The sequence below is a fragment of the Protomyctophum bolini genome (genome assembly GCF_963924005.1).
Source record: "Protomyctophum bolini genome assembly, chromosome: 10".
Classification (NCBI taxonomy): Eukaryota; Metazoa; Chordata; class Actinopteri; order Myctophiformes; family Myctophidae; genus Protomyctophum; species Protomyctophum bolini.
In genome coordinates this window covers 20,825,142-20,897,230 of record NC_137871.1, presented here as the reverse complement: position 1 = coordinate 20,897,230, position 72,089 = coordinate 20,825,142, and the positions used below count along the sequence as shown (strand labels likewise).

Genomic DNA, 72,089 nt, shown 5'->3' with positions numbered 1-72,089 from the left:
GTAGGCTACTGCATAGGTATGAAGCGCTCGTCTTTTAAAAGCTCATTTGCTGTTGTCACGGTTGGCAGGATGCAATTCTATGATCTGTTTTTCTCCCCCCTTGCTCTGTGTGTGTGTGTGTGTGTGTGTGTGTGTGTGTGTGTGTGTGTGTGTGTGTGTGTGTGTGTGTGTGTGTGTGTGTGTGTGTGTGTGTGTTCGTGTGCGTGTGCGTGTGTGTGTGCGTGCGCACATGCAGTCGTGCACTGAGTGAATGTGGAGCAAGATCAATACGACTGGAGGGAGAGACAGCAGAGACATGTAAACATGTTGACTGGCTATCCATCCGCCTTACATTGTGTGTGTGTGTGTGTGTGTGTGTGTGTGTGTGTGTGTGTGTGCTCACACTCACACTCACACTCACACACACACTCACATACACATACACATACACATACACATACACATACACATACACATACACATACACAGACCCAGACCAAAACTCCTCCACCAAAACTTGAGAATGCAGTCCTTGTACGTCGTTCGATTGCATGACAGCTCATTAGCTGTTGGACCACGCCGGCGGCTGGCAGATCCACAGAGCACACATCCCAGTAGGAAGGGTCAAACACCCAGTCAGACTCTGACACATCCACACCTGGAAAGTATAGGTGGTGAAGTGCTCCTCATGGGCATGTCATTTGTTTTTGCAGGGCACTGATCTGCCGTGCGGGCGGGTGTCAAAGCTTGCACAGCTGCGGAAAAGGGGCATCATTTCATTTTCAAAGTGCCTCTCGCCAGAGAGCTGTACCCTGAATCCATGATGGTCACTCATGGTTATGTTTGTTTCGCCCCTTGCATGTTCATCTTCAGTTGATTACATTTTTTCCAAATATTTCAGTTACTGGCAAGAACTGCCAGTAAGGAGGTACAATTTGTTCCGGTTCACAAAAACAAATAGAGGTATACAGTAGCATGGAGATGTTCTTCAGGTGGAAGAAGGCTGTTTTTTATGGGATGTATAGTAGTAGACTATGTGTCAAAACTGACACGAGGGGGTGGAGTCTAAAGTTACACCAATACCTCCGCAACAGAGGATGTAACAAATCCAGGGATGAAAACATTCAGATGGAGACTTTCTAGAGTGTGGCTGGGGAGGCAATTAATGCAGATAACGTCCAGATGTATCCTGATTTTAAGTTTAAGGTAGTTTCAGGTCATCCAAGCATCAGATTGGATGATGGTACAGTGAAATTGAGTGATTTAGTTGTAGTGGTAACAGAAGTTTAAGAACAGACTGTATCAACACCAGCAGTGATATTTAACAGGATGAGTATATGTTGAGGTAACAGCAGCAACAAGCAAGACATCTGTAACCTATGTATGCACTTGATACTGTGTTTTACCCTAAACCGGTCCTGGACCGGGACTGATATGCACATATATGGATATAGGGCTATGGTTCACTCAAGGATTTTGACCAGAAATGGAAGATTGGAGTTCTTACTATAGTCCTTGTTACAGTCCTTGTAAGTCCTCCAGGTCAGTTATTTCATTTTTAGGACAGTAATGGCAGCGATTTTAAGACTGGAGGGAATAGCACTCAAGTACATTCACATGAAATCATAGACAGCACACTTTAGATTTCCAGTCACAGTGGCTGGGCATATGTCCTTTCAAAGCGTTCTTGAGTCACACGCTCAATCTCGTACCTGCTCACTTAGGGCTATGAGTCACTCAGGAGACAAGCGGCAGCTTATAATTCCCAAAATGTGAAATATATGCGACACCCTCGATCACTCTAAGCCTTTCACTCTCTACTGCAATAAAATGCTTTCAAATCTTCTTTAGATCAGTGTGAGACTATCTATATAAACCTAGTAGTAGTAGTAGTGCTTGTAAATTATTCAGGGCTCTCGGCACTAACACTAACGGTGGCAGGGAGTGATCTGGACCAGTTTTCTTATGTATGAACCTTTATGGAGAAAAGGATATCCCCTTGAGATGTATCATCTCGTTTTCGAGGGGGTCCAGCAACATACAGCAAATACAGAACAATACAACAAGTACATTCATACATACATAATCGAGGACAAAACAAACAACAAAGCTCTCCTAAAACTAGCCTCTCCCACCCCATCTAATCAGTAATCACCCACAACATTGTATCAATAAATCAATATAGTCATGTAATGATACAAGTATGTAAAGATGTAAAGATGATGAACATACACCGGAAGCCAAACAACAGACATGCGAATGCGATATCATGCATTAACAACATTGTTGATGAATACACAGAGTACAAACATGCACGTGTACCGTAGTCGTTAAATAGTAAATAGTAAATAGTAAGTAGTAAATAGTAAATTTGCCGCATGATGTAAGAGAAGAGAGAACAATCAGAACAATCAGAGGCATTTAGACACAGGAGCATGGTGTTTGAAGATGAGTAATGATTGACACTTTAAAAATATTGAAGGAGTTAATGGATCTGAGGGAACTGGGGAGGGTAACATTTCTTGAGGGTAACATTATCCAAAATTAGTCGATCTTAGAGCTAACAACGTGGTTGGTTGTGACACATGAGCTTGTAGATCGGCAATTTTAGTAGACGGGAACAAAAGGGTCAATGTACAGAGCGAACGTTAAGTCGAAACTAGGAGTGCTGTGATTTTTTTACTTTTTCTGTTTTGCATGTGTCAATGGAGCAAACATTTCTCTAATAGACCCCCAGGTGTGGTTAGAATATTTAAATGTCTTCCCTGTGTATGTTTTGTTTCTTCTGAAAGCAAATCAAAATCAAAATACACCACGTTAGTGACATCATATAATCATCCCCTCCCCTAACCCATCCTCCATTATCATATAACAGCTGTGGGCGAGGCTTAAGTTCAGGTTGGTGGTGAAAACCAGGTATACTTAATGAACTGGTGGATGTGGCAACATAAAAACATAATTTTAACACTGTCTGTACACTTTTCTTTTTTTATCTTCCTTGTATAATCATAGTACCTGATGATCAGGGTTTTTATTGGGGGGGGGGGGGGTCATTGTGAGCTTGTAGATCTGCTATTTTCAAAAGATTTGTATACATTTGAAGATTTGAAATATTGAAAATGTACTTTTTCCAACACTGGGGACGTCCCAATAATCCGACACCCATAAATCCAACTACCCAATATTTCGACCATAGAGCCCCAGTCTAACCCTATTCACAAACCCTAACCATATAGAGTCCCATGCTAACCCTATCCAGAACCTGAACTTTGAACATTCAGTGGATTTTCTGTGGTCTGGGGGGTGTCTTCTGAAGCCTTTTGGGCTTCAATGAAAACAGGCAAAATCCCTCAACAGTGACATCTGCTGGCAAATTCTTATGTCATATATGGGATTTGTGAACTCTTACCTAACAGTCCACAGGCAAATCAGAGCACTTGTTTGATTCAGAAAACCCCAGACCAAAGAAAATCTACTGAATGTTAAAAGTTCAGGGGTTTTTTTTGTGGGTGGAATTGAGCTGAGAAAACTTAAAACAATAAATAAGAAAAATTACAAAAACTTTTCTTTTAATGTCACGATCCCTTTAACTGGCTGGCCAGGTAGTCGGACTAACGGGATGTCGGACTAATGCGTGCCCCGTCACGGACCCCATCACTGACCTAGACATTCAATGAAGGGAGGACATACAATGATACACAGGTATACTACACCTACAGTACACACACGCACACACATGCATGCACAAAGACAGGTATACGACACATACAGTACGAACACACACACACACACACACACACACACACACACACACACACACACACACACATGAACACACACACGCACACATCTTGTTTTGAGGGAAAGTCTTACAATAAATGTGTGAGATCTGTGCCCGTCTGTATGGGTCCATCTGTACTTAAGAACCACCTCATACGTAGATATGTAGATAGATAGATAAGATAAGTTAAAGATGAAGAAAACTTGATTGACCATTCAATTTAACATAAAATGGAGACACAGAGACTGAATGATGTTATATTATATTAGTTAAACATCAACAAATCCTTGAAAATGTATACAGAAGGACTCCAGATGCACGGTATGAATTAAAAGTAAACAAGCAAAACCTTTAACCTTATGCCTCCTTTTTGTCACTGGATGATCTCACAATGTGTTGAAAGATGCAAAATTATTTCCATTTTGTACATTTGAATGTATACAGTACAAGATCTACCATCATCACATTTACTTATTTATTAAATCTTTTGTATGCAGGGCAACACATTGAATTTCACTCTGAATGCATTAATAAGTTGCCAAACTAATGGCGTACTGCAACTTAGACTTGCGGGGTGAAAAATGCATGGCTGTGCATCTTTCCCCAAATAACCTCTCCAGTAAATCTATGGGATTCATTCTGAGAGGGGGACGAAGGTGCATAGCAAATAGATAGTCTTTTTTTATATATATTGTTTGGGACCAAAGTAGTGGAATGACAGACAGACAGGCATTACCATTCTTAGCGCCGCGCCGCTAGAAAGAAAGGCGCTTCTGTCAGCAGTACAGAAATAATACATTTAGCATGCTGGAATTTCTGCCATAGATTATAATAACTTGACATGTACAGTATTCTACATATACAATAGCCTACTGCTTTATCAGCATAAATGGCTCACAGTGCAGTGTGGATACTGCATACAACAGTGGGAAACACTATTGTGAATGTGGAGGAGGTGAGAAGCCTTGACACGTGATGTGAGAGCACACACGGAACTCACTGTCAACCGACATCTTGACGGCCCTCAACTTGCTTGCAACAGCCTGAAAAACAAACAAAAACGAAAATCCACTCTAGATCTTTCTAGTACAAAGATGGAACGCAAGAGACGGCATGTCAGTGACTGTCATTTGGCAAGTCTCTCTCTCTCTCTCTCTCTCTCTCTCTCGTTGAATACTGAATTGAAATGGGCCGGCAGGTAGAGTTGGAGATTCTGCTGAGTCCTCCAGTATAGGTTGCCACTTCACACAAGCGAAAGGCACACACATATACACACTGTTGCGTGCGCACACACTCGTGTGTCGCACACACACACACGCAAATACTTCAGCGTATGCTCCAAAGGTAATTAAACAATCCCGGCAGCGTTGGATATTGGATTAAATAGCGTGGAACGCGAGTTATGCTGTCAACGTGTTAATGTTAACCTAGTTAATTTGAGAAAAAGTGCCTTGAAAGTGGACTTGATATTTTATTACACATGGTTCAATTTCCACTGCCATATGTGACGGTTGATAAGAGACAACTTAGTTCAAAACAGGTCCAATCCAGTCCCTCGCTGGTGCTGGACAGTAACGGTAGGTGTAACAAATATGAGACACGTAGCTCTGCTCCACAGTGAAGCAGACTTCTCATCTTTTTTACCCTACTTAGAGACAACGTACAGCCTTTGCGACACGCGCTGGCAGCGAGGTCTGAGGAGCATGAAAGCCATTGTATTCTCACTCTCACTCTGACTGAGCTGAGACAGAGCCGAGCTGAGACACTTGAATCCTTGTCTCTCTCTCTCTCTGGACTCTCTCTGGTATATCAAGTGCCTTCTTTGAACTATAGCCTATAGTGTGTGATAGAGAGCCAGCACTACTGCAAAGCAACGCATGACCCCATACACACACACACACACACACACACACACACAGAGACACACACACACACACACACACACACACACACACACACACACATGCACGCACGGGCACACGTGCACAAGTTGTGAGTGTACAGTATCGTATGTACTAATCAAATGGGAACATGAATTGAAACCGTCAAATCCAAATGTAAATCAAACAGTATTTGTTGAAGAGTTGAAGAGTTGGTGACTGACCTACCGTATTGCCCTCAATCACCAAGATGTCACTGTGATAACCCAGTAGAATGACAAAATATGTAAGAGTATGAAAAAGTACAGTATAAACACGTAACAGTGTATTCATAATGTGTAGTAGTGCACATACAAAGTTGTACACAGATTAGTGCAGTTTATAGCCTGGTATAAACATTTACGTTGCCTGGTGGGAATATGTGTGTGCATAATTTCACGGAAATTATGCACTGTGTTAATGATTTGAGGCATTTTGTTCAAAATGGACCAATCCTGCAAAGTTTAGAAGGCAATCTTTATCTTAGGCAATGGGGATGGAATATGGGAAAGCCGACAGATGCACGTTGATCTCATTACTATGGAGATAGTGCCGATTTGCGTTAATTTGGGCATTTTATTTTGAAACTTCAAAATAAAATTCCCAAATTAACCATTTCACCCCGTCTTTAAGTATAAAGTCACTGAGAGCTCACCCAGGTGGCTAGTAAGATCATTGGATATACACAATATTGCAACTTCAGGACATATACAGCCGCTCCTTAACCAAAAAGGCAGATTTACAATGACTCTATACCTTGCACCCTCTTCGCCCTGAATTAGATATCTTATCATCAGGCAGGAGGCTTATGCCATTAGCACAAACAAAAAGAACGGTTACAAGACTTTGTTTTCTGCCAACTGCAGTGGACATTTTAAATAAGAAAATATTTAAATAGCTCTACTACCTAATCCCTATACAGCCCATGATCACAGTTGCTCTATTATGAGAATGCATTTGATATAGTATTTTAATGCATCGGTGTATTCTATGTAATGATGTTTTTATTGTTGTATACTGACTGCCAGTGGGCCACATCCATTTTATGTTCAATTGAATGGACAATAAAGTTTTCTTTATCTTTTTCTCATCTTATCATAGTATCTACTATCCATCTGAAGTCATCTATTGTAAGATTTTCCTCCAAAACAAGATGACACCAAGAGAGAGTGTGGTTTGTGCTTTGGGGGGAAATGTGTTGTTGGGGAAGTGTGTCCTCGCTCGCCTGCCTGTAGGGTATTATTGTAAACTGATGGCTAAGAATACATCAAAGAACTTGTGATCATAACAAGGCCTGTTTAGCTTGTCTTCCCAAATCCTCTAACAACGAGACTGACACACGCACGCACAAACGCACGCACAAACGCATGCACGATAGAAATGATAGTTTGGAACGAATGGACTCTTATGCGTCTGTAACTCTGAGAGTGTACACATGGAACCAAATGGGCCCTAACGGGTCCATTTGGTTCCATTTGTACACTCTCAGAGTTAAATTAACATTGATTTTACAATATAAATTGGGGGTCCCAGAGATAGAAATGCCATTAAATGGGGGTCCGTAGCCTAATTCATATCAAACTGGGGGTCCTTGAAATTAAACCGGTTGAGAATCACTGCTAGAGCCGTAACAAATCTTCTCTTATGGGGGTCCCTAGCAGATGTTTTCAAATGGGGGTCCATGGGCTGATTAGTGTCAATGTGGTGGGGGTCCTTGACATGAAAAAAGTTTGGGAACCACTGCACTAGAAGAGTATGGTCTATCATTTTCCTCTAAGGGAAGTCAAAGGGAAATCATTGACAATTTTGTCTGTCTGCAGATGTACAGTACCTCAGTGTATCAACATCTTAGACAGAGTGCTGTGTGCTCAAAGTGCAGTTAAAAGACCTTCGTCAGTGGTATCTTGTACCAAGCAAATTAACTGCAGTCCCCAGCACTCATTGGAGAACATGGTATTATGTCGTCGTCTATCTCTCTCTTCTCTCATTCATCTCTCTCTCTTCTATGAAATTGCTAGCTGGCCAGTTAAGTTACTAAGTGAAAACGGAGGTGTGTGACGGGCGGCGGCAGTGGCTCAGGGGTAGAGTGACTGGATGGGAACTGCAAGGTTCCCAGTTCGAACCCAGGCTCCCCCAGAGTTAGTGTCCTTGAGCAAGACTCTGAACCCCTAATTGACCCTGATGTGCACGTCGCATCGGTGTGTAAATGTGTGGGTGAATGTAATGCACAATCTCTGTAAAGCGCCTTGGATAAAGGCGCTATATAAATGCACCATTGTGTTTTGCCTTATTATCACAAAAGCAATCGGTAGCAACCGACCATCCCGTCCCCTCAGGTTACACATAGACATATCCTTAACAAACATCATGCAGGGGGCGTCCTCCCACACTATAAGAATAACACATGTCACCACATTCCACATATATACAGTAGCTCATAAAAAGAACGAAAAAAACATTGCATGGATGCAAAGTTGTATGAATCATGCAGTTATAGGTTATGTATACTAATGGATGTGCATTTTCTCCAGCTGGTCTCCATGCTGGAATTGAACCAGCAGGGACCATGTGTGTGTGTAGTTGATGCGTTGCCAGGCTGTCTCCTGGATATACCCCGAATATCTTTCTATATCATTTCAATTCCATTATTTGTGAAATTGTGATACATACAGTATAGCCTACATTTTTTATTATTATTTAGAGACTGAAACATCGTCGATCAATGAAGGAATCTAGGGCAGCCGTGTTTCCTCATGCAGAAGCCTCTGGCTAGCTGCTCTGCCCAGCAGTGCAGCACTAACAAGAGCAACAATGACAAATGACTGGCAAGCAATCACTGCGGTCAGCTGAGCATCAGCTTAGCCACGACGATGAGATGGCAAAATTAACCAACTAAAGTGCAGCTTTCAAATCTTAAAGATTTTTCTTTGTCCTTGTGCACTACTTTGAGGTCTTATCGACTCCTGTGTCCAGCTTTTGGTGTATGTGTCGTATCCAGGAATCAATAATTCATACTATATCATACATGTCTGTGAACCAATTGTTGGAGTCTGTCTGACTGCAAGTTTGAAAAGCAATCACGCATAGTCAAGTAAACTGGCTCTGCTAGATGTGATAGGAAATTTAGCATACTATTGTCTCAACGAGAGGCCACTTGCAGACATCACTCTGTATGCATCTGCTATTTCTATGTTAAATCTCAACCACACCTAGAACCCAACTGTTTGATGTGAAACTGGATATAATGTCATGTTGTAAAAGGTTTGAGGGAGTCTGGCTTGGCAGGCTGACCATGGTCAGTCTGTTCAACTGTTGTGATGCTCCCGTGGCACACACTGTGTGCCACGGGGAAGCTCTGCTGCTTTTGTTGCAATAAATGGTCAACTCTACACTCCAGTTCACCTCTCTGCCTAGTTTTCTTCAACTGATCGTCCGGTGCTTTTGACTACAGTCTGCAGTTTGCTCAGCCTTTTTGTCTCTAAGTAGGTTTAATTAGCTAGTGTAAATGTGGTAGAAATACACCACATATGTGCACAAATGTCCTACACAAACATTAAATGAATAGACAGTTTGGAGTGTTGATTGTGTACATTACGTAACACAAACATTGAAGACGAAGGTGAGGACGCAAATTCTGACTGGCCGGAATTACTGGAGATGATGTATGATGATGTACGATGATAAGATCGCCCCTCACTTCACACGGGTGTGATCTTTTTGAGGGGCGCCAGCCCCTTCTATATACATCTTTTTTGTCCTGAACTCTTGTCACATTTGCCATTGACAATGAAAGGACAATTTACGTCATATGTGTGAACAAATAATCTGCTTTTTGTGGAAACACACACTCACAGACACACAAAAAATTTGGCACAATTGGTCTTGTGAGTCATCAAAAAGGGTTTTGATACCGTTTTGCCGTTTGTAATTAAATTCACGGAATTGTTGAGTGTATGTGCTGCTACAATGTTGGGGAATCAAAACCAAATAATTTGACTCTTGTGTATCCGTACTGTATATTATATAACAACAATAAGAAAAAATGAAAAATTAATAAATAAATGTAAATAAACCTATTACTGACGAGGAGAGGAATAACCACTGCAGTGTGGAAATTCTGAGCGGATTGAAGGTTTGAGCTATAATTCGGTATTTTCAATGGATGGTTGACATTCTGCTACTGAACAAAACTATCCATCTCCCCAATCCCCTCAACGTGCAGTGACAAGTGGAAAGAAAACGTTAACATTCTTGGAATATAAAAAACCAATATGTTTGTAAGTGCTGGCATTTATTTAAACTTTGTGTTTTTATTGACAGAAAATACATACAGTTCAGTACATTGAGTTAGACGGATATGTGTGTACGTGCGTGTGCATTGCGTGCACGTGCGTCTGTGAGAAAGAGACAAAGCAGAAAGCAAGAAACACACCTCACAAAGCAAGAATACCAGTTAATTGTATTGTTGTTGTGTGTTCTGTCTGGGAGAGACTGAAACAACACGGCAGTAAGTTAATCGGAGCATGATGAAATGACCTTTAATACAGTGCTGAGTATGGCCTGAAACTCCCAAGGCACTTTGATTTGGTTTGTCGTGTTCTTCCAGCCAACTTCTGACATCATGACTTTACCGGTGGATGGAAGCCGAAATGTGTCATGCTCTACTATCTGCCATCTGGAGCAGCTGAAAGGGACAATTTGTCACCTAATTTCCATTACATTAGTATTTTCCCTCTTCTTTTTACTAAGTACTGTATTTTACCCCAAATTCCTACACTAATATCACATGATTTTACGACACTGCCATTTTTAATAAATCAGATATGTGCCGTTGGCAGTTTCTTGTGGGTCTGCCTTTGATAAGAGGTCTCTGATGTTTTAATAATCAGGCTAGACTAATATCAATCTCAAATGAACAAGTTTGTCCAAGATCCTATTCCTAATGGCTTGTACAGAAAAGGCATAGCTTATGTCTGCTTTCCACTCTTACCATATAGCCTTTCCTCAAGACGAAAATAACTGCGAGTGTGTGTATACGTGTCCAATTTATTAAATATGAATTGGGGTTGCCTACTCAGATATTCTGTGAAAGAAATGCATGTGGTTTGTCACATTCCCTTCCACAAATGAATAATGAGCTAATTTCCTTATTATGAGAAACCTAACGATAAGTGTACCAGCCAGGAGCTAGTCGTGTTGTCACCTTGTTACTTGCGCAGGCAGACTGTGCAAGTAATGTTATTTGTCCGGTGCTCCGATGCGTATGTCCGTGGCAGCGTATGACGTAATGATTAATTTGGGCTTGATATGGCATTGGTGATTACATACATGTATACATAGGGGCATTACCTTGAATCCACCCGACACTGAAACATATCATTATTATGTCACCATCGAGAGCCAGTTATACCCTGGCATTGGTACATACATATCCATCACGTCATATGCTGCTACGGGACATACGCATCAAACGACCCAAGTAACCACAGTATACTGCTAATCAACAATTACGTCACCATTGCGAGCCAGAGATTTGAAAGTTTGTAGCGGTTGACAGTACTTGCACGCTCTGCTTGCACTCTAGTAGGTCATTTATGGCCTACTTGTGTGCAAAGCGCAAGTAGGCACTCGACAGAGTACAGTTCTAGTTACTTGCGCAAGCAGAGCACGCAAGTAATAGTTTTCGTCCAGTGCTTCGATGCGTATGTCGCCGTTTGATGTGTATGCGCCATGCCAGCGTATGACGTAATGACTACTTGTGCTTGATATGGCAGTGGTGTCAGATACATACATGTATACATAGGGGCATTACCTTTAATCCTCCCCGACACTAAAACATATCATCATTACGTCACCATCGAAAACCAATTACACCCTGGCATTGGGTCCTTTAATCCACATCTTTATTACGTCATCATTGAGAGCTAGTTATACCAGTTATACCCTGACGTCATATGCTGCTACGATACGCATCAAACGGGGCATACGCAAAGTAACCACAGTATACCGCTAATCAACTTACACATTACATATACATAATTATAGATAGAGGCATTTCCTTTAATCCACCCGACACTGATCGACATATACGTCACCATCGTAAGTCGTCACTCATCCGTATTAATTACAACATTACGTAATTGATTGTTGTCAATTACCTAACGAAAGAATGAATTTGAAATGCTTATTTTTGAAACCTTCATGTTCTTCAACAGATCTCAAAATAGTGTCAGACAGGTAAATACTTTTCAAGTAAGATTACTTGCGCACTAGTAGGCCATTTATGGCCTACTTGTGTGCAACAAGCAAGTAGGCACTCGACAGAGTGCAGTTCTAGTTTTTATATAATTTCTATGAGTTTGGTTTCCACCCACCCTCAGGGTGTTTACCCTCCAATAACAGCCCTGGTAAAAAGAAAATCCATCTGATCAAATAAGTCACAATTCTCATCTCATCTCCGCTTATGAATTATTGACAAGATCATCTTAATACAGACATGAAAGAGGAGCTGCATGGCCTCAAAAAGTCAAGATGTCCTTTATGTCGATCATGACTAAAAGTGTCCCTGGCTTAAAAAAACAAAAGAAAGAAAATCCGCTGAGGATGTCAAATGGGCTTGAACTGACCTCATTTGCAATGGTGCCATGGCAGTATAGTCAGACGGCCTATAAGTGCCATTGGCTAACGGCACACATTAATTTAACTAAGCTCCTAATTGGGACTTTGGAGCAACGACAAAATGTTAAGGATACTCATTTGTGAGTGAACAAATATGTGATTTTTATTATTATTATTTTCTCTCACATCTCATTCTACCTAAAAACAGTGGATCTCACTTGATATAGTGTGTGTGAGCATTATCTAGAAAGAGAACCTGACCATGTTCCACCGTTGTCTTCGGCTGAGCCACGGAGCTCGACTACAAACTGGAGTGGTCAGAAAACACAGACTGTCAGACAGTGGTTTCCAGCATCCTTTTCTATGCTGTGTTGAGCTGCATGCCAGTCAGATTGGACAGAAGATCAGGCACGCTGACACGGTAGTCAGGATTGAGCTTGACTTGACTTGTGGTGGGTATAGTTACTATACAGGTGTGTGTGTGTGTGTGTGTGTGTGTGTGTGTGTGTGTGTGTGTGTGTGTGTGTGTGTGTGTGTGTGTGTGTGTGTGTGTGTGTGTGTGTGTGTGTGTGTGTGTGTGTGATGACGTTAAACGATGCTAAACTCACTTTGCCACTCACTTTGCCACTCGATTTGACACTCGATTTGCCATTCACTTTATGCATGCGCATACCCTCTATAGAGCATCGCAGTCCCGCCGAGAGAGACCCGGAAAATAATTCCCATTAATTTTCCTCATAGACTTTTCAAAAAGTATTTATTTAAAGATGTTTACACAAAGCCATATGATGTGTCACATGAGTTGTGACACATCATAAACACAAGTGTGATTTATTTGTATGGGCGTGGCTAGCGATTCAGGACTGCAGAGCCAGGCTATGGTTAACATTTGTAGTTTCAAGAAAGGAGTAAAGAACAGAGGAAGAAAGAAAGAAAGAAAATGTCAAATATTCCTAATTATTATAGGAGCTATGTCAAATATATTTAAAACAATGTTCATCTTTTTGTATCCTGTATCTTTGAGTGGTTGTAGTGATTGTATTTATTTGGTCCCAAGAAACAGAAGGCATGGAGAGTGCATGGGGACTGGGAGTTGTTTAGAAGCTGGACAGAGGACTGCCTCTACTCCAGGATTGTTCCACTCCACTGACTTTGTGATTTCTCTCTCCTCAGGGAGCCAGGCATTATTTTTATTCTTTAGGCGTACCAGCTTCAGTTAACATCACCAACTAGAACATTCAGTCTTTCTGTGAGATGGATGTGGGGACGGTCTGGAGTCTAGACAGTCAGCATTCTGGTGACAGGCTGAACTGTATAGTTATTACCTACTGCAAGAATCCTGTGAAAATAATAAACATTACAGTGCTCTTTCCTTAAAATGTACTTTTATTTTAATGAGCAAAGTTTCCCTGCTTGCTCTTTTTGAGCAAGCATTCCAAAATGGACCCCCATAAGAGAAGACTTTCACGGCTCTAGCAGTGATTTTCTTTTTATAAAGATATCTTTTGGGCTTTTTCTGCCTTTATTGATAGGATGAAAGTAGACTGACAGGAAATGGGGAGAGAGATGGGGGGGAAGACCGTCCGGGTCTAGCAGTGATTTTCAACCATTTTCATTTCAAGGGCCCCCGGTTTGAAATGAATAAGGCTACGGTCCCCTATTTAATGGCATTTCTATCTCCGGGACTCCGATACGTAAAATCAAGGTTAATTTAACTCTCAGAGTTACAGACGGGCCAATCCTGCAAATTTTGAAAGCCAATGTTAGCCAATCAGGATGGAATATGAAATATCGGACAGATCTGAATTGAGCACAGACTATAGAGATAGTGTGTAAGGATTTGCAGGAGGTGCTAATCTTACATGCACCGGTACAGCATTCCATAATCTGGGTGCCCGGGCGGCAAAGGCCCGACCACCTCTGGTGACTAGGTTCGTCCTAGGGATCTCAAGTAGGGCCTTATCTGAAGATCTGAGGGTGCGTTTAGATTTAGGTGGGGACAGCATTTCTAGGATGAAGGTAGGGGCCTGTCCGTTTAGGGCTTTATAGGTAAAAAGTAACATTTTAAAGTCGCATCTGGCGCTCACCGGCAGCTCATAGCGCGACACAAAGTGAAAATGTGTGTACATCTTATATACTTTTAAGCAATTTATTTTTTACTTAAATCTTTGCTTCTCAGGGTCCCTGGAACTAAATCTTTTGAGATGTGGGTAGGGTACGTGGCCAAATACATAATTTTGTGGGTCTTTGACATTAATAGGTTTGAGCACCATGATACAGCAACAGAGAACAGACACATTTAGAAGACATTAGAATCGGCCTCAGATCTTAATCGGATTGTGATTTTAAAAGTTTTGTAATTTTAATTTTAATTTTTTAGGTTTTCTGAGCTCAACTGCACCCAAAAAACCCAGAACTTTTAACATTCAGTAGATTTTCTGTGGTCTAGGGTTTTCTGGCTCAAACAAGTGCTCTGATTTTCCTGCTGTTTGTGATGTCACCGCCTGCAGATGCCACTGTTTTTACTGTTTTGTCTGTTTTCATTGCAGCTCAAAAGGCTTCCAAACCCCAGAGAAAATTCCAGTGAAAAATCCACTGCATGTTCAAAGTTCAGGTTTTTGGCGTGTAGGTCATAAAACCTAAAAATAAAAATGAATGTGATTAAACCTTTAATGGGTTGAGTCTTACATGGTCATTCTTGTCTAACAGGGTTCTATAGTGGAGATACCAGGATAAACCAGTCCCAGAACAACATCTCTTTTTAGTTTTTCACCCATGGATGTATTAAGATGTGGATGGATGTTGGATGGATGTTTACTGTTGCATGCTGACTAAATCCATTCTCTCCATTCTCCTTCGCCACAAAGCTGACTAGCATTATATAATATTTTCTTTCATCACACAGGTGCCCTGCAGATATATTTTCTCTTCCGCCATTCTCTCAAGAAGAGAGATTAATAACGTTGTTCAGAATAGACTGATGCAGTGTCACTGCTGCCAGCTGAGAGTGTTTGTGCAATCTTTGTTTTCACAGTTGTGCTTGCTATAAAGACTCAGGGGCACACTCTCTGCGCTTACTTGCAATAAAGACTAAGCAAGCAAGTTCAGACAATACGCATGTCCTTGATTCCGTAAATGATACGTGTCTATTTCACCCCCCCTCTTTTTGTTTATTATTCTTTCCTGCTTAACAGCAATGCATGCATGTGAAGCTCAAGTGTTTTGGTGTGAGCAGAGCCATCTAATAGAAGAGTTACGATATTGAGGGGGCAGAAACCGAGTGCTTGAGCGCTGTTCATGCAGCCTGAAAGGGGGACAAGCTGGAGTTTGAAATACATAGTTTTCAACAAGGGCGGCGCAAATAAGAGCAATTTTAGGCATGAAATAAAGTAAATAAAGGGATTTAAGATGATTAAAGCTGGGCTGTTGTCTGGATCCAATGCATTCTGCCTACTTCCGGTCCAGCACAATTTGTTGTCCCCATTCTCAATAGAAGTCTATGTAGGAGAGCCGCCATTGGACTGGCCCCATGAAGTGAACGGAGTTTGCGTAACTCTGTCTTACTCTATGGCTCTGGGTGTGGGGATGGTGGGTCACGCGGGTGGACTGAGAGACTGATGCAAGACTACATCACATTCCTATCCAACTTGTGTGTGTGTGTGTGTGTGTGTGTGTGTGTGTGTGTGTGTGTGTGTGTGTGTGTGTGTGTGTGTGTGTGTGTGTGTGTGTGTGTGTGTGTGTGTGTGTGTGTGTGTGTGTGTGTGTGTGTGCGCGCGCGCGTGCGCAGTGTGCATGCACGTATATGGGCTGCCTGTGTGTGTCTGTGTGCATTCACCCTCAACGCCGTGGCAGAGACAATTGTCTCCTTTAATACAGTTCATTGTATACGACGGTCATTGGATCATTTTTGGCCTTGCATCTGCTTCAAACAGTTCCCCCCTCTTTCAACAAGACATATGGTAATAGTGAAGCGTGTGCGATACATGATTCAATCTAGGGCTGCCTAGTTTTTCTTTTTCATCTTTATCCAAGAAAGGTCTGCTGAGCTGTTTTTATATTCTGGACACATCCTTCCTCACATTCATGCAATTACATACATTATACAACTGGAAGCTGTCTGGTACAGCAGCTGTGCAATGCATACTGATATATAATATGTCTTTATTAATGCCTGCATTTTCTGAGACCGATACTATAGCTTTCACCGGGGCAAAGAGATTTGTATGGGCACCTCATTAATCCGGACATATGTATTCACTAGCCTATTCATTGGAAATTGGTTAGAGTAATAATATATTTAATATTTTGTATTTTAAATTATGTCTTCTCCATAAACTGATGATCCTCTGCGTTACTAAGTTGTTCTTAGTATGAATGTATCACAAACCACTGCACTGGTTGAGAGACATGGATCTCACGTTCAAAAGAAAAGAAAATCACGCCTGTGTGAAGTGAGGGGCGCTCTTATCATCGTACATCATCCATTCATTGTCAATGGGAATGTAATGTTTGTGTAGGAGAAGAATTGCCGATTGGCTTGTTCACTTATTGATGTAAATTCTCCATTCATTGTCAATGGGAATTTCATGTTTATGTAAGATGAAAATCTACACTATAGCTGAATATAGCAGGAGAATACAGCAATACTAGTACTTTTACCTTGTTTGGGCGCAAAGTGCATGGGACCAAGTTTCACTCATTATATTTTGATATGTTAAGGGTGGCACTAGACTCTAGTGCCAATTGACTCACCAATTGACATCGCCACGCCAAGAAGTGACATTTCAGAATCAGATTCTGGAATGGAACCTTCTCTGCACTCACCACTCACCATCCCCGCCTGTGAGCATTTCTCGGTCCACTCAAAAGAGTCTTATCTCTTTATATATTCAAGTGCCACAGTGGTGGTGTCAGAGCAGGCCCCATTATTTCAGCATGAAGCTGGTCTCATGGCGGTCCAAGAAAACTGGTGGAAATGGCCAGAATCTGCGATAAAGATGTTTCTGTCCCCTCTATTTTTATTTATATAATATGTTTACGAGTCGTACTCATTCCCATCACACTGGCTGGTGCATGGCAGCAAGTGCAGTCCAAATTAACGTATAGTATACCAGTAAAACGCGTTAACGCGGGAAGCAAACGCAGCTGTTGTGGCAGTCTGACACACACACACACACACACACACACACACACAGACACACACACACACACACACACACACACACACACACACAGACCTTTTTTCATTTTTATTTTGCGTGCATGTTTATTTTGTGTGTGTGATACAGCTGCGCCCTCTGGTGGCGGGCGGGTGGTGTAACAGCGGGACAGACAGACAGACACACACACACAGACAGACAGACATCATCTGCAGGGTCTCATAGTTAGTGCTCACTGCGTTCGCAATTAAAAATATATACAATATATGACAATTCTTTTCACTGTCTGTCACTGTTAAAATAAAATGAATAGACTATAGGCAGATTTTTTGTGGAGCACACGTCACTTCTGGGCCACGTCTGAAACATACCTGGTGGAATCACAATCATTGTAATATGCACCAAAGGGCAAATCAAACTTTCAAGGTACCTATTTCTATTCATGCCAAAAAATAGCCTCTGTAACACGTGTTAATGTTAATTTTTATGTACTAATGTCAAACAATTTGACGGTGCACAAAGTATTGTACTTGAAACATAATTCATGTGTTTTTGTACAGTTGTACTAGTAGTACACTGCAGTAATATCTGCTCCTAACAGTTAGGATGGGTATTGTAAACAATATAGTGCTATTTGGCACCTCTGGTGCTATATAACGACTTTTGGTTCCATTTAGCACCATTTTTCTTAAAGGTGCTATGTAGCACCCTTTACCAAAGGGTGCTATTTAGCCCCTGTAATTAAATGTGTTAAATAGCACCCTGCAAAGGGTGCTATTTAGCCCCTATCATTAAAGGTGCTATACCCTTTGGCAAAGGTATAGCACCTTTAAAGATTGGTGCTATATAGCATCTTTAACAATCGGTGCTATATACAGCACCATTTGACAAAGGTGCTATATAGCACCAAAAATGGTTCCCCTATGAGCCAAAAAAACACTTTTGGTTTTATACAGCACCGTTTTTTCCTTGTGTGTAGATTCCCTATGTGAGATCTGTGAACAGTGAAGAGGCACCTGTTACCTCCAGCCTGATAGTGTGTCCTTTTTTGTACTTTGTACTTTCCACATGGGACCAGAGACAAGGGCGTGGCTACTCAACACTGAGTTGGACATTTGAGGATGATACACGAATGAAGAAGTGCGTCCAGATGGAAACCGCAAGGTTCCCGGTTCGTTCCCAGAGTTAGTGTCAAAGTGTCCTTTAGCAAAACTCTGAACTCTTGCTCCCGATGTGTACTGTAGGTGTCTTGCATCATGTTGCATCGGTGTATGAATGGGTGAATGTAATGCACGTAAACCACTTTGGATAAAAGTGCTTTATAAATGCATTTCCCATTTAACACTGCAATACAAAAATAACACTGAGATGTGAGCCTTGAATGATGTCTAATCAATCTTACCTTTATTAATTATTTCTTTCATGATTTTGGTAGAAATAGCTGTGTTTACGTACTATGTGCATAGTGCTTCCTTATGCAGCCTAGCTACGTTGGACCATTTTACTATAATTACATCTTTGTGTCTGACTGTTTCTCTCCCTTTAACCGGCTTTGTTCCACTCGAAAGGAACACATTAATTAAACCACCATGGATGAATTTACTCCATTATGGACTCCTACCAGCGTGCAACTGTTCCAGATGTGGCCGGTCACAGGAAAATTTGCCCTTCTTTGCCTCCCTGTATTTCTGTATTTTTGTATCCCTGTATCCCTCCTTTAAGGAATATTCAGCCGTTCGGGGGAGGTTTGTAAAAGGAAGACAATACAGGTAGTTTGATTTGCTGGGGGGTATGCATCTGCTTTTGATATCCTCCCCCTGGCCATTATTTTTACCGTCAGTGTAGCTCTGGTCCATAGCCTTCTAATGCTGCTACGATTCTACCCTGCAGTATAAGGCTATTTTAAACTTTCGGTTTTAAATATCAACCTGAAAGTCCCATAGCCTTATACTGCAGGGCAGAATCGTAGAAGCAGTAGAAGGCTATGGACCAGAGCTAACGCCAGTGATGACATCTGACATCACATGCATTTATTTTTGGGGAATGTAGACTGTCTATAATATTAGGTTTGATATTTATTTTATTTATTAATATCAAAATGTATGTAACAATTTAATTACAAAGATATGTGAACGACATTATAACCCTGGTGTCCCTGTGTTGGGGAAACTCTTTATGTGTATAAAAAGAAAAAAATTGCATCTTTTTTATTTATTTAATTTAATTTATTCTTTTACAAACTGGACCCTGTAATTATTAAGACAGGAGAGATGGGATGGAATGGGTTTCACTCCCCATCCCAAAATAGTGTATTCCCTTTCTGTGGGGACTAGAGGAAGATGGATGTACTTATTATGGTGAGCATGTAATGAGTGAGGCATGGGGAATCAATAAGTCCCAGAGAAGGGTGTGTGTGAGGCCCATACAGATGCTCAGTTGAAGTGGGTTTCAAATGAGCTGCTGATAGCTCGGGTAACCATATGCAGAGCCATTTACACACAAGCTCTTCCCATTGTATAAATGTATTAGACAGTAGCTACGCAAATTACCTGGTTAATTTACTGTAAATTGCTTTTCCTTTGTCTTTTATGTTGCGCATAATGACCTAATTTTCACCTACTGCAGCTGCTTATTGTGAGCTCCACTGTCTGGAATCTGAGATTGCAAACACCAATGACGTTTGTTGGTCAACCTCTATGCAATAATCACTAGCTGTACCTTAGAGAATTTCAAGAGATGCAAGTGTAGAGCTAATGAGCATGAATAACTATCATGATGACTTTGAGCAAGGTTTTTGACCACATAAACCCTTAGCAGGGCATGTCATAATTGGCGAACATTCCGCGAAAATAGTGAACCTGGAGGTTCTGGTCAACAAAGTAGTTAACACAGTTGATTGGATTGCATTTTGGAAGGGCATTGTGAATGTTGGCCAGAATATTTAACAAACATTCCCTGGATAGTAAAAGATTTAGATGTAATCATCAGTTACATTAAATAATTAGAGGTGCAATTCTATCTTCAGTAAACATCTTATCTTTCACCTTTGTATTGTGCTGTCACACTCTTCAATTTACAGCTTGTTTCAGACTAGAGAACAATGAGTAGTAGAGACTACTACAATATCAGTAAAACAATTTGACAGGTGAGGAAAATCCATCCATCTTCAACCGCTTATCTGTAGTCGGGTCGCGGGGGCAACAGCTCCACCAGAGAGCACCAGACTTCCCTCTCCATAGCAACATTATTAACTTCCTCCTGGGGGATCCCGTGGCGTTCCAAGGCCAGTTTGGAGATATAATCCCTCAATCTGATCCTTGGTCTGCCCCGGGGTCTCCTCCCAGTGGGATGTGCATCAAGGACCTCCCCAGGGAGACGCTCGAGAGGCATCCTAACCACATGGCCGAACCACCTAAGCTGTACGCTTCCACCAAAATCCTGCAACTTCCGGCCAAAAAGAAAATGATAGCGTCTACAGCGTAGGTCTTGCCCAACGTGCCTTTCCTGTACCTTGGTGTAATCTTTCCCATGCAGGGAAAGATTACAGGGGCTGAGTAATGTGATACCTCTGTAATTGGCACACACCCTCTAAAAAATGGGCCCACCACCCCGGTCTGCCACTCCCTCTGCAGGTGAGGAAAAAAAGGGATAAGAAAAACAATGGCATGATGTGGACTGGAGGCATGGTGTGAAGTTAAATAAAGAGAGCATTTACGTTATAACTGCAAGATTTTATCTGATATTTTGATTATATCACAGGCACTCCACATCACATCATGCCAGTACATTCAAAATGATACACTGGTGAACAAAAAATGACAAAGTCTCTGAAACGATGCTGTTCTCAAACAGAATTACTTATATAGTGTTAAATAGTCCTGCTAGCTTAGCTATGTAAGAGGATCAAACTCTTCGACAGCAATCGACACTGAGCTACTTCATTCTCCTCTAATGCTTGAATTCTGCAGCAAAGCACTCTCCAGTGTCAACCCATTAAAGTCTTTACTTGAGATTTCAAAGTTCAGCGCAGCATGTGCATCACACTCCAAAACCATTGCTTTGATCTTTCACTGACAAGACACTCCCATGAATGCATTTACTATTCACATGCACGCACGCTGTAAATTATCCAGCAGCCGAACAAAAAGGAGCAGTCCTCCTCACCAATCAAGCTTGTAGATATTTACATAAATGCAACCAGCAGGCCGACCCAAGACATCCAGTCATTACATCCAGTAAAGAAGAGAAACATACAGTACAGAACATAAGTACAAAAATAACATTTTCGAATTACCTGTAGCCTATTTGCTTTGATTTTTTAAACTTTCTCTAACCATTATTTTACACTTTTGGTTGTTGAAAAACAGCTTCTAACCATTATTTGACACTTTTGGTTGTTTCAAAATTTCAAAAAACATGGGCTATAACCCATCGTTTTTTTCATTTTTTTCAAATCCTCAAAAAAAAAGTTAGCCTCGTTTCTCATCATTTTGGACCGTGGGCTATAGCCCATATCGTACGGCATACTATGGCACGCCGTTTTTCATCATTTTTGAGGATTTGAAAAAAATGAAAAAATGAAAAAAACGATGGGTTATAGCCCAGGTTTTTTGAAATTTTGAAAAAATCCAGGCCCATGAATTAGATTATTAGAGGATAAAGCTCACATGTTACCCAAATAGTTGAATACACAAAAGCTAAGGCACTGGTGTCGTACTTCTGGTTTACCGGAACGGGGTTCAACTCCCTGCAGTGCCCTGCTCAATGTGTTGTATTTACCGGAAAAATTGAGTGTTGCGGAGGATGAGAAACATTAGCAAATTACGGAGTGTTGCGGAGGATGAGAAACATTAGCAAATTGCGGAGTGTTGCGTAAAAATTGAGAGTGTTAAAAAAAAAAAAAAAAAAAGATAGGTTATAGCCCATCGGTTTTTGATTTTTTTTTTTTTATTGCGGAAACATTGCGGAGGAATTGCAGAGTTTTGCGGAAATTGCGGAAATTGCGGAATTGCGGAAATTGCAAATTGCGGAAATTGCGGAAATTGAAAATTCGCAAATTGCGGAATTGCGGAATTGCGGAAATTGCGGAAATTGCAATGCCATGGACCAATGAACCATGTAAATACAACAAATTGAGCAGGGCACTGCAGGGAGTTGCACCCCGTTCCGGTAAACCAGAAGTACGACACCAGTGCCTTAGTTTTTGTGTTGTCATTTACAGGTCCTTTCGTTGAAATGTAAATTTTACATTTCAACAGTAAAGTAAGCATTATGAGAAGATACAGCATAGACCACTTAAAAACATCAGCTTGTGTCAGCAATTCATGTGTTTGTGTGCAAATATGTGCATATTCATCTTGTGTACAGTATGTGCATGCATACGTGTGCGTGTAGCGTGCGTGCGCGCGTTTGTATATGCATGTGTGCTTGTTTATGTTAACATTAAGAGTATACTGTACATGGGGTTTCATGCATATCCAACCACATAGCCACAGGAGCTTTTGTAGTGTTGCCGTTTGCCTGGTGAGCTCCCTATTTACATTGTTAAAGAAGAATGATGACTCTCACCGACATATCACTCTTACCCAGACTGCTTAGGGACAGGCATATCTGCCGACTAGCACACCACCATACAGGCACAGCACAACCTCCTAGTCAGTGTTTGTCAGCTCAATGACCCACAATTCATAGCGCCCCGGCCCCAGCTGTTGTGCTGTGAATAGACCCAACTGTGAGCCTTTGTGTGCGTTATATGTGCACCACTCCAGGGATTTGAATGCACGTTGAATACAGCCAGAATGTGCCTCGTACAGTGCTCCCCATCCCTCTCCACTCTACAGTCTTCCTTCGGAGACTGTGACTATCAATAAAAGGTCGTCAATGAAGGCCCTTTGCCTTTCTAATGCTGCCATGGAGAATGATGGAATTGCCAATAGAAATGGCCCCTGATCTGAGGAGCAGCGGTCCACAGGGGAAGATCCATCAAGATCATCTGCCTGGGTGATGATCGCACTCCCACCCACTGCTGTTTCTCCCGGAACTCCACGGCTAAATGACAAACACTCGCAGTGGCCATTAGTGAGGAGCATCTTGTTGACAATTAATGGTCCTCTTGTTCAATTGTACATATTTGCCAGGTTCACTCGACTTGAGTGCAAGCTCTCTCAGGTGGTGTAAACACAGCTAAACAAATAGGTAGAGCTCAGATGTTTTGGTTGTGTGGCGTTTTCCTTGCTCGTTTTTTGACAGCAAAAGATCTGTGTAGGAGTTAAAACCCTGCATGGTACATTCATTCATTCATTCATGCATGCATTTATTCATTCACTCATTCATTCATTCATTCACTCAAGTTTTATTTATTCTCGAAATAAATAATTAAACTCATTTCATTTTCAGTGTCGTCGAGTAATACAATATCATATAGAAAAACATCACAATACATCAGAAGATCAGGAAAAGAAAAACAAAAGGTATACATGAATTACATATAATTACATATAAAAATAATTACAAAACATTTCAAAACAGTTACATATTGCGGGGGTCGATACTCACCAAGGTTTTAAAACGAGTCCCATTTCAGAAAAGATTAGATGTATTTAGGACAATCTCCAAGCATGGCTTTATGCAAGAACAGTTGCCAATGCAGTTCTCGTCTCTCTGTCAACAAGCAACAAGCATTCATATTTTATCTAATGAATTAATGTTTTTTTCTTGTTGCGTGTTCTCCACAGTATTCTACTTATTAAGCACTCAATTACCTTACCACTCAATTTCAGCCAGTTGAAACACTCCAGCTGCATGCTGCCCTTTGATGAGTTTTTTTTTTAATTCACATGCCCTGTGACAGCTCATCCTTCATTAGTTAACATTCATAGCAAGAAACTAAATAAAAAGGTTTATTCTGCCAGTGCCTTTTAAACTGCAATACTACCTTTGTATGGCTTCTTGAAGAAGATATTTCATTTTACTGTGACAGCCCTGGTTGATTTTCTGGGGATTCGGAAACTTTCTCCTTTGGAACGCATGGCTCAATATGTAATAAGGTAACAACTAATTTACACAACACAATCCATGATGCTATTTTAACTCAGAGAGGGTACACATGTAAACTAAATGACTAGCATTGCAAGAATTGTCCATACACTTTGAATGGAGAGTTCTTACCGGTTCTTTATTAAGTGTGACAGCACAATTGTATTGCTGTGGCTTCTAGCTTTGATCTGTCACATTCACAGATATGTGTTTTATTTGACTACACTACATAATGCATGGGTTGCTTATATGCTTGTCCCATCCACCCCATTAGCAACCACTCACTCAAAGACCCCTATTCAAATACATCTTTGTATTATAGTTAGTTAGGGAAATCATGCAGCATTACGGTATTGTTCAACAAACCCCCATTCTCCTTCATTCCTTCCTTTGGCACTCAGAAAAGAGAAACCATTACCCCCAAAATGCCAAAACACAGGCTGTTGTGCAACTTGTGCCAAGTTAGTTTCTCTCCAATGGGTAGCAGAGTGGGCTAATGACATCATGGCCCAAAACAAACAAACATGGCAGGCAAATTGAAATAGTGCTGCATCATCACCCTAACCTTGAAAGACCTTCAGGAATACAGGATGCCCTCCAAGTCATAAGCATGCTGACATCTCCCCCTGCTGACCATTCTCTTAATAGCTGGAAAAGTAAGAGAGCATACTGAAAATGTGACTGTAATTAAATTCCTATTAATTTGTACAATTAATAATGATAAATTATCATTACACATTGTCACCATTGATAATGTGGTTCCATTCTAGTCTAGTACTATATGATTGATATTGATATGATTTGCAAGTCTTTGGTGTGGGCAAAGACCAAGACAAACTGCTCTTTCCACTACAGACAGGTGGAAGCTCTGATCTATGAAAGTGATGCATTTAGACGAGCGGAGCAATTTTAAATATTGATTTGAGACGGGTTTTCTCTTTCATCAACAGATTTCCTCTTTCATCAACAATGGTGAGAGCTGAAATGATATACCGTATATATATATATGAGAGAGAGAGAGAGAGAGAGAGAGAGAGAGAGAGAGAGAATATCTGTTCCTTCAATTATCACCATAATGATATGATGTTAACACCTGTTATAGCTCCACCATGAGGCTGATTAGACATTTTTAAGATTTGATTTTGTTAAAAGCGGACAGTGGATCTATGACTTCCCTATGATAAGGACATAATGAGCAGCACTTGCATCTCATATCATATTGTACATGTACATGTCCCTCTGATGCAGGCACTGCAGTCTACCACCAGTTCAATCACAGTGGTCATGGTCAGTGACAATAATTATGGTCAAATGATTTTCTATAAGACCAGTGGTTTTCAACGCTTTTCATGTCAAGGCCCATTATTTATTATGCATTTGATTTGAGGCACGGACCACCATGTGATGAGATTAGCCTCTCACGCAGAACACAAAAGGAATATTTTGTTATCATTGGATAAGATTTGATTTTATTGATATGGTACCATAGGAGAGATAACATTTCTCCTGAAATTGTTTAGACTTCTTGTAACTTGTAATATAGATGTTTTTAGTTTTACAATAATTTAACTCTTGAGAGCGTAAAATGAAACCAAATTTCCTTTTACTCTCTCAAGAGTTAAAGCTCCATTTGGGTCCATTTGGTTATACCAACTCAACTCTCCATCATTTAGCTGGGGACCAGCTGGAACCCCCTCAAGGACTACTGGTGGTCCCCGGACCACTAGTTGTGAACCACTTTTTCTATACTTTTATTTTGAAAAATGTCTACGCTCCTTCACACCGAACTCCGCCCACACTGGTTGTCCGTTTGCGTTCTGCGACGCGTCCGTGTTGCGTATGCTCTCCTCTGTGCTGCACTGGCACTGCTTTTACGAGACTCCTTTTACATAAAAAATCATCATGTCTCTGGAAGTGGAATCAGCAGAGTAAGTTGCATCTCTAATGTTTCGTTAACGTTTATCCATTGCAGTGGTGTCTTCTTGTAAGTTGTAACCGGTGTGTTCAGTTTGTCATAGTTTCTGCCACCGAGGCCTACCTCATCCTGCAAGCTAGCGCTGTGAGCTAATGTGGCTAGCTAGGTTTCAAGCATGATAATGAGACCCTCTGTTTTATTTCTGTGGTGCGTACTGTAGTGTAGATTACATTACGAACCATTAGCCTAAGCCTGATCATGTGTGAGGTGGTAAAGATGAGAGCTCATAGCAATACGTTAGCGACTACAAGTTTAACATCTAACACAACACTATTGTCAGCTGTAGATTTTGACATTTTCGATCAAATAAATACATCTAAGAGTCTTAATCTGTCAGCACAGCAGCACTATTTTCTACTGGACATGCCTTGAAGAAGGCAGACCAGTACATCAAGTTGAAGCGAAACAAATTGGATAAAGACAATCTTCTATGGCAGTGGAGTGGTTCCCAAACTTTCATGTCAAGGACCCCCACATTGACAGTAATTAGCCCTGCCGACCCCCATTTGAAAATATATGCCAAGGACCCCCTATAAGAGAAGATTTATACGGCTCTAGCAGTGATGTTCAACCAGTTTGACCTGAATTAGGCTACAATCCCCTATTTGATGGCATTTCTATCTCTGGGACCCAAATGCATATTGTAAATTCACAGTTCATTTAACTCAGTGTACAAATGGAACCAAATGGACACTAACACGTCCAAATTTGGTTCCATTTGTACACTCAGAGTTACAGTCCATAGCTCATTAGAGCTATGGACCAGAGCTACAGACGTGTTAGCCCTAGAACGGCTCTTGTTGTTACATACAGTATGTACAGTATTTCACATACAGAGCCATAGTACACCCTCCTTTATTTGTGGTAGAACTCTAACATATGCGGCCTAAATGTGAAAAATGCTCCGTTTGTACTCACCCATTAAATAATTCCAAAGACGTGGAGTGAAATATGGTCCTCTAGTTTTATATCCATGTGAAAGTTCTGGCACAAAACGTGTATTTAGTCAATTATCTCCACTTTTCAAGAGATGCACACGGACATCTTTCTCTCCGGGCGAGGGGGGCCGGAACAATCGATGAACTGATTTTACAAATACGTCCTGTTTACCGCAGATGTCATCACCAATTGACCAGGGAAACACAAAAGTTTGCGGTCACACAATTGGCAGGTGCTTTGCGATAGGTGCTGGGTAATTAATCACACCACCTGCCAATTGTGTGACTGCAAACCTTTGTGTGTCAATTGGTGATGACTTCTGCGGTAAACAGGACGTATTTGTAAAATAAGTTCATCGATTGTTCCGGGCCCCCTCGCCCGGAAAGAAAGATGTCCGTGTGCATCTCTTGAAAAAGTGGAGATAATTGACTAAATACACGTTTTGTGCCAGAACTTTCACATGGATATAAAACTAGAGGACCATATTTCACTCCACGTCTTTGGAATTATTTAATGGGTGAGTACAAACGGAGCATTTATCACATTTATGCCGCAAATTTTCATATCTACCAGGATCTGGTGCAAGCGATCTATGCCTGAGATACATGAAAATTTACAAAGTATAATTAAATGATCACAGGCATTCTAGGTCTACAGACGTGTATGATTGATTGAATACTTAATCTGTAGTACCAGTCTTGACTCTTGTTAATAAAGTACAGTACTATTCAGGTTTTATTTTATTTCAAAGACACCAAGTACAGAAGTAATCAATCATACAACTGAGAGTAAACAATTTGGACATTAAGTTATTTCTTCACTGGGAGAGGTATGTGGTCTTTGAAATAAAATAAAACAAAATGAGAACCACTGACATAGAACATAATCATGCCATTTTCTCCAATCGGTGACGGGTGCATGTATTTGGTGATTTGGTCCAACGTACTAACAGTCCTACAGTCATGAGTCCGACACCCTACCCAAAACCCAACCCCAAACCAACCCAAAGAACTGGTGTATGTGATATGTTAGTTACTTGTATGTGTGAACAAGAAGATGCCATTATCTTGCGAACCATTCGTTAACTCTGTTTTTGTTTTGTTTTTTGCAGCGTAATCCGTCTAATCATGCAGTATCTGAAAGAGAACAACTTGCATCGGACATTAGCGACCCTCCAGGAGGAGACCACTGTGTCCTTGAATACAGTGGACAGTATAGAGAGCTTTGTGGCAGACATCAACAGCGGCCACTGGGACACTGTCCTACAGGCCATCCAGTCGCTCAAGCTCCCCGACAAGACCCTCATAGACCTCTATGAACAGGTCTGTACCTAGTCTTTATTCTTATTCCAAACAGTGTGTTGCCCACTCTCGTGAGAGAAATAAGCTAACCCACCTCCAAAAACAAGCCAACTCTTGCGAGAGAAATAAGCCAAATCTCCCCTCTGAAAACAAGCCCAACTAGAAAAGGTTCCCCTCGGCACACAGGTCTCCACCAGGATAATAGCGTTTGTGATGTTTGGACAAAATGTGTATGAGTAATATAAAAAGTTCAGTGTATTCATAATGTTTAGAAGTAGAAGAGGGGCATGGTGGCACAGTCGGTAGAGCTGTCTCCTCACAGCTAGAAGGTCCTGGATTCGATTCCTGCTGTGGGCGGCTGGCTCCACGCCACGGTCCCTCCTTTTGGCGGGGTTGGCGAAAGGGTCTTTCTGTGTGAAGTTTGCATGTTCTCCCGTATACCCTGGAAAAACATGCAGTAATCTTGATCTCTAAACTACCTCCCCCTGGCCTGATGGAGGGGAAAGGAACTGGTCGGAAAAATGTGTTCCTTCCACGCACCATGTGCTGGGGAAACTCCCCCCTGTCAGGTGAAAAGAAGCAGCATGAGGTCAGTCTGCTGCCCCCCCAAGTGTAGCACCCAGGATTACATTAGATAATTGACACTGGGTGAAAAAAATGGGTTGCAAAATCGTGGGATAAGAATTATTTAAAAGATAATGTTTAGAAGTGCGCATACAAACTACAAAGTTGTACACAGATCGGTGCAGATATACGTGAAAACAGGAATTGGCTTGTTATAGTGCCACCATGGCGCTGATTTTATTTAGATTATTTTTTCTTCTAGTGGGAATGTGTGTGCATAATTTCATGGAAATCGGCGATCACACGCTGAGGCATTTTGTTCAAAATAGACCAATCCTGCAAACTTTGGAAGGCAATCTTAGCCAATCTGGATTGAATATGGGAAACTATCAGGTCTGTGTTGATCACATGACTATAGAGACAGTGTATACCGATTTGTGTGATGTATGGATAAAATTTGTTTTGCCAAGTTCGGCCTCATGGTGGCGCTATAACAGCAATGTTAGACAATGTTTAAGTGTTATTTCTCTACCTAGTGGGAATGTGTGTGCATAATTCCTTCGAAATCGCATGCTGTGTTCATGACTTGAGGCATTTTGTTCAAAACGTACAAATCCTGCAAACTTTGGAAGGCAATCTTAGCCAATTGGGATGGGATATGGGGAAGCGGACAGGTCCGTGTTGATCACATGACTATAGAGATAGTGTATACCAATTGCGTCATGTATGGATCAAATGTGTAAGAGAAATATAAAATGTGTTAGGAAAAGATCTGCCTCATGGTGGTGCTATAACAGGCCATTGTTCGTCGTGGGAGGGAGTGTGTGTGTGCACAGTTTGGAATCGGCCACGCCAGCGATTAGCTGTACATGGACGGACACACACACAGATGGAGTGCAAAACATACTCTCCCCATGCCTTCGTCTGGTGGAGACAATTATATTATGGCCATATAATCCTAATAAAAGATTAGATGCATGTATCATTGTAAATAGACACGAGACCAATTCTGTTACTCAGTGTGATTCACTTCACACTCTCCCAAACCTATGGGTATTTAATATAGTATATACAAATAAATTGTCTTGTTAGATTTTCAAAACAAGCCACCACTGGAATTACTGCTCTAAGATGAGGCTGTGTTGTTTTTCTCACCAGGTGGTGTTGGAGCTGATCGAGCTGAGAGAGTTGGGTGCAGCCCGTTCACTGCTCAGACAGACGGACCCCATGATCATGCTGAAACAGACGCAACCGGAGAGATACATTCACCTGGAGAACCTGCTGGCACGCTCGTACTTTGATCCCAGGGAGGTGAGTGTGAACTGAGATGGCAAAGAACTTTAAGATGATGGCTGTTAGGAGTGAGCATTGTATATGTTTTGTCAGCCTTTTGTTTTGTCTGTCTTGATATTTTCTCAGGGGGTTTACCGTTTAACCCATTCAGACCTACGTTCGATTATACAAATGTCTTCTAAATCATGACGGTTCAGAAAAACGTTGAGGACGTTGTCAAGGACCCCCAGAATTATATGTAATTGGCCACCGACCCCCATCTGAAAATATGTTGTTCCAGGGACCCCCCAGAAGCAAAGATTTGAGTTAAAAACATTCGCTCTGAAAGAATATATATTCAATGATTTGTGCCACATTTTCACAATTTTTCTAAAATGGCAGATCTACAAGCTTGTAGCGTGGCCCTCGGTGCCGCACTATAACAGCTAAAGTATAACATAATGCTTAAAACACCAAAATGGGTTCCAGTCCTGAATGGGTTAAGTTAATAAAACTATGGTTGACAGCTGGGTGTTGTCATGTGGTGTGTCCCCAGGCCTACCCAGATGGCAGCAGTAAGGAGAAGCGCCGTGCGGCCATTGCCCAGGCCCTGGCTGGGGAGGTCAGCGTTGTGCCCCCCTCTCGTCTCATGGCCTTACTCGGACAGGTAGGTGACACGTAGGTGGCTAATAATGGCTCATTAAAACACAGAGGTTGTAATGATGGCAGATCCATGGCCATATCTGAAAGGTTAAGAGAGCCCGCCTGGAGAAGCCGGAGGTCGTTGAGGTCCCAGGTTTGATTCAAGGCCTCAGCAGGAGTGTCAGTGTTAACTACTCCCCCCCCCCCCCCCCCCCTGCACTCCTCTCGGTGGGTAGCACTGCAAAGGGGATATGCAAAGCATGTACTTTGACTTACTTTTGTTAAACTGACCAGTTGCGTTCTCACTCGTGTCCACATGTGAGAGACGTCTCTGGTCAGCTTTTCATAATATCTTCATTCACCTGTATCCCATATCTCATCTCAACATTTGGAACAAACTTCAGTGGGGATATTCAATGGGGATATGTTTAAAGATTTCTTGTCATTCATTTTCATTTCTTTTTATATTTATTTTAGGTTTTATGACTTCAATTACACCCAAAAAAAACCTGAACTTTGAACATTCAGTGTATTTTCTGTGGTCTGGGGTTTGGAAGCCTTTTGAGCTGCAATGAAAACAGGCAATACAGTGACATCTGCTGGCAAATCCCATTGACATAAATATGGGATTTGCAGGCTGTGACATCACAAACAGCAGGAACACGAACGTCTAAGCACTTGTTTGAGCTAGAAGACCACAGAAAATCTACTAAATGTTAAAAGTGCAGGGTTTTGGGGTGCAATTGTAAAATGCATTTGTTCTGCACACATTCAAGGCTTCATGGTTCTCAATGTAACACTTCTGAATAGTGTTGAAAGGGCGTTGGAGAATCCGTTACGGTTGAGCAGGTTATAAATGTTAAAGGCCCAATCAGTTACAGTAACAAATACAAATGGTAGCACCAAGTTTCAAAATTATACCAAAAGTGAAAAAAGCAGCACTCAAAATATAGGATGTGAGACTTCTCAGAGCAGATTTGAGGAAGGCTGAGGCCGAAACCCGTCAAGCAATTCTCAATAAAGAAGCATGTGTATCTGTGCAAGTCTTGCATCCTTTATTTTGGAGTACCTCATTTTCCACTTTGGTGGTATTTTGAATCTAGTTATATGTAACCTCGCACCACCAGGCTTTCCTCCTCGGAGAAAAGGCTTGTCTGTGTTCGAAAATCACTGTGTGAACCGCTCTGGAGCGAAAGGTAATTTACGTCATGTTGTAGTACTAGTCACTGATTTGTATCGGGCAGGAAACCACAAGGCGGAATAAGAAGTATACCCATTCATAGTACTGATTCCGCCTTGTGGTTTCCTGCCAGATGACTACAAATCCTTGACTACAAGATGACAAAAGTTACCATCTGCTTCCGACCAGATCATAAACCCCAAATGGAATGCTGCCCCAGGCTACTTTCACTCTGCATTGATCGTCAGTGGTGGATGCACTCTAATTGTCGCTCATTATTTAATTTGCTCTGGTTATTGTTAGCTTAGAAGCTCATTAAAATGGACAAGTGCAGAGCCTTTTGGTTGACAAAGATAACAGCACTTGAGTGCTCTTTCTGAAGGACTGACACGTCAACTTCTATAAAATAAAATCCGAGCTTGGTGACGGCTCTGCTTTGAACAGCACTGAAGCGTTACATTTGATGGCCCAATAAATTGTTAAGTGTGTTGTCTTGTTGCCAAGCTAATGATGATGGCTAGATTATCCGGTCTAGAGAGGATATGGAAACGGTCTTTGTGCGTGCACACTGTATATATGTATGAGGACATTTCCGGATATAGTTTTGAGTAGGTGGTCTCTCTAGACGGAATGTCACTGTTTAAAATTTGGAATAGAAATGAGGCTTCAGCTATCAGTCGGCACAGTTTCAGTTGATATGGAAATACTTTGTAAATAACTTACCGGTAAATGCTGTTGTGCACAACAGCAACACACACAGAAATCAAGGCATGTGCGTGTGTGTGCCCTATTTTCCATCTCTTTCAGAATATGGTCCTAATTACAGGCTCAATCCCTTGATTGGGATTTTAAAGGCAAAATGAACCAAAGGAGTACTTCATACCATATGATCAAAACAACTGCAGTTACCTGGGCATGATTCAACAGATTTTCTTGCTCTCTCTCTCCCCTACAGTCTCTCAAGTGGCAGCAGCACCAGGGTCTCCTGCCACCTGGTATGACCATTGACTTGTTCAGGGGTAAGGCTGCCGTCAAGGACGTGGAAGAGGAACGCTTCCCTACACAGCTTAGCAGACACATCAAGGTACCTGCACTGTATTGCATTGTGTTCCTTTACTTTCCAATGGCTGATTTGTATTATTATTTTTTGATATATATATACAGGTTTAATGTTTGTCTTTAGTTTGTTTGTTTTGTAAACACCATTGACAATGAAGGGAACATTTACAGCATAATGTGTGATTTACGTCATATTGTCTCTTTATTGTTAATGTAGTTTAATGTTTGTGTTTGCACCGTTTGTTTTCACCTAATCAACATGAGTTAGACTTTAATATATTAGCGCCCCTCACTTCACACGGGTGTGATTTTTTTTCTCTTTCAAGACGTTGCCACTCACATTCATATAAATGTCACATTATATTGATGCATTGATAAAATCCACACCTGTGTGCAGTGAGGGGCGCTCTTATCATCGTACATCATCTCATTCCGGCAAATCACAATTTGCATCCTCACTTTTGTCATCAATATTTGTGTTACGCAATGTTTGTGTTTAGTACACTCATTTGTCCATTCATTGTCAATGGAATTTAATGTGTGTGCAGGACAAAGTTTGTGCACACACACCAAAAGCTGGACATAGGAGGGGCTAGCGACACAAAAAAAAAAGAAGCCTTGTTCTTTACTACAGTTTATTTAACCTAATTTGGCCATGCTGACCATACATTGAACGATACAAAAAGGAAAAAAACACCTGTGTGAAGTGAGCGGTGCAACTGTAAGGGGTCCACGGGGGGTCCCCTCAACATCCAGACCCCGAGGAACGCGCCCAGGGAGGCAGCCCGGTTCCGGCGAGCCGCCCCCCATCCGAAACCGTACAGAATTGACGGTTACCGTGTGGGGGTCCCCGGAACATCCAGATACATACAGATCCACATACATATAATTATTGCTACGTAATGGAGCAGAAAAGACATCCTGGAAGGGTTAGCTGTCCCACCCCCAGTATGTAGTGACTGACTTGTTCCACTGTCTTGCCTTCCTCCGCAGTTTGGACAGAAGTCCCATGTGGAGTGCTCCCGTTTCTCCCCTGATGGTCAGTACCTGGTGACTGGCTCCGTAGACGGCTTCATTGAGGTCTGGAACTTCACCACGGGCAAGATAAGAAAGGTGACCAATGCACGTATTACGGCTCAAGCGTCATCAAACGAACGGTTTAGTGGTTTATTAGAAGTGATCTTCACTGCTGGGTAAACTATGGAGATATTTTAAGATGTTTGTTTGAGTTGAGCCCTAGTGTGTATTTGTAGGGGCTCATCCAGCATTTCTAAGGACACGTTGCCTATAGTCATCTTATAAGCTCTTGTATTTTATTTTTCTTAATTTATATTCAGATATTGTTTAAGTTGTATATCCTTGTTATTTGTCATTGTCTGTAGTAGACTCCTTTCTTTCCATCATGTCATACCAAAATCAATTTCTACTAGACGTGATGGTGAAGATTGATAATCTAATATGTGGTTAATATGCTTCTTTTCCCCACAAATGGTCACGCATATGATTTCAGCATGGTGTTGATGGTATGTTCTCTGTGTGTGTGATAGGATCTGAAATACCAGGCACAGGATAATTTTATGATGATGGATGATGCTGTACTGTGTATGGGCTTCAGTCGAGACACAGAGATGTTGGCCACCGGAGCCCAGGACGGCAAGATCAAGGTCTGGAGACACTTTACAATCTTCAGAACTGGTTGCGGATGGTGTTGGTCTTTATTTAAGCAGTAGTAATTCGTATTTTCATTAAACTCTTGTTTGTATTATTTTAATTGACTTGGAATTCCTTCCCACGTGTTCATTGTATTTGCCTGATGTTGAGGTATCCTGGACACAATTTACCAATGAGTCTGTACCACAGACCGACTTGTAATACCACAGAGTCAAGCGTGCCTGGGTCACGTATCTTTGATGCATGCATTATCCTTCTATTACTCTTTTCTGTTATTACTTATGAAGCCAGCCGGCCATTCTATTAGAATAATTTAAACGGGAAGATGACGTGGAATGAGTCAACTCAACTTAAGTCTCATTCATTACTAATGCTCTACTAAAAATGTGTAATGTCAAATCTTTTTGACACATTGAGTGCTTTCTCTGTTCATGTAGGTGTGGAAGATCCAGAGTGGTCAGTGTCTGAGGCGGTATGAGCGCGCTCACAGTAAAGGAGTGACGTGCCTGAGTTTCTGCAAAGACAGCAGCCAGCTGCTCAGTGCCTCCTTTGATCAGACCATCAGGTAACACTTAGTTTTTAGTTGTCTCTACCAGGCCAAAGGCATGGGGAGAGAGTATGTTTTGCACTCCGTCCGTGTGGGTGTGTCTGTGTGTGTCCGTCTGTTACCAGCTAATCTCCGGCACTGTTAACCTTTTTTTATATTACTACTCCAGATTCTGTCCAAAAATCCCGCAATTCTTTACACACTATCTCTATAGTCATGTGTTCAAGACGGATCTGTCCGATATTCATATTCGATCCTAATTGGCTAACATTGGCTTTCAAAGTTTTCAGGATTGGCTCGTTTTGAACAAAAAGGCTCAAATCATGAACGCAGTGTGCAATTTATGTGAAATCTTTCACAGACTTTCCTACTAGGCTGTGGAATATATCCCACCCTTTTCACATTGGCCTTTTATAGCACCACCAACAGGTGGATTTTTGCAAAACACATTTTTGGAACAAAATGCCTCAAATCATCCAATTGCCATCCAGTGTAAGAAGAAATGGCACCCTTTTCACATTGGCCTATTATAGCGCCACCAGGAGGCCACAACCTGACCTGCCCTGGTAGAGACCTGTGCCCCGAGGGGCACTTTATCTAGTTTAAGATATTTTTCGGGGGTTTTCTGCCTTTATTGATAGATTGAAAGTAGGTTCACAGGATATTGCCTCACCACAACTTAAAATGTAGTCATTTTTGCAGACACTATTAATCCAGAGCGATTTCCAATAAGAAAGAACAACACGGGGTAAATGCATAGAAATTGTCATCTAGGATCATAAGTAAACTAAACACCTATCATCCGTCCAACAGTAGAATGAATATCTGTACATTGAAACTATAAATAAATACTATAGACTGCACCACCAGACTTTACGCCTGATTTAAAATAGGTTGTCACTTTGTCACCCACCGAACAAGTCGGATCGACGACCTGTTGTGAGCTTGTAGAAATGCTATGTTTGTGCATGCATCACTGGCGTGCAACCAGGTATAATTCGGGTATCACTCTTCTAACATGCTAATCCATTTTTCTACATTGGAACGTATTTGGTTGAATAAAGACGATCTGGTGGTACCCAACTAATCAAGCAATGGCGGTGCCGACAACCTCTCTGCCTATTTTGGACATTCGGTTTTTCAACATTATCTTGCGTTTCCTGTCAGGGTCCATGGGTTGAAGTCGGGCAAATGTCTGAAAGAGTTTCGCGGTCATTCCTCCTTCGTTAATGAGGCCACCTTCACACCTGATGGACACCACGTTGTCAGTGCCTCCTCTGATGGAACGGTCAAGGTATGGAAGCTAACTACTTTGTGATTAGTTAGAAACTAGATTGTACCACCATCAGATGTACTGAAGATAGATGTCTGATCATGGCTGCTGCACTCTTTGCACCTTGTAATACCCGTTTGTGTACCGGTATTTGCCTTCACAATTCAAGTGCAAAGTGTTCATAATAAAACTACCTTTGCACCCACAATATGAAATACACACAAGCATTATTGAAACCTCCCAAGTTGTTTTTTTCAGGACTTATTCCAACTTTAAGAAGACAACTTTGAATGTGATTAGTTTGAAATATACTATGAATGAAAGAAGAGGAGACACGGCTCGTAGCCTTATATTTTCTTTTTATATATGTTTTTCTGAAAAGATTTAGACAGTGTTTTAAAAATCAGCCTCGGGTCTAAATGGGTTAAAATAAGTCCTGGATTTTAGCTTTCTGTCTTCTCTACTATTGCTAGTGTGTGTGTGTGTGTGTATACACACGTCTATGTAGGCTCAGACAGAGTGGATAAGGTGGAGGTAAAGTCTACCTCCACACGTATTGTCTCTCCTGTGTTAAACCGTGTGTCTGTTAGGTCTGGAACGTGAAGACTACAGAATGCACCAACACCTTTAAGTCTCTGGGCACGTCCGCCGGCACGGACATCACTGTCAACAACGTCATCCTGCTGCCCAAAAACCCTGAGCACTTTGTGGTGTGTAACCGGTCCAACACCGTGGTCATCATGAACATGCAAGGACAGGTCAGTACAAGCACTATTGATTTCCTCAACTAATAATGACCATCGGCTACCTTTCTTCACTGACAAACTACATGGACACTAAGCTATGATGACTAAAACTAAGACTGAATATATTGACAATTTCATCAACAAATAAAAACTAGACGAAAATGTTAGGAAGGCATTAGTGAAGGGACTAGGTTGCATTTTACGCTTGGTTGCATGCTGAAAATAGCAGATCTAAAAGTTCACACTTGAGTACAAGTGGATTCCTCTGTAGGACTCTTGGTTGGTTCCATATGGTAATGTCTTCCAAGTCACTGTACTGTACATGAAAGGAAAATAGTCATTTGAAACCTATACATTTCCTGCTTTGACAATGTTTTTAAGTCGTACTCTGTCACCTCTGACTCTGCATGTGTATGTGTGCAGATTGTGAGGAGTTTCAGCTCTGGTAAGAGGGAAGGTGGTGACTTTGTGTGCTGTACCCTGTCACCCCGTGGTGAGTGGATCTACTGCGTAGGGGAAGACTTTGTGCTCTACTGCTTCAGCACGGTCACCGGCAAACTGGAGAGAACTCTGACGGTATGTACCACACGGATGGATGGAGACATGGGGAAAAAAGTGAAGCCCTTTTTAATGGTGATGTGACGGAGTAAGAGGGTTGTTTCAGAATTCTAATCTTGCTATTCTACTGTGCTATTGCACATAATTGCAATTTAAGAGAATGGTGTTTTTTATTTTGTCCTTGTGACATGTGATTTGAATGTTAATGAATCCATCCAGAAGAGTTTTCAGCGCTGTTGACAGCACAGATGCTGTGCACCGTCTGCTATCATTGTGTTCACTGGAACGTAGCTTAGAACACGGTGCTTTCAAAACTTTTCAAATTCTTATTAGATTTTTCCGAAGATTGGTTTATATTGTACACATTTGAAAGTTCCAACAAATTGAAATGTGAGTCATTGTGCAATGATACTACTCATTTCAACTTGTTAAATATTCCAGGCTTATTTGAAGTATTACATCAATGGTGTTGTTGTTTTTTTAGACTAGTCCATGCATTGCTTGCCGTCATGTTCGTAGCATGATTTACTATTTGGCAGCACACTACAGTAAATGTATAGTACTTCAAATTAACCAGACTTAATTCCTAGCTCTACTTGCTTATAGACTGCACTGTCTGGATAATTAAATGGTTGGAGTATGGCATAAACAGTGCCAGGGATTTGCCTAGAGGTTTGATTCCACACTCAAATATAAATGCAATATGTGCGGTTTCCTTCTGAGGCAGTTCTGTAAGTTGATGTACGGTATAACTTCTCAATAAGCCCCGGCTCATGATTCATGACATCCTCTGGCTCCTACCCCCACCAGATCCATGAGAAGGATGTGATAGGCATCGCGCACCACCCACACCAGAACCTTATTGGCACCTACAGTGAGGATGGCCTGCTCAAGCTCTGGAAGCCCTGAGCGTTGATGACCGAGGAGCAGCCACGATGCTCCACCCCCCCTCCTTACGAACTGTGCTGTGCTCTGCTCACAGCATACATCACAGCATGATGTTTGTTTTGTTCTTTGCTCATGAAACATTCTATTTTAAGATGAAATGGACTGAGACTTTGATTACTCTTAACAGGATATTCTTTTTCTTTTTTTTTTATCCTACCTTTTTGTAAAAATCGTTTTTCTTTTCATTTTGTATTAGGCTTTGTTTTTTCAATAACATCTGGTTGGATAGGATTTTTTTGTTTGATGCCGGGTATTTTTTTTTATTGTCATGAAAAGAAGTAACAAGGGCTGTCGTCGTTTTTGTCTTCGTAGTGTGAAATGTTCTATTCCCCCCTTGTACTTTTACAGATGTAAAGTACTGGTAATACACAAGTGAAACTTGAATGTTCCTCTTGTAATATTATGTCTTGTCTGTGACATTAAACTATTTAACCAGATGCATGCTACGAACTGAAAGGTGTCTTTCTAGTCATAGGCATTTATTAATTAATTTATTGTAGCAACCACAAGAGGTCGCAATTAACCATTTACCGCACACCTTATTATTCATAATGATTATTTTGCTTCCCAGGGTTTACCTAAAAGACAAGTCAACTCTAATCTCCAATTATTTAATTAGTGGGAATAGGCTTGCACGGCTTGGGATATCCGTGGATATGCACGGTTTGGGATATCTGTGGATAATGGATATGCACGGCTTGAGATATCCGTGGATATGCTCACTACAGTATCAGGCTATGTCTTGTGTTGATCACTGGGTGTAGAGCAGTGGTTCCCCAAACTTTTTCTTGTCAAGGATCCCCAAATTGGCGGACCCCCATTTGAAAATATATGCCAGGGACCCCCATAAGAAGTTTTTTTTTCCCCCGCCACGGACCCCACTCTTGGAACCACTGGTGTAGAAGTCACTTTGATGGCCGTTCCCATCAGCTTTGTAGGGGCAGAACTGCAGCGACAGGCTGGCTGCTTCTAGTTGGTTCGGTTTCAAGAGAAGTCTCTGCAGGGAACAAGTCAGTCATCCAGCATGGCAGGAGTTCTGCGCCTCTCTCTGTTCTTAACTTTATGTGCATCATTAGTACTTATTATTTCAGCCAAGTTAACTGACAAGAACGCAACTGTGACTCAACGAAGCCTTTTTAGTTCTACCACAGCAGCGGTTCCAACGAGCCTTACTTCTACACGAGAAAAGGATGAATCCACTGCTACCCACGCGCCCACAACACGATCTGCATCTACAACCACTTTCAAGCCCCAAACAACTACCAGACGACCCAGGCCCACAGCTCTGTTCCACACCGAAGATATGAATGAAGGACCTGATGATAAGACGCTGGGGAAACGTCGTTTGGGTAAAGAGGAAGAAGGGCCAATAGAATTGGGTAAGCGGTTATAATCACCAACATCCCCACCATTTCGCGGTGAAATAGGCTAGCCTAATTTATATCAACAATTTAAATTAAATGATTGTGCGACAGTGTGGTTACTGTATGTGTAGGTGTAAACGAGTGAGTGATGATTGATCCTTTCGTCTGCATGGCGACATTTCACCTATCAAACTGACGGGGCTTATCATGAATAAACTGCAGTGCATTGTGAGACACATTTTCTGTGGGTCCGTTATGCTCGCCTCGGTAGTCGTCTGAGTGAGTAGTCAAAGTAATGTGTGCGGCTGTGCACGCGCTTGAGCTGTGCGTGTGTGTTCTGTTGTCCACATTGTATCCGGTGGTATGTTGAAGTGCTTTAAAGTTATCTGATGAAAAACACCTGGTAGCCCTAGCTCCTGTCCATATAGACTAAGAGCTATGGTAGCCCTACAACTGGAAAGAGATAGGAACAGAGCTACTTGTTTGAGTGTTTATATTATTGGCTACATGCAAACAGAGCTGCTAATTTTACACACATCTAAATTCGAAGCTTTTTTCTAATTTTGTATACTATTTAAATAGTTTTGAGGAAAAATGCTGCTATTTGTCCCAAATTGATTGCTGCTATTCGCTTTAAAAAAGATTTATACCCTGTACATATAGCCTAGCATGTATATAATGAGGCAATGTGACATATCTTTACACAATGCTGTACCCCCTCCGCTCCAACTGTATACTACTTTCCCCATTTAACTGTATATTTTGACACTTGCTTTGGCAATGTCAATGTTTTCTAAGGCCAATACAGCTCCTTTGAATTGAATTGAAATTGTTTAACATTAAGCTAGCTTGAATTCATTCTAGAATTGAGTTTCTTCTACTGTGTATAGACTCTTGTCGGCTACCTAAATCAGAATTATGCATCTTAAACCCCTGCATATCAGATATTTTAAAGTCTTTAATATGATACTGAGAAAGTTATTGCCTAAATACATGCTGTGCATTTTTATAGCAAGGAGATCCGTCAGAAGCATTCGGATAGAAAAGAAGGACAGACCTGTTCCGAAGAAGCCCAAAGTCCTACTCAAGAAGCCACCCACCAAGGTTAAAGCCAAGGTTGTTAAGAAAACCAAACCTAAAGTCAAACAAAGTGTGCGCCAGTCAATATCCACGGACACAGTGACACGTATGTATGGGGATTAGCCCTGGAAGGCTATATACAGTACAGTATGCTGAGCAGACCATGGTTCCCTATGGTGTACCGTAGTTTGGTTTTACCTTTTAGAGTTATTTTACATAATATAATAACTCATGGTGTTAAACCACCAGCTTGGGGGTGCTATTTTGCCACGAGTCGGATATATAAAACCTGTGCAACATTAACATTCAAATAGTATACTATCTTAGTTATGTGTCCAAAATGCAGCCCATCTGGCACCTAAAGAAAGGTAAAACCAACCATGAAGGTTTTTCAAGAAACAGTTTATAGACCAAGGTCTGTCGATGGGATTCACCAAGTGATGTGGCTGTTCCCTTGCTATGCAAAAAGACATACTCTGTATATAGTGCAAAAGTACTGCAAAGGTAGACAAATACCTAAACAAGCAATGTACTAATTTATTTAAATGTCAATATGCGGATAACCTGCTTAATGCCTATTCCTTTTGCAAAAATGGTCAGTTTGCCAGAAAGCATATTTCAAAATATGTTTTGGTAAAACTTGAACCATTGTTGAATCATAACTACACTCCAATGCTGGGAACAGATTCAAAGCATCCCTGCTTTTCCATAGGGACGTGAGGCCTACCCCAGTGGTTCTCAACCTTTTCTTGCCGTGAATTCCCCAAAAATAACAATATTTCTTCCTTTTTTCCCTTTTTTTGAGATTATGTCTTAACGCAAACATTTAATACCATTGACAATGACTGGAAACTCACTTCACCCCACTGGGGGTCTCTCAACGCACAGGTTGAGAACCACTGGTCTAACCATTATTCAGAAATCCCTGCTCATCTCCCAACACGATCCCTCTTTCTCTCCCCCTCTGTTAATTTGTCCTTTCTCATACACTATCGGTGGTTTTCAGCCCTTTTCATATCAAGGCCAAAGCTAAAGAATATGTCCACATTTCCATGCTGTATTGATGTTGGTACCATAGGAGAGATAACAGGCAAACGATCAAAATAACAATTCTTCTACATTCTCTAATTGTGTAAACTTCTTGTAAAGTAAATAATCATTTAACGCTCTCATTGAGTTAAAGATCTATAAGAGTCCATTTGGTTACCAACTCCGAAATTGAGCTGGGGACCACCTGGAATCCCTTCAAGGACCACTGGTGGTCCTCACTGCACTACATAACACACATATATGCTGACAGAGATCGTGTAGTTTAAGGGATGGTGTTAGTTTCGTTCCTGTTTGTTTCCCTTCCGACCCTTGAACCTTATCCCCTGGAATCCAGAAGTCGACCACGATTATCTCTCAGATTCTCAAAGCAGAGGTGGGTGCGTGCGTGCGTGCGTGCGTGCGAGGGGGCTGTACCAAAGGAAGAAATGTAGTGTACAGAAGAAAGGGTCAGTGTAACTAATATATCGGCCCAGTGGGAGTTCCACTAGGATGGAGAGAGAGGTAGATCTGTAGTGACCTCCCACTGGATGTCATTTTCCTTCCTTACTAAGTAAGTATATTATTTTGTATACATATGGTATACTGTATTACCATATGATGAGCTGGCTATGTCCTTGGTCTGCCTGCATTGACTAGCAATTTGTGGCTTATTTGTAGCTCCGTTTGGAACCTCAATATCTACGCTTTATCTCTGAGATGAGGTTCCGTCCTGTGATGTCCCTGCCCACGTCGAAATGGGCTCTAGCTGGGTCGAGCCCGTCCACAAACAGTGGATTAAACGCTTTTTGCAGTATTGTTTCCAAAAAGTAAACATATCAGAACCGAGATACAGTTGATAAACTTAAGGCCGGCACGTACATTATTTTGTCTGGGGTAAAACAACTGCTTAAATCAGGCTTTAAATAAAAAAATTGTCCAGTCAACCCCCGTTCGCATGCGCACTGCTTCCGTAAGATTGCATTGGGAAAACCGGGGGAAACATGGTACTGGCTGACAAACAACCACTTTGTTTTAAGTTTATTACTGTATCTTGGTTCTGATATGTTTACTCTTTGGAAACAGTACTGCGAAAAGGGTTTGGATAGAGAGACTTACATCCATGCATTTGTTTTGTGAGAGGAAAGTCAAAGCCCCAGTGAGTGTAACTAAAGCTTCAGTCACTGACAGACACCCGTATATGCACAATAAATTATTAAAGGCTACAACAATCATCATTATGGCATAAGGTCTATTTGGACAGGCTTTGGAAAAGTTTACTTTGGCTAAAAACAAATTAGGTCGGTATCAGCAAAGCCTTGGAACCATTACTCTGGAGTGGAACTATGTTCTGAATCACAGTAGTCCAGTAATAATGTAATTTGACCTCAAACTAATTGCAAAAAAACCAAACTCAGCTGATTTTGTATCTTACATATGTCCTGAAAAACATACAAAAAGTTGCCTGAAATTGTCTGAGGGGAAAGTGTTGAAAATTGCCTGTACAGTATGACCACCATAGACATCCTATATAAGGCAAATCATTTCAAATTTTCCTTTTGCTTTAAGTAGCATGTGACATGTCAAATTAGGGTGTTTTCATGATGCTGAGTCCATTCCAAGCATTAGTTTTGCATAAAAACACTCCTTGGGCTAATAACGGCAATAGCCACTTGTGATGACGGCTATGGACAGGACATATGTAAGATACAAAATCAGCTGAGTTTGGTTTTTTTGCAATTAGTTGGAGGTTGACCCCTTTTTTCCCATATAATGCCTGCACTACAGCCAGATCAGCTGGGAGCCTAAAGGCTTAAGAGGCAAAACATTTATTGTGGTCAGCTTCCATAGAATTTGTATGGGAAACTTTGTGAACCTTTACATTAATTGCTCCTGAAATATGGCCAGATTTCGACTGAAGTCATAATAGATAAACACAAACTATATCTACAATTGCAGTCTTTTCATCATGTCTTCATTGAACACAATTAATTTAGATTTTGGGGTCTTCAGGGGATAGCAATAAAAGCAGCTGGCAGGATGAGCCAGTACGTGTTTGGAGAGACATGAGAGAGCAAATCAAGCTGAGCCTTGCAGACAATGACAGTTTTGTCTGTCCAGAAAAAATATAACGCACGTCCTCCGTTATTTGGTGCTGGGCCAAACTGTGAAAACAGAAAATCTGAATAAAGCCGGGGCTCACAACTCCCTTTTAAATGCGCCAAAGATTAACGACACAGCAGCTAAAGTTTTATCTGTTTACACACACTGGGTGTAGTGAAAACTAAGGCAAGTTGGAGGAAATCTTGCTGTATTTCTTAGTAGGCTATACAATGTACTTTGTAGGCCTATCTCTCGCTCTCTTTACCCTTAAACCTGGAACCCTAATACGTTGTTATACCTTTCAATCCGGGAACCCCTTTTTGTAACATTAGAGAAAACATTGAACATTTTGAATTAAAATCTGAATTTAGAAGGCATTTTTAGAAATTCCTCAGGTCGAGATGGGTTAACACATGACATTTTATTCATCAATGTCTCCTTCCTCTCTTCCTCTCCTTTCCCCTGTATTTACCAAAACCCGTTCTCTCTATGCTGCTTTTTCCTACTTTTGGCGTACATGCTTTGTAGAATTGATGCCTTCAGCGATTTACTAGTATGAAGGATTATCTATGTGTGTGTGACTGTGGATGTGTGAGTGCTTGCCTGCACCCAGAGTATGGCTGCAAATGTCACGTGTATGCCTAGGCACATACTTTATGTTATACTTTACTTTATGTTTTCAAAAGCACACATATATATACATATACAGATTGTGTATTCACTGCACATTTGTGTCTATGTATGTTGTGCCACCTATTTTGATAGACACTAGTTAAACTATACAGATGTACAGTATGTTGGTTACTTGTTCACATACAGTATATTAGTGTGTTATGGTACGTGTTCACATACAATATATTAGTGTGTTATGGTACTAAGATAGCATACAGCAGACATACGCTAGGTTTGATATTTACCTGGTATCCTAGTTCCTTTGCAGCACTTAATTGTTTTCTTTGCTTGACCGTTTAGCTTGTTGTTTGTTATGCTTCATGCCACTTACTCTGATAATACACCTTTCAAAGCTTGATTTACACTTGGTTGCGCATCATGTCTCACAGTCACACCAACATTGCAGATCCACAAGCTCCCAGTGCATTGTGAGTACACTATTTTGCGGCCATAGCTGAATGTTTAGAAGCCTGCCTGGGGAGCCGAAGGCCTCGGTTATCCCAGGTTCGGTTCCAGACCAGGCAGCAATGTGTCGAAATGTCTCTGCGCAAGACACTAAGGGCTCCATTTTCGTCCATGTTAAACCTCTTATCACTCAACTTCTTCTCTTTTTTTTTGAAAAACATTTTTGAATAGTTTAAATAGTTGAACTATTAAAAAAAATCAAAATAGTAAAAAAAGGCAAAGAAGTTTAGGGATAAGGGGTTTAGCATGGACCCCTAAAGACCTATTTATACTCCAGTTTTAGGTGGTTAGTTAAAACGAGAGGGATGTGTTTGGGTGAGCGGTGAGTCTCTTACCACAGCGGCGTGATGTCATGTTGTAGTTTTAGTAAAAGCAGAGGGATGTGTTTGGGTGAGCGGTGAGTCGCTTACCACAGCGGCGTGATGTCATGTTGTAGTTTTAGTAAAAGCAGAGGGATGTGTTTGGGTGAGCGGTGAGTCTCTTACCACAGCAGCTCAGTGATGTCAAGTTGTAGTTTTAGTAAAAGCAGAGGGATGTGTTTGGGTGAGCGGTGAGTCGCTTACCACAGCAGCTCAGTGATGTCATGTTGTAGTTTTAGTAAAAGCAGAGGGATGTGTTTGGGTGAGCGGTGAGTCGCTTACCACAGCAGCTCAGTGATGTCAAGTTGTAGTTTTAGTAACAACAGAGATGTGTTTGGGTGAGCGGTGAGTCTCTTACCACCGCCGCGTGATGTCAAGTTGTAGTTTTTGGTTGTCACCTTATCACCTAAAACTGCAGTATGAATAGGCCTTTAACTGATCCCCCCTCCGTGCTCCTTCTGTGGGCAGCACTGTAATTTCCCCCTGCGGGATCTCAATTGTTTTCAGTCGCCAGACTCCGACATGCAACTAGTATAAATCAGGCATAAGTCGCTCTGTGTGCAAATTCCTAAATTGTGTGATATAATGGCTTCTCCACCAGAATGCCCTCCTCTGGGTCTGGAGTCTCTGAAGGTGAAAGACAAGCAGCTGAAGGCTTCTTCCTTCCAGCGCAGGGGCCTGGGCCCCCACAGAGGTCGACTTAACATCCAGGTGACCAGCCGGGAAGTATCCAAAGGAACATAAATTGCCGTTTTTGTTGTTCATGAATATTGCAACTGAAATAAGAAATTACAGCTTTTTATAATAATAATAATAACTAGAAATGCACTCTGTCGAGGTGCCAACTTGCGACCTTATACCAAGTTGACACGTACCTTAGTTACGTCACCATCAACAGCCAATAAATAAGGGACCACCATTCATACATACCGACATACACATACCCAGCCGATCACCAAGTGTACATTAGTTACATCATCAAGAATGGTGGTCCCTGATTGGCCGACGTATATGGCCAGTTTGAATAAATTGAAAGCGCCTTGATTTATTGGCCAGGAACTGTGTATAGTGCCTCGGCGTTGTGCATTGATGTTTGTATGTGCATGCGTGTGTGTTGTCTGTGAAGTCTGGGATACATGACGGCGATATCTACGATGGAGCCTGGTGTGCTCAGTACAGAGACAAGAAGCAGTGGCTGGAAGTGGACGCCCTGAAACCCACACGCTTCACCGGGGTCATCCTGCAGGGACGCAGCTCCATCTGGAGGTCATGATGCATAATAAGATTCTAATGGGATGTAAAATGATGGACCTATATGGCCTATATCTTGCGCCACCCCTTACCCTTGCAATTTTTTACTATTCTGAAAAACCTTTTAAAATAGTTCAAATAGCCTTCTACATTCTCTAGTTGTGTAGATTCTTGTAAATTAAGTAATGCAGGTGTTTTAACAAAAATGTAACTCTTGAGAGCGTAAAATTAAACCAAATGGACCCGCAATTCATTTTATGCTATCAAGAGTTAAAGATCTATAAGGGTCCATTTGGTTACCAACTCTCCATCATTTAGCTGGGGACCACCTGGAACCTCCTCAAGCACTACTGGTGGTCCACGGACCACTGGTTGAGAACCACTGTTCTAAAGTGATTGCACTGTTTTACAATTATTTCGCTTTTTTCAGTTTTTCAGGATATTTAAAATGTTTAATTTAATTAATTTTCATGTTGTATTACAATCTTTCAAATATATTAACATGTATGTTTTCAACACTCAGCTGGGACCTAGTGCATTCTTACAAAGTCCAATTCAGTAATGATTCCTTGGTCTGGAAGCCTTGTATGAACGGGACCGAAGAGGCAGTGAGTTATCTCCATGTGTTAATATTGTGACCTATACGGTACATTTACGAACAAAATTATTAACCATAACCATATCTTATACCTTGCTAGTGCTTTGTCAAATGTTACCCATGTTGTGACAATGTTTTAGGTATTTGAGGGGAATCAGGACGCAGAGACTGCCGTGCTGGCTCAATTTAACACATCATCAATGGTGGCACGCTATATCCGTATCAACCCCCAGTCCTGGTACGAGAATGGAACAGATGGGAGCATTTGTCTCAGAGCTGAGGTGCTGGGCTGTGCCCTCCCAGGTACTGCATAGTAGCCATCATAAGGTGAGCTGCTCCACTGATGTTGTAGTGCACTGGTTCCCAAACGTATTCATGTCATTTGAAAAGATATGCCAGGGACCCCCATAAGAGAAGATATTTACGGCTTTAGTAGTGAATCCCCACCTGTTTAATTTCAAGGACCCCAAGTTTGACCTGCATTAGGCTAATGACCCCCCCCCCCCCCATTTATATTGTAAAATCAATGTTAATTTAACTCTGAGAGTGTACAAATGGAACCAAATGGACCCGTTAGCGTCTGTTTCGTTCCATTAGGACCCCACTTTGGGAACCACTGTTGTAGTGTACATTTTTACTTATATGTGTGCTGCAGGGAATGAAGCTTGTAATGAAGCTCATGTAATGTTTGCAGCAAGTTAGATACATATGTCATGTATATCTTGTCATATATCATGTCATATGAACGGTCATCAAAGAGTTTGCTTTTGAAAAAAAATGACTGCCTTTTACACAATGTCCCACTAGCATGTAATTCTAGTTTAGCAAGCTTCAAAGACACATTTGTCATCCATTATGCAACATTATTTACATATTCAGGACAGCATGTTTCTCCATAATTCATCCAGGCAGACAATAATAAACAAGTAAGTCAGGTTTGACAGCTGGGACAGAATTGTGTCAACTGTTTTCTTTCTTTTTGCACCATGATCTTTCAGATCCCAATATCTATCCCTGGCAGACTGAACCTGCTGGATCCAGAGACAAACTGGACTTCAGACACCACAACTACAAGGAGATGAGAAAGGTATAAGGGATACATTGCCACAGTGATAACGATGCAATGCTCAGTGCACACACACACACAGACGGAGTGCAAAACATACTCTCTCCCCATTCCTTCGGCCTGGTGGAGACACAGATTATAGACAGTGGACGAACGGCACACATCACACCACAACCCTATGTTTCCAAGTTAATTTACTCACTGAGCTTTCATCATTGTAGCAACTAGAAAAAGTGCCCCTCGGGGCACAGGTCTCCACCAGCTAGGGTAGGTCAGGTTGTGGCCTCCTGGTGGCTCTATAATAGGCCAATGTGAAAAGGGTGCAATATATTCCTCAGGAAGGTCCGTGAAAGATTTCACGTAAATTGCACGCTCCATTCATTATTTGAGGTTTTTTGTTAAAAACGGGCCAATCCTGCAAACTTTGAAAGTCAATGTTAGCCAATTAGGATGGAATCTGAAATATCGGACAGATCCGTCTTGAACACATGACTATAGAGACAGTGTGTAACGATTTGCGGAATTTTTGGATAGAATCTGGAGCAGTAATATCAAAACATGTGTTTTAAAAGTCGGCCTCCTGGTGGCGCTATAACAGGCTGTTCTGGAAAATTTGAGACATCGACCGGTTTAACGGTGCCGGAGATTATCTGGTAACAGACGGAAGGACGGACAGACATGCAAGGACGGAGTACAAAACATACTCTCTCCCCATGCCTTCGGCCTGGTGGAGACAATAGTATGTCTGTTTGCACTTCGCAGTGAGTCTAGAAGAATGTCTACGCCATGTGGTCAGTGCGCCCACTTTTCTGTGGTCTCAGACTCACCAGAGAACAACCTTTTATTACCACAGGGCCGCTTGGAGAGACTGTAGCGAATTTGACCACTAGACTACAGCAGGGCTTCTCCCACTACTGATAGGAGTCATGATTCTCCTGTCACTTATTTCAATCAAATTACAGCTTTTCCCTATACGGTATGTATGTATGTGTGTGTCTCTATGCACAGTACACTACAATACAGTACAGAGCACAGTACAGTACAGTGACTATAACAATACATGTACGTATAGTTGCACTGCTCATTTGAACGAACATTATTACCACACGCTACAATGGCAAATGCGGATAACAGCGAGATCGGATGCTTTGTGGGTTGGAAATACAAGCATTATTTTGAGTACTTGCGGGTAAAGGACGACAAAAACATGAGGTGAAAATGCAAATGATGTGGCGGACAGAAAGCATTGTCCACAGCCAAGAAGAGCAATGCAAATCTAAGAAAGCATCTTAAATCAGTCCATGAGGCTGCCTCACATGGACCAACAGTAACACCACAAAAAACCTTCTTTTAAATCGTTTTTTATATTATATTTTTTTTAAAGTAAAGTAACTTGAAAGTAGTTACTTTCATAATTGAATAACTAGTAAAGTAACTAGTTACTTTTTTAGATAAGTAACTATCTTCATCATACTATAATTCTGACAATGTCTGAATGTGTGTCACTGTGACTGCCGTAGCTCCTCACCGCCTGCACTTCTCACACAGGCATTGGCCATAATAATATGGAGGGCATAACGAAGCCCTTTTTTCGATTTCACACATTCATGATTAATAATGAATTTATTAATGAATTAAAAATGCGAAAACGCACCCAGGGCGCAGTACCCCCACGGCCACAGGGGGGGCAATATCTCACAACGGGTAAGGGCTAGTAACTATAACTCTTTACTTTTTAAAAGTAACTTGAACAACACTGGAAACTATAACATGCTAACCGGAGCGATGCGCTAGCCTTTTAGTGGCAAGTTCATACTTTTTCTCATGTCACCAAATCTGAGGGTCAATTCCGAGATAAACCCTGCTAAAGATTGTGGTCAGTATGGGATTCTATGGAGCACGGATTATCATTATTTTCGTCTTTTTGTGTTCTCGACCGTTCCAAGATGGTTGTCGGTGCCCGTGTCGTCGGGGCCCGTGTACAGGAGGTGTATAGTATGGTATACGTTCAAACACGGGGATGGCATAAAAGTGAGGGGTTTTCTTAACCGTGTTTAGACGTGTATGGCTCGAAATGGGTCAGTGAGGGAGAGAGAATCATCAGGATATGAACCAGTTTCAGAAGAGGTGCATTATTATGTTATCCTCCTTGTTTTCCCAGTTGATGAAGTCAGTAAACGAGGCGTGTCCAGACATTACTCGCATCTACAGCATTGGGAAGAGCCACAAGGGCCTCAAGCTGTACGTCATGGAGATCTCTGACAACCCAGGAAAACACGAGCTCGGTAAGTTAGACAGCTTTTAATTTAATAGAAGTTACACAGATTTTCTTGACTGCAAACTGCCATAATGGTTCACTAACACACAAGGAGAAAGTGACATGTTGTCAGAGTCCCCACTCCTCCGGGGGCGACTGTGGCTCAGGAGGTAGAGCAGGTCATCCAATGATCCATGGGTCGGGGGTTCGAATCCCGGCTCCTCCTGTCTACATGTCGAAGTGTCCTTGGGAAAGACACTGAACCCTAAATTGCTCCAGATGTGCTGGTTGGTACCTTGCATGGCTTCCGCCGCAATCGGTGTATCAATGTGAGTGTGAATGGGTGAATGTGATGCACTATGTAAAGTGCCGTGGATAAAGGCGCTATATAAATGCACCATTTACCATTTACCATTGGTGGTGGAAAAAGTACTCAAATGTTTAAGTAAAAGTATCAATACTGTAATTTAGAAATACTCTGTAAAAGTCCGGAATTCAAAATGTAATTGAGTAAAAGTACAAACGTATTGGCATCAAAGTGTACATGGAGTACCAAAAGTACTCGTTATTGTATTGTATTATATGTATAAAAATCTTTTGAAAATAGCAGATCTACAAGCTCACAATGTGTCACATCGCGTCCCATTGTGAGCTTGTAAATCTGCTACTTTCAAATGGCCGAAATGTATATAGGGGCTGAAGTAGTTGGTACAATATTTACCTCAGATGTAGTGGCATAGAAGTAAAAGTACTGGAAATTGTACTTAGTTGCTTTCCACCACTGCCGCTCCTTCACCAGAGTAAGCTGCCCTAATATAAGGCAGGGTTGAGAATACAATCTCATAAAGATGCACTAGATCAGGGGTGACCAATCTAGCCTGTGCAATAATAACATTTATTATGTAACTGTACGGCAGCCGCTTTCACGACTCTCTCTCTCGCAGCAGCTTGTTGTGTGTACTTAGACGACAATGCAGCAGTTAACCACCCTGCTGCGCATAAGCACCTACCACTCGGCAACCTATTAGAGCCAAGGAGGTACTCAACCATCCACAGTCTGAAAGTGAAATTGTATACGGTCTACCACACTGAAGAGGAGCTGCAGTGCTCAAATTGTTGTTCTTGTGTTCAGGATTGTTAAATGGATGCCAGCTAGTGGCAGAGTTGGCTGGCCCAGACTGCCTTCATGATCTTCAAGTGTCCCCTTTTATGCCCATAATATGGAGTTCTTTGTCAGGCATGTCCAAATATGGAGTCTGGCCCGGGCAGAGGCCCTTTTCTGGCGGTTCTGGACAACCGTGGGTCCGACGCACACTGGGCACTGCACTCCCTGTGGCGCTGTGGAATGCGTGTGTCGATTTTGATGTCGGTGGTGTGAACGGATTTCGAGTTACGTGGATTTCAGACGTACGTACATATGTACACACAGAGTCTTGGTGCATTTATAGATATACGATAGATGTCAGAGAATGTGCTGCACATTAGGCTGCCGTCAAACTACACTGATGAAGTTCATTTTTGTTTCCTCCTTGTCAGCGTTAGAACAGTGGTTCCCAAAGTGGGTTCCAGGGGGTCCCCCAGCTAAATGATAGTTTGGAAACAAATGGGCTCTTATGGGTCTGTAACTCAGAGAGTGCACACATGGAACCAAACGGACTCTTAACGGGTCCATTTGGTTCCATTTGTACACTCTCAGAGTTAAATTAACTTTGATTTTACAATATAAATTGGGCGTCCCAGGGATAGAAATGCCATTAAATTGGAATTAAATTCCTTGGCATGAAAAAGTTTGGGAACCACTGCTTTTAGAACACTTAAAGCAACCATCAACCTGTTCACTTTGATCAGATCTGACTGTGATTCACTGTCCTTACTACTATGCAACCTCCTCGCTACCCTGCTTCCCCAGGGATTCTCCTCCCATGCAGCACTTCTAATGCAGGACAGATGCAGGGTTATGAGGGGACTTCTACAATAGCTGCCACTGTATACCCCAACCCCAACCCTCAAGAAGGCATGCACAGACAGACAGACAGACAGACAGACAGTCAGGCACTGTGTTGAGCATACAGTATATCACTGCAGAGCCACACAGCCCCATGCATTTCACTCCTCACTTGCACCCAGCAGTAGATGATGTGTTTGCTTTGGCCCCTTCTAAGCCCACATGACATCCTGCCAACTCTGGCAACTGCTGAGAGAGACCTCCCCGCCAAAACACACAGTAGTAGTAGAGGCACTGCCAGCCAGGAATACCAGTGAGGCATTGAAGGTGTGCAGTGCAAAAATATAGTTGATTTTTAGTTATTTGATGTCTTATCTGAAGTGGAACTGGTTTTAAACGTTGTTTTTCACACATTTTTTGGAATCAAGTAACAGCAACAACTTGTCAGGACAACTTAAGAATTGAATTACACGTTAATGGATATAGAATTAGAAATACATTTATTTAGTTTGGTGATGATATGGGTCTGTTTTAATTACTCTGACGGAGCACCAGTGGTGTCATGCTCGTAGAACGCAGTACCACAAGGTGGTACCAAAAACAATGTGACGTGCACGCGCAGGTACAGAACGGAACGTTGCACGTGTGTGCATGCTAGAACGCGTCCCCCTGGATTCACGAGAAGACACACCTAAACTCGCATCACCAGACTTTCCAAGACGCACCAAGTACCCCCCCACTATTTTCACACCGTGTCCCATTGACAATGAATGGATGATGTTCCAAAGCATCAATCAATCAACAATTTACTTGCTGCCAGTGTAAAAAATATATAAAAGAAAAAAATATGTATATTGGACCCCACTTTGGGAACCACTGTTCTAAAGTTCCAGTGACCGAGTTGTTGAGCGTTTTCCTGACCTTGCATCTGGCAGTGGTTTCAATGAGAACACATACAGATTCCTAGTAATCGATCCCTGCTACATTTCCCTCGTTTTATACAAAAATAAATATATATATATATACCCTGAGTACATTGTATGTTTGCTGATAAGAGCGCCCCTCACTTCACATGGGTGTGATCTTTTTATTAATATTTTGAAACTATAGGACGATGCAATCCTTCAGTGTCAGTTTAACTCCATGTTGTGTCTCCGCAACATGGAGTTAAAAATGCCCCCGTCTTGCAGTATTCAGTCACGGACAGCCAGGAAACACTACAAAGAGGAATCCAATCACACATGACTGGCTAGTCTTTGCATGGCACCACATGCACCACTCAGGGGAGATACTTGGCCTCTCTACAAGGGGAATAAATTGCTTTCTTTCTAACCTCCTCCCAGTCAACTTGACCTAATTCCTTCTTTTTCTTTTCACCCTGAAGCCTGAAGTTTTCCAGAGACTTGTTTAATCTAAACAAAGCAGTGGTTCCCAAACTTTTTCATGTCAAGGAGGGGTCCTTGACATGAAAACGTTTTGTTTTCCTCAAAGCAAACAAAATGGTAGGAGCGCACACCAAGAGTTTTGGGTGGGGGACATACTTTAAAATAGAAAGGAGAGGTCGCACAGCTCGTAGTCCTGAAGCCAAAAATACTTTTTAAGTTTTTATTGTTACCAACGTTTCGACAAACAAGTTGCCTTCTTCAGGGTATTGAAAAGATATTCCAGGAACACACTTAAGAGAATATTTTTACTGCTCTAGCAGTGATTCTCAACCCGTTTAATTTCAAGGACCCCCAGTTTGACGTGCATTAGTCTACAGACCCCCAGTTAATGGCATTTCTTTCTCTGGGACCCTAATTTATATTGTAAAATCAACGCTAATTTAACACAGACCCATAAGGTTCTGCAAATTACAGACCCATAAGGGTCAGACCCATAGTTACAGACCCATAAGGGTCCATTTGGTTCCAAACTATCATTTATCTGGGGACCCCCTGGAACTCCCTCAAGGACCCCACTTTGGGAACCACTGTTCTAAAGTTCAAAGTGTGTGTGTCTACAACTTAACCAACTTGTTTTATAAAGTAGTGGCTAGCCTACTAAAGCCTACATAAACCTGGTAGGTTAATAGGAGTAGCATACTGTCTACAGTACACAAACACACATACCACTTTTATCTGACTCCAGATCAGCAGGATTCCCGGTCCAGGTCTGTTCTACGAGCGCAAACACTTTATGCAACCTAGAGGCTGCAACATTGTGAAAATGTGCGATGGAACCTAATCGCCTCCATTCTCTTGCTATATCCTGTACACTGCATTGTTCGTGTGTGTAACCTTCAGCATTTAAGCCTATGATGGTCTAGCCATATTGCAATAAGGGCTTCTATCTCTTAATTAGACCACGGGATGTCCACGGGATGTCCACGGTGGGACATCTTTATGCGTCACTGCCTAACAATGCCTTCTCCTTCCTTCTCGTGTGCCAAATACCACCTCTTTCATCCCACAATGGTACATTCACTCCCTATATGTTTAATGCGATTTTATTCACAACTGCAGTGATCCGCACTCTGCTGCGTTTTGAAACTAAGTAGAATGTGGTTCTTTGGTGCGCATTAGGATTCGATTGAGCCTTCACACCTGCCAAACGAAGCGCACTTTCCGACAATGTGCAGCAGCAGCAGGATTCGTTTTAATCGCAGTGAAGCTTTCTGGTGTGAATTTGTGTTATATAATAAATATTTTAATTTCTCTACTGAATCACCCAAAGCCCCTAGGGCATGTTTTGAATGTAGATAATTCTGTTTCCCCTTGGCTATTAGTACCAACATTTATTTTTATTTTGTATTGTGGAATTATCGGAAAAACAAATATTTCTTAAAAAGACCCCAAATATTTGATAAACATTCCCAAATCGCCGGTCTCTGAATTTAGACCCTTTTACTATTGGTACAGACATCTCTTGTTCTCACCTTGGCCTCCAGACCGTTTAGTGATCTCCAATTAGAAAACAAATATACCGGTAACTTAATGACAGCGTCACCAAGTTGTAACATAGTATTTCTACATTGGTGTATTGACACTTTTACTTCTTAAATTCCACCACTGGCTGGCACATGACTCTCTACCCAGTGGTGGAAAATAACTAGGCCTAAGTTCTTTATGTCAAATGTTAAGTATTTTTGCTTATACTCCACTACATTTCATATTGTACTTTTACTCTACTACAATTATTTGACAGCTTTAGTTACTATAGTTACTTTGTAGATTTAGATTATTATTACAAAACTTACATTAACCACTTCAGCCCTATCCACATTTAGGCAATGCGTCGCTATGCGACACATTGTGAGCTTGTGGATCTGCTATTTCCAAAAGATTATTACACATTTGAAACTTGAAATGAAACTTGAAATTCTACATACCGGTAACTCATATTAACAAAGTGTTTTTATATTGCTGTATTTATACTTTTACTTAAATGGCCACTTCACGCCTTTTGCAACAAGATCTTATTTTATTGATGCTCGGGAGACAAGAAACACTTTCCTGGGTTTTTTGTGTGTATAGGCCTAATATGTGTTTTTAGATATTTGTGATGTCATGGACACTGGTCTCACTTCCTTCCTGGACTACATGTTGTCTCAGTAAGACAGCCCTCTTCCCAGAGCCGGAAGAGGTGTCTACCTTTATATGTCTCTGCCTCTCCCCCCTGCTGAGTGCAGCAAAGCATTAGGCTATGGATATTGTAGTAATCCAGCATTGAGACATAATACTAAAATATCTGAAAATACAAATGCCCCCCATGAAAAACCCAGGAAAGTGTTTCGTGTCTCCTATCCATCCATCCAGCCATCCATCCATCTTCAACCGCTTATCCGTAGTTGGGTCGCGGGGCAACAGCTCCACCAGAGTGTTCCAGACTTCCATCTCCAGAGCAACATTAGTGACTTCCTCCTGGGGGATCCCGGTTCCAAGGCCAGTGAGTCGATGTGTTTCCTCCAGCTGCGCCTTGGTCTCCTCCCAGTGGGACGTGCCTCAAGGACCTCCCTAGGGAGACTTAACCAGATCTTGTCTCCTAAACATCATTAAAATAATATCTGGTTGCAAAAAATGTGAGTACTTTTCCCACCACTGTCTCTATACCTGGGGTTTTCACGCCCCCTGCAGGTGAGCCAGAGTTTCGCTACGTGGCCGGCATGCATGGGAACGAGGTGCTTGGCAGAGAGGTCCTTCTCAACCTGATGGAGTACATGTGTCACGAGTACCAACGAGGTGACCAGCGGGTGGTCCGGCTGGTCAAGGAGACGCGCATCCACCTGCTGCCCTCCATGAACCCCGACGGATATGAGATGGCCTTCAAAAAGGTGCCTGTTTCTTTGCTTTACAACAGTGGTTTTCAACCTTCTTAGTGGCCGGGCCACTGAGAAGGCCCTGTCACCCCAGGTTCACTTGTGTGCAGTGTTGATTTCGTCAACTAAAGCCCGACACACACCGGCTGCGTCCCCCGCGCGGCGCCACGCGGCGCACACAGCCGCCTCCATTATTTTCAATGAACCTAACGCACACCGGCTCCGTCCGCCGCGCCGCCCGGCGCGCCGATAGAACACAGTTCTATTTTCCAGGCGGCGCCGCGCCGCAGACGGTCGCAGCCGGTGTGTGGTGGGCTTGATACTACCATGAAACCTTTTTTCACTGATGAAAACTAAATTAAAATTAAGCTATGATGACTGAAACTATGACTAAATATATTGACAACTTTGTCCAAAACAAAACAAAACAAAACAAAAAGTAGTGGTGGAAAAAGTACTCAAATTGTTTTACTTATTAAGTAAAAGTATCAATACTGCAATGTAGAACTACTCTGTTACAAGTAAACGCCCAGAATTCTAAATGTCCTCAAGTAAAAGTACAAAAGTATTGGCATCAAAAAAATCTACTCATTGTGCAGAATGTCCCATTTCAAGTTTTCAAATGTATCAAAATCTTTTGAAAATAGTCGATCTACAAGCTCATTTGTCCATGTACTTACTGTATGTTCTGTATGAAAAGGTCACGTCAGTTTATGTTATTGTGAGCTCTACTGTTTGTATTATTTTCAGTTGTCTTGTGTTAATTTGTAATAGCATAATATTGGGTTGTCACTGCACCGTGCCTCAAAGAGGTTTCAATGTATGAGCCTTACTGTATACTTGGTCTATAGTCCAGTAATAATATCATTTGACCTCAATCTAATTGCAAAAAAAACAAACTCAGCTGATTTTGCATCTTCGATATATCCTGAATAACAGAAAAAAAGTTGCCTGGAATTGTCTGAGGGGAAAGTGTTGAAAATGGCCTGTACAGTATGGCCACCATTGGCCATAGTTAGCAACTTGCCCAAATGTGCTGGGCTGACATCACATTTGGACAAGTTGCTATGGCCAAATTTAGCCCAATGAGTGTTTTTGTGCAAAACTAATGCTTGGAATGGATTCAGCATCATGAAAACCCCCTAGTTTGACATGTCACATGCTACTTAAAGCATATTTCCATAGATTTCCTGTACTACTAGGAATTGATCCGTAGCTGGACCTGGCTGACGCGCTATGCTAATGCCGTACTGTTTGTTCACTGTGTATGTCGGCCTCAATAACACACACACACACAGGCAGCTCTTCATGCGTTTAACATATTTATTCCACCATTCAGTACAGCATCAGATCTGCGATTTCAGAAACAAACCATAATTAGAATAGATTACAGACAATTTGGACAATGGATATTTCAGACTGAAAACTGACAAACATTTCACTTCACAGTATTTCAAAGTGCTGGCGTACCTGCGGTCAAAGCCATTTGCCCTTCCGGGTCAATCCTCCCTCACCATACCCGTGAACTTGACTCTTATGTAAACAACAGCGCCGTACCCCAAGGTTACATAAATGCGTTTGACATTGGTGGTAATTTTGCCCTTACACCCTTATCCCCCAGGGTTCAGAGCTGGCGGGATGGGCCCAGGGACGCTACAGCTATCAGGGCATTGACATGAACCACAACTTTGCAGACATCAACTCTGTCATGTGGACGGCTATTGAGCTGGAGACGGACAGGTCCAAGCTCATTAACCACTACTTCCCCATCCCCGAGCAGTACACCTCAGAGGAGGCCTTTGTAAGTTTCAAGACACATCTTCTAAACCAGTGGTTCCCAATTTTTTTCATGTCAAGGACCCCGAATAGAGAAGATCTTTACGGCTCTAGCAGTGATTTTCAAGCCTTTTCATTTCAGGGGCCCCCCAGTTTGATCTGAATTAGGCTACGGTCCCCTATTTAATGGCATTTCTATCTCTGGGACCCCCAATTTATGTCGTAAAATCAATGTTAACTCTGAGAGTGTAACCCTGACCCTAACGGGTCCCATTAGGGGTCCATTTGTACAATATCTGAGTTACAGACCCATAAGGGTCCATTTGGTTCCAAACTATCATTTAGCTGGGGACCCCCTGGAACTCCCTCAAGGACCCCTGGGAACCACTGTTCTAAACAGTTTTTATTTTTTTATTTGTTTACTGGTTCAAAATCACATGACCTGTGTCACATATACTGTTTGTGAACAAGCTTAGGTTTTTTGTGATTAATTTGCCCTGAAAGAAACTTTAATTTCAAGTGTCGTTTCTGTCCAGAGCACATCAATTCCACAATTTCTGCTTCTAAAGACACCAACCTGTATGAATAGTTTTGCTGTTTTGTGTATCATTTAAGTCACATTTAAGACTATCTTGAGATTGAACCTTATTTATGTTCTTCAAAAAGCTTGAAACCTTGCTATCCTACATTACTGGACGAAACTGGCACCTTTTTTCTGTATCCTTGATTGACAATCTCCACCACCAGGTGGCGTCAGAGACTCGAGCCGTCATCAACTGGATGCAGAACATCCCGTTTGTGCTGAGCGCCAACCTCCACGGGGGGGAGCTGGTCGTTACCTACCCGTTTGACATGACGCGGGACTGGGCTCCGCGAGAACACACCCCCACTGCCGACGAGGGCTTCTTCCGCTGGCTCGCCACTGTCTACGCCAGCACCAATCAGGTTAATTTCCTAATGTTAATGATCATAAACATTAAACATATTTATCAAGGTGTCTGTGGGTTGTATGCATTGTTGACTGGGCTCTCCCGGGGGTCTATTCTAGTAGGTCCCCTCCAAACAAGCTCACAGCTTGTAGATGTAGATTGAATATTTTTGCAGAATAAACAGGCCTAAAAAGGTATTCATTTGTATGAATGCATTTGTTATTTTTAGTCTTAATTCATTTTTGAGGCATTTTGATCTGTTTAATATTTATAGCTGATTTCATAAAGGAATAAATAGCAACTTGGAGAGAGAAAAAAATAAATGTGTCCTTTATTAATAATCAATCTGATCTTTTAGACAGTTGGCATTCACTGTTCATTTAAAACAAATGATTTATTATCTATAGGTGATGTCCAACCCAGATCGCCGACCCTGTCACAACAAGGACTTCCTGCGATTCAATAACATCATAAATGGAGCTGACTGGCACACTGTACCTGGAAGTAAGAGAGACTTCAAGTTGTCGGTCTGTTAGAGATAGTCTGGACATATTATTCCCAAGGGGTGGACAGAGTACTCGACTCCAATACTTGAGTAAGAGTAAAAATACAACCTGGTCAAATTTACTCCACTACAAGTAAAAAGTACCTCAGGAAAATGTCACTTCAGTAAGGCCTCACTCACAACTTTACAACAGACTGATGTATGCTTGTTGTATAGTTGTATACAAAGGGTGTGATACATCTTGCCCTAATGCATTTCCAATGGGAGTCACATGGTTTGACACAACATTTGTGTTGTATGACTGGGGGGCAGTCGAAACACAGCCGAAAACCAGCTTGTAGTCCAAAATGTTGTATCAAACCATGTGACTTCCATTGGAAATGCATTGGGGTGGCCATGACACATACTGTACATCTTGCTTACATCTAGCATGCATCAATGTTGTATGCTAGATCGAAAGGTGTGAGTGAGGCCTAGGAGTAAAAAAAAGTACTCACTTCTAAATGTACTTAAGTACACTGAGTAAAAGTAAATTTCGAATTTTTCATAGCAATGAATTGCTCTTATTTTTCACATTTCATTTATAGGACCTTGTAACTCTTGTTTCAGTTCCAGTCCCTAACAGTTCCCTTAACGATTCCTATATAGATATAGATATTTATATCTATACAGTATATATATATATATACATGATAATAATAATAATAATGTATAGACTATATAATAATAAAAAAAGTACCATTGCTGTCATGGCTTTGTCACTGTTAGAGCTGGACCTTAGAGTTGTTGTGTGGAAATAATAATAAAAAAGTCCCCCCATTCTGTGTTGCCTAGAACTTGAGGTCTGAAAATAATCTGTAACATTATTAAGTACACCTTTGTGATGTCACTGAGATGTACTTCATAATGTTACTGAGTTTTCAGACCAGATATACTAACTCTGGGGGAGCCCGGGATCGAACTGGGAACCTCATGTTTCCCATCCGACTGCCCTGCCGGCCACTCTACCCCTGATCCACTGCTGCGCCCGGACATGGCTCCTGATAGTGGGGGGAGGAATTTAAACAATAACCCGGCCAATGCTGAGTGCTGAAGCCCATTGATATATACTGTATGTTGTGTTCCTTTTCTTCCAGGTATGAATGATTTCAGCTACCTACACACAAACTGCTTTGAGGTGACGGTGGAGTTGTCGTGTGATAAGTTCCCTCATGCTAGTGAGCTGCCTGTTGAATGGGAGAACAACAGAGAGTCGCTGCTCGTCTACATGGAGCAGGTACCTTTTTCCTTGGACAGTTCGTTGACTGCTAAATTGTTTTAACCCATTTAGACCTGAGACCAGATTCTACAAATTGTCTTCTAAATCATGACGGTTTTCCATTAATGCTAACTATTTCATGTAAAGGACCCGAAAAGTTATAGGTAATTGGTCGCCGACCACCATCTGATAATATGTTGTTCCAGGGACCCCCCTCCCCCAGAAGCAAAGATTTTAGTTAAAAACGTTCACTTTGAAAGAATATATATTCAAAGATTTGCACCACATTTTCACGATAAAAAAAAATAGCAGATCTACAAGCTCGTAACGCGGCACTCAGTGCCGTGCTATGATCTTGTAGATCTGTATAATATATTGCTTAAAACACCAAAAGGGGTTCCCGTCCTGAATGGGTTCATTCTTGTTCTTGAAGGACTTGCTTGCTTGTCCTAGTTGACATGCATGCCGTTCAAACAAATTCTCTTGTTATTGCAATCATTTGTAGTATGTAATGTATTTGTTGCATTTCAAAAAGGACTTCCAGGTATTATTCACTGAACACAGCAAACTGTGGTGGCTCTCCTCACTGTATAGAAAACACAAATTTTGCCCTGTATTATTTCCTATAGGTATATTTTCTTCTCACAGTTAACATGAAGAGGGCCACATGAAGCTGCTTTGTCTTACAGTTGAAAAGCAGCCACTCTGCTCAAGGACACTTACTGTAGGGTAGACACAGACATGTTTTGTGTTTGTAGGTTCACCGTGGGATTAAAGGTGTTGTTCGGGACAAAGACACAGAAGCTGGTATCGCAGACGCCATCATCAAAGTAGATGACATAGATCATCACATCAGATCAGGTACCGTCCACTGAGTGAAGCACTGAGTCAAGCCACTATGGTTGTTGTGTCTATACTTTTAGGAAGGCAGAGCCCATCAGAGGTCTGATTACTGGTGATGTGCCTGCAGAGGACTATCCAGACACACTAACAGAGAAGGTGTATGTTGTTTATCCGTGTGCCTTCTAGCACAGTGGTTCCCAAACTTTTTCATGTCAAGGACCCCCAAATTGACACTAATTAGTCTATAGACCCCATTTAATGGTATTTCTATCTCTGAGACCCCCAATTTATATTGTAAAATCAACTATAGTACTATAGTGGACAACCCACAGCACTCTAGGTTAGAATAAAATCCTTCACGGTGCAAGGCTCGAAGATACAGGATGAAATCAAGAAAATGCCAGCATATGTCCTTTTCACATGAATTTATTTAGCTCTGACGAGAGTGGACAATGTACGCGTTTCGGCCTGGTTGGCCTTCTTCAGCGTTGACAACGCTGAGGAAGGCCAACCAGGCATTTTCGTGATTTCATCCTATAGTGGAATAGAACATAATGGGATAGACTATTCAGTTTTGTATTAAGTCAAGTTGGTTACAAAGTACGTTTGTATGACAAAATAAGCCAAGCTTTAAAAGCCCTGTTCTACCTCTCATGTTCCACTTCCTCCCCATTTCTCAACCTTTGCCCCCCCCCTCTTTTGTATTTTCTTCTTCCTCCCCGACGTCTCCATTCCTCCCCCAGTGGCCGACGGCGACTACTGGCGCCTGCTGAACCCCGGAGAGTACCGAGTGACGGCTGTCGCCGAAGGCTATTATCCTTCCACCCGCACTTGCCAGGTGATGTACGACCTCCACCTCCACCCCACCCTCCACCCCACCATCTGTGACTTCCGTCTCACCAAGACGCCCAAGCAGAGGTTGAGGGAGATCCTGGCCACGGGCGGGAAGATACCTAAAGACCTGCAGCCGCTGATGCGCCGGCTGCGCAAGCTGCGCAAGCTGCGTGTCAGCGCCGAGGCCATGAACCAGAGACGAGGCACCGCCTCTGCCAGAAAGGCTCGGAGGACACGATGATAACGAGTGGAGCAGAGAAGAGGAATCGGTGCTGTGTGGAGGTGCTTTTACAACTCAGCCTTCATTTTCTTTTTAGGGAGGGTGAATTTGAAACTAGCTCAAGTTGAATTGTTTTATAAGGTTTTTTTGTGAACTTTATAGGGTTGGTGGTTCCCATTTTTTCATGTCAAGGACCCCCAAATTGACACAAATTCGCCCACGGACCCCCATTTGAAAAGATATGCCAGCCAGGGATTTTTACGACTCTAGCAGTTTAATTTCCAGGACCCCCAGTTTGACATGCATTAGTCTACGAACCCCCATTTAATGGCATTTCTATCTCTGGGACCCACAATTTATATTGTAAAATCAATGTTAATTTAACTCTGAGAGTGTACAAATGGAACCAAATGGACCCTAACAGGGTTCCATTTGTACACTCTCAGAGTTACAGACCCATAAGGGTCCATTTGGTTCCTAACTATCATTTAGCTGGGGACCCCCTGGAACTCCAAGGACCCCTGGGGGTCCCCGGACCCCACTTTGGGAACCACTGTTATAAAGAATGGAACAAAAAAGCAAAGCAGACATGTACGCCAGCACAGTGCTGTGTACTGTACACGAGACCAGCACTTTTCAATTCAATATGACCCCATAGCCTACGATTCTTAAAGTGTGAACTCAATCTGAACTCTGTGACCACTACTGTTGACAAGGACAAAGCGAGGTGCTGAATATGCATTGACCCACAACCAAAATTACCCATAATCACCTGTTACTGTAAGAAAAACATGCTATAAGATGAAACACTGAGACGTGTTCATGTTTTTGTTGCGAATGCAGTGAGCACTTACTATGAGACCTAGCAGATCATGTCTGTCTGTCTGTCTGTCTGTCTGTCCGTGTGTCACACTTTTGTGCCCATATATGGAGCTGCTTTGGGGACTCCTTATATGGTTATGGCTGAGTCATGGTGACATGAGTGTGATGGCGTGGTCCAACTTGTGCCCATATATGGAGCTGCTTTACTTAACTTAAAAAAAAAAACTTAACTTAAATATGTACGAGCTGCGTTCGCTTCCCGCGTTTGCGCGTCTTACTGGTAGTACATGACCTTGTATGTCTTTTGTATACTATACTAACTGTATTCTACAGGTCCATGTCTAAATGCTGGCATTTACATGTAAATATCGTTGCAACTTGATGAACAATAAATGATTTCCAAATAAAGCTTTTCTTATAATTCATAATTAATGTCAAAACCATTATGGTTATCCCATAATCTACTCTGCACTATCTAGCCCTAACTGGAAGGGGGAAATCACACCTGTGTGAAGTGAGGGGCACTAATCAATTATTGACCTTAAACCAACCTTGAAAAAATCCTAACGCCAGGGCTCCACCGGGAGCGTTGCGTCTCCGTCTCATGCGTCAAAAAACGAACCGGGGCAATTTTAATGGTGACGGAGACGCGACGCAACGCGGGCAGTGGAGCCACCCTTGATTGATTAAAAAGGGAACATTCTGTGAAAACACAAGTCGTTTATTGCCATAAAAGGCTGCACAATATACATAGGCAGCAGCTCAAATCACTTAGTACAACGGTGTGAGACAGAAAGACACCATCCTGGATTTGTTATAAAGAATAAAACATAAACATAATAAAACAATGGAAAGATGAATGAATGAATGCATACATGCATTCATTCATTCATCTTTCCATTGATTAATCATAATCTGAATGCAGCTGGGGTGTTGATGATAGATGGTAAAAATTAAATGGTACATACTGTAAGGGACTAATTAAAAAATAAAACATGTTCAAGTAATTAAGTCTTTTGGGTTAAAACAATATATAAATACGGCAGTGACCCCAGAATTTATGCACTGGGTTCTGAATTTAATAAGAGAATATGAAATATATGCTAAACAAAGGCCTGTGCAGATGAGCACCACTAATCAAAAGCAAAACAAAGAAAAAACAGAATCACAATTCATCTGAAATTAACTTGAAAATCTCTTATTTTCAGCGAAAACAAAAAAAGAATCGCAAAAACACATTGGAAGATCACTTCCGGACTGTACTACTAGAGAAGTCAAAATGTTGTCCCTATTCCAAAACAATTAACTTTCTGACTGTACCTCTGCCAGAAGAAAAGGACCGAATTGAACAGTAAAAAAAAGAAAAAAAGCTCAACTAAAGTGAGTCTGATTTTTCATTAGTTCCATTTGTTAAATACATTTGCGGAAAAGAAAGAAGAAAGGAACGAGAGAAAAACAAACTACAAATCAGTATGACTAATTCAGTTGGAATTATCCAAACCAGTGCTGAGAACAAGGATGCATGGGGGGGCTAGCTGATGATGCGACTGATGGACTGCAGGGAAGGGAACTCCTCGTTATTCCTGATGTGCAAGGGCCTATGGGAGTTGAAGTCTTGTAGGAGCCGTACCTGTCTGCTGGTGGGGGCGCACCTGTCCTCCTTTACTACAGATGAGGCCGTCTGCCAGGCGCTCTTTATATTGTTCTGTCTGCTTCCCTCGGCTCCTGACTGTTTCTCCAAAGCCTTGTAGTTCCCGTGGGCTGTCAGGAGTTCCTGCTGTTTGGTGTCTGGTAAGAGCGCCAGCAGTTCGTTAAAAATACAGTCAAAGTTCTCTTCCAGCAAAAACGTACAGATACGGTGGTACTGGCCTGCCGAAATCAGACCCTGTCTGAATTGTCTAGAGTCGTTCATGAACTGCTTGAACTGGGACTCGTCGTTGTGGAGATAGTTCTTGATGGACTGGCTCAGATCCCTGGTTTTCTGCGGTAAGTTCTCTGGCACCAGGAACACACTGGTAGCCATCTGAACTGGTGGACTGTTCTCTTTTTTTCTGGAGGCTATACCTTTACTCCATGTTGGCATCGAAGAGATGAGAGTGGGGAAGGCAGCTGAGGCTCTCAAGGCCGGGAAGTCATCATCTTTGTTTAATGATAATGAACTGCTATAATTTATCGGACCTGGCCTTAGTGGCCTGAGACTAAGCATGGGTGTGGCGACTGAGGCCCCCAAAGCCGGGAAGTCATCATCTTTGTCTAATGGATTGCTATTGACTGTAGGTGGTTCTGGTATTGGTTTGTAACTCGAGTTCTTCTGCTGTCCACCACCATTAGCTTGTGATCTCCCTCCATCTCTAGGCTGGCACAACCCCTCATGGTCCTCGTCCGACTTCGCCATACCTTTGTTTTTCCGCTGCGGTCTCGGGGTGATGGCAAACCGCAGGTCGAGGTGTCTGTGCTGTTTGGCCTCTGCCCGGGTCTTGCTGTGTGCTGCGACCTTGTGGGCCTTGTACTCTATCTCTGTGCGGTAGGCATGAACAAACTCTTCTGTGGCACAGTTACCCTCCTCACACAAGTAGTGGTTCTCTCTGAAATGATTACTCAGGTACTGGTAGTTTTGGTACACCTGTACACCATCTGCGTCACAGAAATGACAGAAGTAGTGGTTCTGGCGAAGGTGCTTCAATAGCTCGTCGTTGTCCAGGTGGCGGTCATTGCAGAACTTGCAGAGTGGGTGTCCGCGGTGACTGGTGTCGTCGTGGTCGCCTTGTGTGCGGTGGCGCGCCAGGTCCTTCCGGTTGTACCACTTACGTTCGTGAGGGAAAACCTTCAGATGCTTGGTGCAGACTTCGCAGCAGGAGAGCTCATGCTGCCTCCTCATGTGCTGTTCAAGCTCCGTGAACTTGGAAAACACCTTGGGCTCTGGGCAGCGGGAGCACTCTGACAGCAGCAAGCTCCTGAACTGGGCATGGATTTGGCCATCGCCAAAGTAGATGTCGTGCTTCTTCTCATACTGGAACTGCTGGTCAGTCAGTGCAGAGAAGACATCCAGTTTCTTCACAAACACCACCTTGTCGAGGTCCTCCCGGCAGACGCTGCAATACCTCTGCTCGTACAACACTCTCATTTTAGTGGAGCAGCGGTAGCAGACTGGGTGGTCACATTTTCCCACTGCGAATATATCGACGTCCTGGCGGCAAAGAATACAATTCTTGGTTTCCATAGCAGTTGCCATGGTTGCTGGCCAACTGCTCCTGGGCACTGTTAAATAGATGGCCCACTGCTCTTAATAATTATGATGAGTAAATGCAGGTATGGATACTAAATGTGGGAAAACGTACTTGGCAAATACCAAAACAACAAAGGGGAGACATTCATTCTTCAAGTATGGCCAGACCAACAGACACATGAAAGTGTTTGCAAACACTGTTAGAAATGGACACAAACTCTATTTATAGGTCCTTTTGGTGCCTATGCAATGATATCACTGTGACGTCATGTAATCATGACTGAGTCATTCATGGCATAATCTTACTTTTGGTAACTGGACAAGAACAGTCGACCGATAGACTTCAAATTCAACACACGCGTACACCCCCATAGGGAGAGCAGTGGCTGGTGTCGAGTCGGAAGGACCCACGGTTGTCCAGAACTGCCACAAAAGGCTTCTGCCCGGGCTCTGGACAGGGCCACTGCCCATGCTCCATATAAACTGGCCTGTTCTGTGTTCTGACATCACAACACTCCATATTTGGGCATGCCTGACACAGAACTCCATATATAAGGGAAACAGAGACAGATACAGAAATCTGCATATATGGGCATAAAAGGGACACAGTCACACTCACAGACAGATGGGTGGAACGGGTACTCCATATATGGAGCTGGCCTATTCTGACATCATTCTGACATCTGCATTCCAAGTAGAACATGAAGGAAGAGGAATAACATCCGCACACGAGTTTGTAGAGCTCCTAGACCTTTTTTTTTTAAGACAACAATTATATTTCATATTATATAAGAGATCCATAAGAGATCCATCTATTAATATAACCAACAAGTACACACACACACACACACACACACACACACACACACACACACACACACACACACACACGCTGGGGACAACGAACATTTTTGTATTCATTAATTAATATCCAAAACTATACTAAAACTGAGCACATTTCTATATAAGGCCAAACCTTATAGAAAGACTATATGAAAGCCTTTTCAAATGTTTATATGTGCTACTATTGGAGCAGGTGCTGGCAAATAAGTTAACTACTGTACTAATTACTGCCAGTCAAGTTGCGCAAATGTCAGATCAATTAGCAGAGCGGAGCTGCACAATGATGACCATCTCTTTTTAAAGTTTACTTACCGGTATTATGGTTTACTTAAACCATAATATGATTGACAAACCTTGGATTGTAATTCTTCAAATTGACCAGCGAGAGAGAGAGAGAGAGAGAGAGAGAGAGAGAGAGAGAGAGAGAGAGAGAGAGAGAGAGAGAGAGAGAGAGAGAACGCAAATCACAGTAGGCCTATCATAACTTCTTTTGTTTTGCAGGACTCTCAATCAGAATCGGAATTATTTTAATGATATAGGTCTACTCAAAATTGAATGTTGCCCAAGTGGCGCACGGACACCCGGACTGGCCGGACAGTGATATGATCCCAAACTCAATGTCCATGGGGACACGGGCCGGCTAGTGTTTCACTGCAAAGAGCTGTGATTATATTGGTCATTCATTGCATTTGTCATCGCAACCAACACGTCGTAGGAGATGTCACACTGGGCGAGGAAATGTCCACGTTTTAACGACCCTTTTATAACAACTCTGAGACTGTACAAATGGACTGTTATGGGTCCATTTGGTTGTATTTGTACACTCTCAGAGTCACCTGGAAAGAATATTGTATTCATAGGAGACCATTTCCTAGGGTGTGCTCGTTTTACGCACTGCGAACCCCGTGTCAGGGCATTTAGAATATGGGAGTCTTAGTAGACAATGGGATCTTGCCTCTAAGGTTGTTGTTGGCTGCAATGCTGTCCCATTGGTTTAGATCAGGGATGTCAAACTCATTTTGGGGCGGGGGCCGCATTGGACGAAATGTGACTTCATGAGGGCCGGAGCGGTGCAACCATGCAGTCGTGGACTGCAAGCATGCAAGCACACACACATGTTTACGTACCTACACAGCTGTCACTTGGCTTTGTTTTTCTTCCTGTTGTGCATGTTATAGCTACACTACATCACACAAATTCAAATAACAATAGCTACTTTCATTATTGGTATTATGTAAGGTACACTTGACTTCTACCATCAGAGGACACTGGCATGAGTGCCTCGCCTAGAGTAGTAACCTGTGGGGCTGGGTAAATGTACTGTATTTTTTATTTTCATTTATTTGTATTCTCGTATATGTGATGTACTGTCTTACCTTGTGGGCCACGAGCCTGTAATAAAGTTTAAATTTATACCTGTAGCCTAATTAATGAAAACCATGACATTTCATCTTTGTCTTGTTTTCACTTGCTACCTATGCTAAGCATTAACGTGTGTGTGTGTGTGTGTGTGTGTGTGTGTGTGTGTGTGTGTGTAAGTGTGTGTGTGTGTGTGTGTGTGTGTGTGCGTGCGTGTGTGCTGTGCGAGAGGGGGGACTGGAGGTTGAAATGAAAAAACAAAACGGGTGCATTAAGTGCTGTATGTGTGCATATACATAAATAGAATAAATATATACAGACACAATGTTTTGTTTGGGGTGTCACAGCACCAAATCATTCTTCTTAACTGTTTACCAATGATGGTTTAAAGGAGAATTCCATGCTAGAAGGCTTTCTTACTTTTCTTTGTAGTTGTTACGTCCCCACCAAAGAGGTCCAGGTGTTATTTTCTGCAAAAGCGCATTATTGGCTATTTCCCCTACCATAAACCCCCAATGAATTGAATTGAATAGGGCATTGGGGTGTTGTGCTAATTTGCTTATTGCTCAAAAAAATCATGTAAATAGTATCCCAAGCTGCACACTTTACTACTTATTTCGATGGAAATAAGCGAATTAGCACAAAAATCCAACCCCGATTGTGGGCTTATATATGGGGAAATAGCCAATACTCTCTCTCAACCTGCTCCACAGGTACACGGGCCAGGGTGACGACCCCAGATCCCCAAGATCAGCTTCTTCTCAGCCCTGACATGCTGTTAATGCTGGACCCTATAGAGCCCTGACATGCTGTGAATGCTGGACCCTATAGAGCCCTGACATGCTGTTAATGCTGGACCCTATAGACTTTAGATAGAGTGTGGAGATATGCATAGGAACCTATGTGTGCAGGTACGGGGAACACATTAGGTGACGCACCCAGGTTCAGAGGTTACATTAATAAGAGTTGTCAATAAAGCCACACACGCCAGTCTCGTCTAGATTATTATACAGAGTTGATACAGCCTGTTACATAGAGGTCGCCTAGAGACGAGGCAACCAATGAAAAAGATAGCTCTCAAGTACAGAAAGTGGGCGTAAGTACAGAAAGTGGACTTGAAAGCACTGAAGAAGATCGATTATTGACCAGCCCTGGCCCCTGTTTCACAGCAGCTCGTAAAAAGACCTCACCAGGGTCTATCAACATGGATTAACCGCGGCCACTAGGTGTCGCCACAATCAAGAAAGAGCGGAGCGGAAAGGAATGTGAAGAATGGAAAAGACTAGACTGTGGAGAGATCAGATCAATGAACATCACCTGCGGGCCGGCTGCAACTCGAGGAAGTATCTCTCGAGGAAGTGTCTCTAATAGATTAGTAAGTGTATTGTATTGTGCGTGTGGGTGTGTGACACGACATTGTGTAAATGAATAGCCTTAAAGTGAGAGAAGATAAAATAATAGGAACTCAAGAAGAAGACTCCGACCTTGACTCACAATCAACAGTGAGTGGTGGTCCGTGGTTGGTGTCTGGTGATGTTATATCTGGATTTGCTTGATAATCAGCTTTGCTACCGTCCTGTCGGTCCGTCTGATCTCTTTTGGTTACTGTCTGAAGACAATATAGGTCACCCGTTCGTTCAGTACTCTCCTCTCTCAGCAACCACAAAGACACACCCACTCATACACAAACTGTGTTTATATGCAGCAGAGTAGCAGCTAGCAGCAGCTCAAACACACAACAGGTGGATGATATATGAAGAAGATAGTCAGAGATGGTACCGCCGGGCGGGCCGACCAAATCCCCCTCCTGTCTACACTATAAGTC

At 42.0% G+C, this 72,089-nt stretch overlaps 4 protein-coding genes across 8 annotated transcripts in view; 3 read left to right on the top strand and 1 right to left on the bottom strand.

Annotated features, from left to right (window-relative positions):
* The first annotated feature begins 26,295 nt into the window (after window positions 1-26,295).
* On the top strand, window positions 26,296-39,603 carry smu1a (SMU1 DNA replication regulator and spliceosomal factor a). Its single transcript, XM_080773197.1, has 12 exons — window positions 26,296-26,419; window positions 28,517-28,727; window positions 30,429-30,581; window positions 31,099-31,209; window positions 33,320-33,448; window positions 34,417-34,536; window positions 34,971-35,087; window positions 35,532-35,659; window positions 36,809-36,935; window positions 37,505-37,672; window positions 38,084-38,236; window positions 39,029-39,603. Exons 1-12 carry the CDS (start codon window positions 26,394-26,396, stop codon window positions 39,125-39,127), a joined length of 1,542 nt encoding a protein of 513 aa, XP_080629323.1. The 5' UTR covers window positions 26,296-26,393; the 3' UTR covers window positions 39,128-39,603.
* A 583-nt stretch (window positions 39,604-40,186) lies between these two features.
* LOC308322790 (putative carboxypeptidase X1) lies at window positions 40,187-65,238 on the top strand. 2 transcript variants are annotated; one of them, XM_080774242.1, is made up of 15 exons: window positions 40,187-40,545; window positions 41,543-41,716; window positions 46,837-46,946; window positions 47,362-47,501; window positions 48,010-48,094; window positions 48,225-48,387; window positions 49,083-49,171; window positions 51,312-51,435; window positions 57,468-57,664; window positions 59,271-59,450; window positions 60,173-60,370; window positions 60,762-60,858; window positions 61,996-62,135; window positions 62,876-62,978; window positions 63,704-65,238. In XM_080774242.1, the coding sequence occupies exons 1-15, from the start codon at window positions 40,191-40,193 to the stop codon at window positions 64,033-64,035; spliced, it is 2,487 nt and encodes an 828-aa protein (XP_080630368.1). In that variant the 5' UTR covers window positions 40,187-40,190; the 3' UTR covers window positions 64,036-65,238. The 2 variants fall into 2 exon arrangements, with proteins under 2 accessions (XP_080630368.1, XP_080630369.1); XM_080774243.1 differs by lacking the exon at window positions 41,543-41,716.
* A 1,129-nt stretch (window positions 65,239-66,367) lies between these two features.
* On the bottom strand, window positions 66,368-68,561 carry LOC308322219 (E3 ubiquitin-protein ligase ZNF598-like; the record flags this gene model as incomplete). Its single annotated transcript, XM_080773413.1, has 1 exon — window positions 66,368-68,561. The coding sequence occupies exon 1, from the start codon at window positions 68,066-68,068 to the stop codon at window positions 66,368-66,370; it is 1,701 nt and encodes a 566-aa protein (XP_080629539.1). The 5' UTR covers window positions 68,069-68,561.
* Window positions 68,562-72,007: 3,446 nt separating this feature from the next.
* Window positions 72,008-72,089, top strand: part of arhgef37 (Rho guanine nucleotide exchange factor (GEF) 37) — a 147,672-nt gene continuing 147,590 nt past the window's right edge. For all 4 annotated transcript variants that reach the window (XR_013964761.1, XM_080774329.1, XM_080774327.1 and 1 more), the window contains exon 1: window positions 72,008-72,089. This exon is cut by the window's right edge and continues 141 nt beyond it. The gene's annotated coding sequence lies outside the window, so the exon portion shown is untranslated.

Coding starts and splice junctions, on each gene's coding strand:
- smu1a (XM_080773197.1), top strand. CDS start 26,394: ATGTCTCTGGAAGTGGAATCAGCAGA. Junction 28,728..30,428: donor TCATAGACCTCTATGAACAG/GTCTGTACCTAG, acceptor TTTTCTCACCAG/GTGGTGTTGGAGCTGATCGA. Junction 36,936..37,504: donor CCTCTGATGGAACGGTCAAG/GTATGGAAGCTA, acceptor TGTGTCTGTTAG/GTCTGGAACGTGAAGACTAC.
- LOC308322790 (XM_080774242.1), top strand. CDS start 40,191: ATGGCAGGAGTTCTGCGCCTCTCTCTGTTCTTAACTTTATGTGCATCA. Junction 49,172..51,311: donor ACTACAAGGAGATGAGAAAG/GTATAAGGGATA, acceptor TTGTTTTCCCAG/TTGATGAAGTCAGTAAACGA. Junction 60,371..60,761: donor TCTACGCCAGCACCAATCAG/GTTAATTTCCTA, acceptor TATTATCTATAG/GTGATGTCCAACCCAGATCG.